This window comes from Phocoena phocoena, chromosome 15 (genome assembly GCF_963924675.1).
Source record: "Phocoena phocoena chromosome 15, mPhoPho1.1, whole genome shotgun sequence".
Taxonomy (NCBI): Eukaryota; Metazoa; Chordata; class Mammalia; order Artiodactyla; family Phocoenidae; genus Phocoena; species Phocoena phocoena.
In genome coordinates, this window is record NC_089233.1 from 62027249 (window position 1) to 62084333 (window position 57085).

The window sequence follows — 57085 nt, forward strand, 5'->3', positions numbered from 1 at the left end:
ATCATAAAATGCGGCATAATATTCTACTGAGCAAGAATATAATAATGCTCATAAGGAATCCCCATTGGTTGCTTATTCAGATCTTTACAGTTTTTCAATTTTATTATTAAGAAGTTGGCAACTAGCAAGGACAGTAGATAAAAATTTTCTTTCCAATGTTGTCCTTCACGATCCACTCTCAGATAGAAAGGAGTGGTGATTACTGTTCATGAGATAACTTTGTAGCAGGAAATGCAGACCTGGGGCCAAGCCTCCTTCTAGAGAACCCCCGCCCCCAGCAGCTCCCATTTCAGCCTTAATGAGGGACCTTGCTCCCTTCATTCACTTTAAAATGTCCCTGCAGAGGGCAAAGGAGGCCCCCTCCCCCAACCCCTGCAAGTGAAAGGAGTTCATTAAGAAGTCCTTTCTCAGGCTGGAGGATTCCCACTGGGAATTTCACCAAGGGGCTAGGTTCTCCCTGGGAGAATTGTTGACACTTCAGGCTCTGAAATGCCAAAGGGCATCTTTTAAAAAATTAAACTTTTAATGCTGAGACAATTGTAGATTTACACTTACACTTTTAAGAAATCATACAGAGAGGCGCCTGTACCCTTTTCCCAGTTTCTCTCTGTGCACAGATCCCATCTTGCAAAGCTAGAGTGCAATCTCCCAACCAGGATATTGACTTTGATACAGAGATACAGAACATCTCCATCACCACTGGGATCCTGCATTTTAGCAGGAGGGACAAACTCCAGATACTCTTTCTACCAAAAACTAGGGGGAAAAGTACTGTGGATATTTTTATGTTTCCATTTGTGATTATCCTCATCATACCTTCAATATTATCTCCTTTATTATAAAAGATAACAAAAGCCACAAAATTACAGTTAGCCTAGACTCTTCAAAACACCTATGTCATGAAAGTCATTAACAAAGGAAGGCTAAGGAATTTTTCCAGGTTAAAAGAAACTGAAAGGATAAGGTGACTACGTAAATGTAATGTGTGATCCTAGATGGAGGCAAACAATTGCTATAAAAGATACTATTGGCACAGCAATGTGAATATCCTTAACGCTACTGAACTGTACACTGTACACTTAGGCAAAGGGAATTCCCTGGCTGTCTAGTGGTTAGGACTCTGCACTTTCACTGCCTAGGGCCCGGATTCAATCCCTGGTTGGGGAAATAAGATCCCACAAGCTGTACAGCATGGCAAAAAAAAAAAAATGAAAGGAAGGAAGGAAGGAAGAAAGAAAGAAAGAAAGGGCTAAGATGGTAAATTTTATGTGATATATATATTTTTTAACCACAATTTTTTAAAAAGACATTATTGGGACAATTGATGACATTTGAACATGACTTTAGATTGGATATAATACTGTATCAATGTTTAATTTCCTGAATTTTATCATTGTACTTGATTTATGTAAGAGAATGTCTTTTTTCTTAAGGAATATATGCTGAACGTATAAGGTAAAGAGGGATAAAATGGTTCAAGAAAAAAATGAGGAGGGGGTAGTGCAAATATGGCCAATGTTAACAATTGGTAACTCTGGGTAAAGAATATACAGGGATTCTTTGTATTATTCTTGCAACTCTTTTGTCAATTTTGATTTATTTGCAGAATACATTTTAAAGGTTTTCTTTTAAAAAGTTAAATTATCTTTGTTCCCATCCTATGATGAGAGAAATGATTTTCTATTTTAACTCATATATCTTTGAGTACTCACTCTGAGAGAGGTGCCTGACATTTACATGCATTGTCTTCCTTAATCCTCTCAGTAACTCCACCAGGAGGTCATAACTCATCCTTGTTTTTATAGAAGGGGGGATGGGCTTAGAGAGGAAAGGTGCTAATCAAGGTCAGTTGCTGGTTAGGGGCAGGACTGAGGTTGGAACCTCCCAAATGTGCTCTCAGGATCACTCCGGAATGGCCTATTAGACTTCTTTCTCCATGTTATTTATTTATTTATTTTGAACCATGGACTCATATATATACACTGTTTACACTATTTAGCATCTTGCCTTTTCACTTAGAAGCATGTCTTGTAGCTTTCTCCACATCAGCAGTTATAGACTTGCTATTTCCTTTTCAATAGCTGTATAGTCTGGATGAACTCTATCTGATTTAACCAGGCCCCTATTGATGGACACTGAGGGTTTTCCCATGCTCGCACTGTTACAAACAATGTTAGAGGAAACATTCCTCCCTGTACAGACACTTGCACTCTTATGAATGGAGTTGCTGGGCCTTAGAATGGAATTGCTGGATCAGTACCTTTTTCTCTCTCTTTTTTTTTTTTGGCCACGCCACGGGGCTTGCGGGATCTTAGATCGCTGACCAGGGATCAAACTCGGACCCTGGCAGTGAAAGCGCCGAATCCTAATCCACTGGACCGCCAGGGAATTCTCCCTGGGTCAGTACCTTTCATCTGGGGAGGATTTGCTTAATGCCCAAGAAGATTTGAAGTCAGCTTTGTGGAGACATTTGTCCATTCATGGGACACGTCTTTATTGAACACTTATTATGCACCCATCATCGTGCTAGATGCTGGTACAGAGCAGTGAACTAGAGACAAAAACTCCTCTGTTGGGAGGCTGTTAAGGGCAGAGGAAATGAGATGCTTAAAATAGGAAGATTTTAAAAAAAGAAAGATAGTAAATCAGGACCAGGTCGGAAGCAAATTCACCAACACGTGGGGCAGTGGAGAGATTACTGATTAGTTTTCAAATTGGCTCTGAGCTTGTTTGCAGCCAGGGGAAAGGAGTCAATTCCACTTTTAGTTTTTAATCCTTATACATGTAAATGAATGTAAACAATCCTCTATTGTTAGACTCCTAAGACAGTTCCTATTCTCTGAGTTTTGTATGGGATGTGGTGATGTACTTGCTTGTCTGTTCAAAAATATTTCTCCAGATCTCAAGATTTTTCCTTGAGACAAATTTGAGAAGTGGAATTCCTGGGGTAAAGTTTAAGCCTGTTTAAGATCCTTGGCCTAAGCTCCAATGGACATTTACACCGTCCCCTCTAGAAATTTGCTTTTTAAAGGGCCCTTTGGCAGTTCCTAGTTTTGAGGGTGGGGGTGATAATGCCTCCACCTTTTGGGAATCTCACCCCTTATTTCAAATTCAAGGTGGGATTCACTTTGCCTGAGAAAATGAGGGCTTGGATCCCTATTGTCTGCTTTGTTTTTCTCCTCAGGACTATTATAAAGTGAATGCCTGCTCTGGGCCCTGATTTAGGACTGCAATGCAAATTGCTGCTGGGTGTTTGTGAACACAACCTAGGGGTAACCTTGGAGGAGTTCCCTGGGGGAACTTTCTCTTCTAGACCATTTTGATCATCTGAAGGCTGGAGGAGTCCATTGACTCCTTCAGACAGCAGATACTTATTGAGCACCTACTATGTGCCAGGCCCTGTGCTAGGTGCCGGGGACACAACAGTGAACAAGACAGGCTACTGTTCCACCCCTGTGCAGCTCCCAATCTGATGGAGGAGATACGCCGTATCTGAAGAGTCACTCAAAGACATTACAAAGCGATAAATGCTAGGAAGAGAGTGGGGGCTTGTGAGCAGGTTCAGTGGGGGTAGGGGTAGAGGAAGCCAGGCATGAGTAGACCTGAGAGATGAATGGAGGTTAAGCCGAGTCATCAGGCCTTGAACATATGAACTAAACAACCCAGGGGGAAAGCCCTGGGGTCTTAAGCATGTCACCCAGCCTTCTCCCACTACTCCCCAGGTCAGCACAACTCACAGTCATTTTCCAAAGCCCAGCCCGCAGGCAGAGTTATTGGCATGTTGTGTATATGGACTTCCTGCAGCTTGGAGGGAGAGGGCCTGCCAAGAAGAGATCAGGGAAGGTCTGGACATGGGGGAATCCATCCCCTCTATGCTTATCCTGAAACAAAAGAGGAGGCGGAGTCCAGATGCAGAGCAAACTCAGGAAGTAGAATCCTTCCTTTCCAGTCCCTCAGCAGCAATAACAGTTGTTATTATTACTACATATCAGGCACTGTGTTAAACACTTTCCACATGGCTTCTTGTTTAACCCTCAATAAACTTCTGAAGCAGAGATCAGCAGGGCCAGGGAACTTGAGTGGCCTGCCCGAGGTCACACAGGTGTCTGAAGCCAGTGCCCTAAGCCACAGGACCTCTCCCTCTTCAACCTGTGGGCAGTACTCTATAACAGGCGTCCATGTACCGTCTCACTTCCACAATGAGGAAAACATTGGGACCCCCGCCCTCTTTTTTTTAAAAAAAATCTATTTATTTATTTATTTTTGGCTGCATTGGGTCTTTGTTGTTGCACGCGGGCTTTCTCTTGTTGCGGTGTGTGGGCTTCACATTGCGGTGGCTTCTCTTGTTGTGGAGCATGGGCTCTAGGTGAGCGGGCTTCAGTAGTTGTGGCTCACTGGCTCAGTAGTTGTGGCATGCGGTCTCTGGAGGGCAGGCTCAGTAGGTGTGGCGCATGGGCTTAGTTGCTCCGTGGCATGTGGGATCTTCCTGGACCAGGGCTCGAACCCGTGTCCCCTGCATTGGCAGGCTGATTCTTAACCACTGCACCACCAGGGAAGTCCCGGGACCCCTTTTAAGGGAGGAATCCAAGCCTTAGAGAAAATGTGCTAGAGGTATGTCCCAAACCCCTGTTCTTGACTTAACCAAGAAATATTTCCTGAGCACGTACTAGGAGCTAGGCCCTGTTCTAGGTGCATCAGGAACAAAATATAGCAGTAGTCAAGCAGACAAATAAGCTGTCCCTCATGGAGCTTACACCCTAGTCGGGTAGACAGACAATTATAAGTAGGTGAATACATAGCAGATTGGATGATGGCAGGTGGAAGGGAGGTGCGGAGTGCTTGTGGAGGAAGGTGGAGGTTTGCTCTGTTAATGGTGGCAGTGAAGGAAGGCATCTTTAATAAAGTGACATTTGAGCAAAGACCTGAAAAAAAATGAAAAACTAAGCCACGCAACTGTCTGGGGGAAGAATTCCAGGCATGGGGAGAGAAACTGCAAAGGCCCTGAAGTCAGAGTATGCTTGGTGTGTTCCAGGAAAGCCATGAGGCCAGTGTGGTGAGAGCTGCGAGGACGATGCAAGGTGAAGTCAAGGTCGGATTGGGTCAAGATCATGGGGGCCCTTGTGGGCCATCAGAAGCACTTTGGTTTTTGCCCTGAGATGGGGAGTCATGGGAGGGCTTTGAACAGAGACGGAGGGTGGTCTGCCCTAAGTGTTGCAGAGACCCTTCTGGCTGCTTCAGAGGAGAACACAGGGGGCAAGTTGGAAGCCAGGAGCCTAGGAAGGAGCCTGGTGTAGTCTTCCAGTGAGGAGGACGGTAGCTTGCTAGCTTGTACCAAGGTGGTGGCAATGCAAGAATGGTGAGGGTCAGGTTTTGGATATGATTTGAGGGAAGAACTGTCAGATTTCCTGCTAGATCCAGTGTGGAAGCATGAGACAAAGGAGGCAAGAATGACACTAAAGTTTTTGGCCCCGTTCCACGCTCTACCATCTGCCTTCAGTGGAGGAAGCAAGTGCCCAGAGAGGGGAAGACCCTTGCACGAGGTCACTCAGTGGGTTAATGGGAGACTAAGACCAGAGCCCCAGGCTGCCGACCTTCTTACCCCACCTCAGGAGTCAAGCCTGAGCTTCCAAACATAAGGGAAAGCCCCGGGGTACTTGCTGGTCTGAGAGTGGGAGAAAGAGAATAATGAGTCAGAGCACCTACTGTGGGTAAATAGGGTCCTTGCTCTCAGGTAGCTCAAGGCCTAAATATGTGTATCCCAGAGAACGAGCAGTTAATTGTTTATTGGAACTCAGAGAAGGAATGGAACTCATCTGGCCAGGAAGAAATAAATTCCTTTAGGCATTGGAGAGGAGGTAGGATATTTTTTTCTCCCACTAAAATATGGAGAAAAAAAATACGTGAGTGTACAGGTAGTATTTTTGTTTCCTTCTCCTTAAAAAAATATAAAGCTCGAAGGGACACCAGAGAACTTTCTCGGGTGATGGTGATGTTCTATATCTTGACAGGGGTTTGGGTTACACAGGCGTGTGTGTATATGTGCGTGTGTGTGTGAAGGTTTAACAAATGTACATCTAAGATTTGTGTGTACCTTTGTATGTAAAATTTACCTTGAAGACAAAAAAACTGTAAACAAACATTAAACTTTAGTGATATGCATGTTGAAATGTCTAAAGGGAAGTGTATTGATGTCTGCAATTTACTTTGAAATATTTCAAAAAATAAGATGGATGGATGGATGAATAAATGGATAGATGTGTAACTTGGGTGGTGGGTATAAGAGTGTTCCTCATAATTTCTTTCAACTTTGCTGAATGTTTTCATAATAAAATGTTGGAAAATTATAAAAATAATTAATTGTTATATAGTCACCTGGGACAATTTAACAGTAACTCTTAAAACTGAAAATATCTGGGAGTTCCCTGGTGGCCTAGCAGTTAGGATTCTGGGCTTTCACTGCTGGGGCCCAGGTTCAGTCCCTGGTTGAAGAACTGAGGTCCTGCAAGCAGTGCAGCTCAAACAAAAAAAAAAAAAAAAAAAATTGTAATGGATTATAATGGGGAAAAGTTGCAAACACACTCATTGTCCACTAACAGGATAAACTGTTAAATAACTTGCAGTTCATTCATACTGTGGAATTCTGTGAAACAGTTTCAAAAGAATGACAGTCATAAGTGCTGACATAGCCATTTTCCCTTGGGTTGACCAAGGAAAGGGCAAAATGTGATACACACACAACATAACATGGCCTTCACCCTACCTCCGGGACTTTGGTTTTTGCTCTGAGGGCAACCTGTGTACGAGTTCTAAGCAGAGGCTTGAGGGTAGTTGGGTAGGGGGACTAACGCTTTATAATTCAACAGGACCCCTAGGCATCTGTCTGGTAGTAGCAAACAAATGGGAACTTCAGGTGGCAACCCTGGAACCTGGACAGCGGTTGGGGGAGGACAGACATCTCCTGGAGGCCCCAGAATGCAGCTGGAATGGGCACTAAGGCCTGGAACTTGCAAACAGTGAACATGGCCTTGTTCCTTGGCACCTGTATTCCCTGTCCCCATCACTACTACCATCTCAGTTGACGTTTCTTCAGGGAGGACTCGAGGCTGAAGTCTGTGCTGCTGTGTGTAAGGACATATGTGAGGCTGTGCATCATCCCCTTCAATCCTCACCAGCCCCTGTTTTATAGATGGAGGGAGTGAAGCTCAGACAGGTAAGCTCGTCAGGCCAGGTAACAAGCGGCCAACACAAGACTTTTACAAAGAGCTTCCTAACACTAGAAACCTATCAACTGTGGATGAATCAAAATCAATGTTACCTCATTTCATGATCATCACAAAACTTGGAGGGGCCGTGGGGCACTCTCTAAAGAGTAAGGCACCGGATCTGTTTTTCTTTTTTTTTTAAAGATTTATTATTTATTTATTTCATTTTTATTTTTGGCTGCATCAGGTCTTAGTTGAGGCTTGCAGGCTCTCTGGTCGTGGTGCGTGGGTTTAGTTGCTCCACGGCATGTGGGATCCTAGCTCCCCGACCAGGGATCAAACCCGTGTCCTTGCATTGTAAGGCGAATTCTTTACCACTGGACCACCGGGGAAGTCCCCCGATCTGTTTTAAGGCTCAGGATGGAGAAAGCCATCAGTGGTTTAGGCCTGGGCTCCCAGTCAAAAGCCACAAAGACCAATTACGGACAATTCTGCGGGAGTTTCTTTTCACAAGGGCCACTATGAGGGGTGTGTTTCAGGGCAGTGGACAGTAGGGCTACGTTTCCTAAATCACATCTATACCTTTTAAGACTCATCGTTTTGGGTAATTCAGGGGAGGCAAGTTACGAGTAATGCTATCGTTACTACTACTACTAATGAATAACCTGAACATTCATGCATTTGATGTCTGGCGAAATGGGGATAAAATGTTATCTGGATCCAAAGACTATTGCAGAATGAAGGGAGGGCTTTCTTTTAAAATTTTGATTGAAGTATAGTTGATTTACAATGTTGTATTAGTTTTAGGTGTACAGCAAAGTGAGTCAGTTATACATATACCCACTCTTTGTTTTGTTTTTAGATTCTTTTCCCATGTAGGCCATTACAGAGTATTGAGTAGAGCTCCCTGTGCTATACAGCAGGTTCTTATTAAGTTATCTATTTTACATATAGTAGTGTGTATATGTCAGTCCCAATCTCCCAATTTATCCCTCCCCTACCAAGGGAAGGCTTTCTTGCTTTCTGCTAGCTCCCACTGTGCCAGACACCATGCAAAATGCTTCATTCATATATGATCACATTACTAACCTGCCTGCTGAAAACCTTCCAATGACACCGCATGACCTGGCCCTGCTTTCTTCACCAGATTCCAGCCTCCTCTCCACTGCTCCAGCCACGTGGGCATCCCCTCAGTTCCTTGTGTGGACCAGGTTCCCTGTGCTCTAGGACATTAGCAAGCGCTGGTCTCACTCCCCCAAACACTTTCCTCTCCTGTAGCCTCCTAACTGCTGTGTTCCCTCAGATCGCTGCTTGGCCACCACTTTCCCAGGGCGGTTTTCTCAGACCCCGTCACTGAAACTCCTTCCTCTTATTATACCCTGTGCCTGTCTTCTTAGCATTTAACACAACTGTAATCTCATAATTTCTCATGAGAGAAATTTAATTAATGTCTGTTTCTCTTACTCACTCAATTGTAAGCTCCAGGAGGGCAGGACCAGGAAGGAGTCTGTTTTTGTTCTCTGTTTTATCCCCAGTCCTACTACAATAGATTCAAAAAATATCCACACCCCTCCTCCTCCAAGGCATCCTATTCAGTGAGGGTAACAAGGAAAGAATTTCTAAGCTGGCTTTGCAGGGGATGGAGAGGGTGGGCTGTCAGGACAAGGAGGCAGGGTATCCCCCACTTCTTATCCCAACCCCCATCCCCACTCCAGGGCACTTCCCTTTTTTGGAGGAGGACAAGGAGGGAGAGAAGGGAGATGTCAGCAGCAAAGCTGCAGGATATTTTCCTGGCTCAGAAGATGGGGCAGATTCATCTCCCCAGGCAAAGGAAAGTCCTGGAGCTGTGCATTGAGCAAAGGGCTCTAGGACCTAAGGAGACTCAGGATCCAACCTCCTGCCCACCAGTGACTTGCTGTGTAACCTTGGGCAAGTTACTGCTTCTTTCTGAGCCTCATTTTCCTAAGTAAAGGGCCTCCTACTCAGTAATAAGAATACTAACAATAGCTAATATTTAAGGAGCACTTACCAGGCACCGTGCTAAGCCTTTTATGGGGTAGCAAAGTGGTTAAGACCATAGCTTGGCACTTAATACGAGTTTGCAACACACTTCCTGGAAGTATGACTTTGGACAATCGCTCTACCTGTGAACCTCAGTTTCCCCATGTGTAAAATGCAGATACCACTCCTTCCTACTTCATAAGACTGCTATGAAACTCCATGTGTAATACGTGTAAAACCCCCAGCTCAGCGTCTGGCACACGGTTATTTTCTCGATACAATAGCTACTGTTAATGTGATTATTTATTTATTTATTATTTTTTTGCCACACCACGCGGCTTGTGGGATCTTAGTTCCCCGACCAGGGATTCAGTCCAGGCCCTTGGCAGTGAAAGCGCAGAGCCCTAACCACTGAACCGCTAGGGAACTCCCCCTGAGACGCTTATTTAGTAATTATTATTATAAAGAATAATACCTGGCCAGATGCTGTGTACTCATCTAAGCAGGTATATTTAAAGCAACGATTTCAATGGCCCATTTGGGGATTTAAAAAAGCAGAAAAGAATTCCTTCCATCGTCAACTGGGGCAGAAAGGAGTCTGGGTGTTCCTGTTGAAAATGAAAGGTGAGGAACCCACTTTGCAAATGAACGTGGCCTATAATGACACTGCAATTAAGACTGAGTACCTTACAATGGGGTTCTTTCACATACATGGGCTCTGCGAATCCCTGCAGTCACTCCGGGAAGTAGGCATCACTATTATTATTATTATTCCAATTAGAAGGGGAAGACGACAGAGGATCAAACTCCTTAGCATAGTATACGTGGAGTGGGGGGGTCACAGGTAGTGGGGGTCGAGCCAGGAGTCTAGTCCCTGAGCTGCCACCAACCAGCTGAGGCTCAGACAAACCGCCTCACCGTGCAGAGCCTCAGTCTCCTCGGCTGTAAAGTGGAGCTCATTATGCTAGACGTGGCTTGTTGAGGTGAACTGGGCTGGCCTCAGCAGCTGGGAACCCAAGGGACAGGGTTATGTCCCTGAGAAGGCAGGGAGAATGCTCATCTCTGCACCTGCCGTGAGCTGGGACGGACAGGAGCGTGGTGAAATAAGTACTCGTTACCAATAACAATGTATTTTTTTAATTTAACAAGCACTTTTATGGTGGTTTCCATGTGCCAGGCACTGTTCAAAATGCCTCACATTTATTTTTTTCTTTTTAGAAAAATTTTTTGGCTGCATTGGGTCTTCATTGCTGCGCGCGGGCTTTCTTTAGTTGCGAGGAGGGGGGTTACTCTTATTTGCGGCGGGCTTCTCATTGTGGTGGCTTCTGTTGTTGCGGAGCATGGGCTCTAGGCGTGCGGGCTCAGTAGTTGTGACGTGTGGGCTCAGTAGTTGGCCTCACATGTATTAACTCATATAATTCTCACAACAACCCTACAACGTGGTACTATTACTACCTTCATTTTACAGGTGAAGAAATTGAGGCACAGAGAGGTGAAGTCACTTGCTCATAAAAATACTGACCATATATGGAGAAGTTAACTGCTCATCAGGCACTTTTCAAGTGTTATTAAAAACCTGTAGCTGCTCTAAAAGCTGAAAAGATGATGGTATAATTCTATACAAATATAATATTTAATCATAACACAGGCAAAAGTCCATCAATGTGTTGACTTATTAGCACGAGGGCATCAAGGATGTCTGTATGTCTGTGTTTTTTCTTTTTAATGCTAACCTTTTGGGGGGGAGATAATCTTTTTATTTGAGATAATCTCTAATTTACAGAGGAGTTGTAAGACTAGCACAAGGAACTCATGAATGTCTTTTTAACCATATTCTCCATTTGCTTACATTTTTGCCCCATTTGCTTTCCATTCTCCCTCTCCCATATACATGCATATTATTGTTTCTGAACCATAGAAGGGCAAATTGGTGACATTGTGCCCCTTTATGCCTCAATACTTTCGTGTTTATTTCCTAAGAGCAGGAACATGCTCTTATCTATGGTTTTTTGACGACAGAGCAAATGTCCTTTAAGCACAGAATTTTTGTCGTTTATGCCATTATGCCATCACATAATGATTGTGATCTGTTACAATAAATTTTTAAGTAAGCACTGTTGCACCTGTATGCAACCAGAGGAAAATCTGAAATCTAGAAAAAAAAGTTTGTGTGCATGTAGTAACATCTATATATATATTTTAAATATCAAAAAGCAAAATCTTGGGGGTCTGGGAGAATAAAAAGCAAAATCTTTCTTAAAAATATTTCACTGGGGACCAAAGCCTTGTCTGCCTAACTGGGTAATCCAGTATCAATGTGTTCATTTAAATGCATTCAGTGGTCCCAGCAGCAATCCCCTGAAGTCTTCTCTCTCTGTGGCTGAGGAAAACTGAGGTTCGGAGAGACCAAGTGACATTTATCAGATTCACATGATCTTAGAGGCTGGATTCAAATCACAGTATCTGGTGAAAGGTCCCCCTCTTAGATATGGGGTCAGTCCCTCTGAGAATGGATGCTGGGGGTGAGGGTGTGGTGTGGGAGATGTATATGGCACACCCTACCACAGAGACAGTGTGAAGAGCACTGGACAGAGAGTTGGGGGACCTGGGTGCCAACCCAGCCCATGCTGTGACTCCACATTCACACGGCCAAGGCAGACCCACTGTGCTCCCCTCCAAATCCACAGTCTGCAAGCCTTCCTCATTTAGGTAAATATACCACCCTTCGCGCTGGTGCTCAGGCTAAAACCCCAGGGGTCATCCTTGATGTCACTCTTCCCTTTACCCACTGGAGCCAGCAATACCACTTGGCTCATCCTCTACAATCTATCCCAAATCCAGTCACTTCTCTCCACCTCCTCTGCTCCCACCACCATCCGTAGTCTTCCAGATCAGGCACCAGACTTCTCCCCATCCACCTCCCTACTCAGGTCTGTTTTAAACATCTGAGTCAGAACATGGCTCACATGGTGACATCCCCGCCATGGCTTGCCAGGTCTCACAGGACATGGCCACCCTGTTATTTTTTCCCTCCTTACTTCCTGTGCTCTGGCCACACTGGCCCCCTGGCTGTCCCTCCCACATGCCAGGCTGGATCCTGACCTGGGTCTTCCCCAGGCTGTCTTTCCAGTCTCCATTTTACAATATCTTCTTCCCAGATTTATCCACAACTGACTTTCTCTTGTTTGTTTATTTGTGTTTCTTGCCTGACACTCCCTAACCAGCGTGTAAGCTCTGAACCTTCCTGTCTGAATTCCTAGCCAGGTAGCTGCCACATAGCAGATGCTCAATCAAGGTCAGGCTGCATGGCTGACTCACTTTGCACAAGCCCTTCTCTTCTGTGGGCCTCAGTCCCCTCATCTGAAATGGGGCCCCCAATTCTCCTTGCCCTGGCTCCTCGTGGAGTGGCTGAGAGGCTCAAATGAGGTGGTAAATATGACCAAGGAACTTTGCAAACTATAAAGTCCTGTGCCATGGGGAAACATGCCATTTTTCTTTCACCTCCTTTCCAAATGACAGGACAGAGACCATTTGCTTATTCAGACCTTATATGATTTTCTTCCTGGAGTTAGGTGGTCTGCTGTCCCTAGAAATGCCTGCCATGTCCCCCCAAGCCCTACTGTTTGGCATCTTAACTACACCTTCCAGGCATTCCTGGTGGTACACAGACATCCTTTGCCATGTGGCAGGTCTTAGCTTATGGATCAGAAAACAGAGACCCAGCAGCCCTCTCCACAGGCCCACGAACTTCATATAATTTCTTTCCTCTGAAGACTTACCACAGATGGTGGGCACAAGCCACAGGCCCTCTTGAGAGATCTTCTTCCTGCACCAACTGACTGGAACCCAATTTTGGATGTTTGTGCCAGAAGGTCAATGAGTTCCTGCCACTCATTCACATGAGGCTTTCCTGGTTGCTGAGCCCATTTCACTTTCGAATCTCCTTAGCCTCTCTCTGGGTTCCTAGGTAGAACAAGATCCAGTTAGTTTAGAAACATTTGCCGCTTCCAGAGAATTTGCCATTTACTTATTTGCAAATACCTGGTAAGAGACGAAGGGAAAAAGCTGTGGTTTTCGGAGCCCAGGAGTCAGGAAACCCGTGTTCATTCATTCAACAAACTTGTATTGAACTCCTCCTTGTAGGCACTAGAAACAGAGCTTGGAACAGGACAGACAGATGCGGTTTCTGCCCTCATGGAGTAGAGTTCACAGTGTGTGTGTGTGTGTGTGTGTGTGTGTGTGTGTGTGTGTGTGTAAAACAAGAGTAAGAAAGATGTAAACAAGGAAATATGCAAAGCAATTTCAAATGGCTATACGTGCTACAAAGCGAATGAAATAGGAGTGAAGGAGGGAAGACTGTTCAGGCAGGTTGGTCAGAAAAATCTTTCCAGAAGGTGACATTTTGGGAGAAAACTGAATGGTGCAGAGATCTGGGCATAGAACATCCAGAAACATGCTTGATGTATTTGAGGAAGAGCAAGGAGGTGAGATTAGATGAAGTGAGGGAGGGGCGAGGCTAGGAGCCACCTGGGAAGGCAGGCTGGAGCCTGCTCACCGAGGGTCTTTGCGGGCCATCTTGTCATCATTCATTTGTTCTTTCATTCATTCAACATTTATTCATCATCTAACTGTGTGCTGCGACACACTGAGACCTTGCCCTCACAGTCTCATACCTGGAGACACACAATATGCAGGTAAACAAATAAATACTGTCAGCGTAAATACCAGGTATGAGAAATATCAGGAAGTGCTGTTTTCCAATAGTTCAATGCCCCTTTAAGGGCAGAGGCCGTCGAGACCTCTAACAGACTGGGGCTTCTCCTTCGGGTGATGCCAGCTGTACCCCAGAACCCAGCCAGGGACCTGTCTTCGCTCCTCTGCTCTCCCTCCCCTCCCCTCCCCTCAAGATGGCCGACAAAGGGCCAGCGGGGTAGGAGGGAGGGAGGAAGGACTAGTCCGAGGGTCCAGAGCGGGGTGACTGACCCGCGGGGACACCGCAGGGCCCAGGTGGCACTGTGGCTGGAGTGGGGGTAAAGGGGAGACCCGGCTGCTGTGTGACTCCGGTGGGGGCTCTTCCTTCTCTGGGCCCCCACATCCAGACCTGCGCGTCTGTGTCCGTGGTCGGAGTGGGGGGCGGGGAAGACGGGCCCTGGGAGGAGTCTTGAGGGTTGGGGGACGTCTGCGGGGTCCCCTTGAAGACCTGTTATCCCGGGGGTGATTTAACCTGCCGGGGGGGCGGGAGGCGGCGCCTGTGGAGGAGGAGCGGAGGGGTGGCTCCGGAGTGATTTCAAATTTCCCTCGTCCCCGCCCCCCGCCCTCCGCGCCCGAGGCCCGGCTCTGAGTGGCTGCGGCGGGGGCGCCCCCGGGCGGGGGCGGGGCGAGTATCGGGCCGGGGTTACAAGGGGACTCGGCACCGCCCCCTCCCCACCCACTCCAGCTGCCCGGTCCTGCCCGCGCCGCTTCCTCGCAGCAGCCGCCCCACCCCCGGCCCGGCGGCCGCAGCCCGCGTGGACGCCCCGAGCGCCCCCCGACGGACGCCACCGGCCCATCGGCAGGCGGGCGAGCGGGCGGCCGCCGCGCCCGGCCGGCAGCGCGGGGGTTAAGTGGCCAAGTAAACGTAGCTCGGCGATCGGCGCCGGAGATTCGCTAGCCGAGCGCCCTGCGCGGCCGCCCGCCGGCCTCCCGCCAGCCTGTCCGGATCCGCGGCTCGACCGCGGAGCCGCGCCCGAGCCAGGCTCTCGGCAGGTGAGCGCCCCGTGGCCCCGGGGAGGCTCGCCAGCCCGAGGATTCCGTGGGCTGGTGGGGGAGGGCATAGCGGCGGGGTCCCGGGACTGCAGCGAGGGAATCCCGTTCCGGGACCTCCTGGGGAGGCGGCTCCCATCCGGCTGGAGACCAGGCATGCTTGGGGAGGAGAAGTCCCTGATCCTACTTGGGGGAAACGGGCAAGGAGGATAAAATGGGCGGGGAGCATGTGTCTTACAGCGATACGAGTGGAAGGGATACTTGCTGTGTTCCCGAGACGCAGAGGAGCAAAGAGGTTCGTCCCCAGGGAGGGCGATGGGCGGCCTTCCTGGGGTCTACAGCCGAGGGGAGGAGGTCTCCCATTGGAGAGAAGTGGAGTTAATGGGGAGGGGTATTCTTACCTGGCCTCGGCTTGAGAGGGAGCCTCCTTGGGGAGGGGCACGGAATAGAAGAGAGTTCGGCCAAAGAGGTGAGCGTCCGTCCTTTATGACTTGTACCTGGGGGTTCTTCTGAGGGACTTTTTTTTTTTTTCTTTTTCTTTTCCGTCCCAGGGCTAGGAGAGAGCTTGTGGATGGGTGCGGGCGAACAGGTGGGCCGGGGTGTGCGCGCTTCTCGGGGGCGTGTGCCAGAGGGGCGGGCTCGCGGGGTACTCCCTAGATGAGCTACGGAGAGCGAGGCGCTGCGGGGCTGCCGGGATGCCCTCGGGAGAGGCTGCCTTCTCCCTGTGCACACCTGGCCCGGGAGGCGCCGGTCCGGGGCGGCGCTTCCCTGCCCCGGCCACGCTGCCTGCCCTGGGGGCTCACTTTCTATTTTCCCCTCTTCCAGAGTCAGGCTGGTCCCACTTCCCAGACTTGCAAACTGAGCCTGAAAACTTCCAGCCGTACCTCCGTGCCCGTGTGATTGTTCGGCGAGGGAGGGTGGGTGTTGAGCCCCACTTCACAGGGGAGAAAGTGGAAATTGGGAAAGAGCCGGCCGATTTAGCAAGTTAGCAACAGAGAGTTGCTCTTGGGCCTGGGTTTTCCCGTTGGAGTCACGCACCTGTGGCAGGGAAGGGCTGCAGGAGTTCTGGGCCCAGCCCCAGGCCTGGGCCTCCACTTGGCCTCCTTCCCTTATCTGGGCTGAAAGAGGCTGGCTGGGCGGTTGTGCTTCCCCGTCCCCTCAAGCTGAGATGTGTATGAATTAAAGAGAATTAAGGACAAGACTATGATTTCTGACTTTGCGCCTCCTGATTTCTGGATGCTGTGAGTTTTGGTGAACTGGTGGTAACTGTTTTTGGTATCCCTGGTGGGGCCCTTGCTTCCAGGGCCCAGGACGCCGACCTGCCTCTGCCCTCCGCCTCCAGGACTGCTGTGACTTCTTGCACCCCAGCCATTGGAATCCCCAGGTGCAGACTTAATTCTTCCAGCGTTGAGATGACGCTACCTATTTTATAGGGCTGGCATACAGTAATCCCTCAATAAAGGCTTGGCATCATTATCTAGTGTGTGGTCTAAGCAGACTGCCCTCTTTTAGGGGAATGCATAGGTCTTTGGCATGTGTTTAAATCTGTCCCTGTAAATCTGTTGCCCTGTGTTCCTTAGTTATTACATCTGTGAAATAGGAACAATCGTGCTGATAACCCCAATTTGTGTAAGAGCGAAACTAGTTTTTACATGATTTAACCTCTAACCCTCAGTGTTTCCTCAGATGTCTGACAGGGGTAATAGCCCCTATCACATTAGGCTTGGGTTAGGACTCAATGCGATAGTGCTTGGCATAGCAGGTGGTGAATGTTGACATTGTACTAATTAACCGCTAGCCCCTCTTTTTAGGGTGGCCATTAATGAGAATTGGGGATGAAAGGAGGCACCTCCACTGGCCCCTCCTTTCCTGCCTTCCTCCACCAAGGTATTCCTCTGAGCTGTGAAAGCTTTTCCAAATCATTGTCTTCAATTTGGGAGTTGGCAGGAAGGAGTGCCTTTGTTCCTTTTTGAAAGCAACATGTTTTTGTTTTATGGGTTGGGGCCATTTTTACACCCCCACCCAAGTTTGGGGCCTACCTTGAAGGTGTAGAGCTAAGTGAGATCCTTTCCCTTTCCCCATTGGGGTGGAGAAGGCTGAGACAAAGGGCCCAGGGCTGGGGCTGGCTGCATCCCGCTCCTTAAAGCCATAAGCAATACCTCCACCCCTTGCAATGTTGGCTAGGAGGGGAGGAGGGTATCTGGGAGCTGCAGGGGGCGAAGGGGAGGAGCAAGGGAGGTGGGGCTGGGAGAAGCTGCTTCCCCTCCTTCCTCTCCTCCAGCCACGTGGGGCCTGCAACCCAGAGGGGCCTGTCGTGCTTTCTTACTGCAGCCCCAAGCTTCCTGACTGGGGGGTGGGGGGTGGTTTGGGGCAAGTTCTCCTTCCCAGAAAACTTGCCGTGGGACTGACTTCTTTGTCTCAGACCAGCACTCCTGCCAGCTGTCCCACCTCCAGGCTCAGATACTTGGAAATTTCACCTGAGATGGTCCTCACTAAATCTGAAACTCCTCTTGGTCCAACAGCATGGCAAGTGCCTCCACCTCAGCCTTTGAGAGGTACAGGATCTCGGGTTAGGCACACTCTTGGTGTTGAGTGAGTTTTAAAATCATGAGTTTAGGGTGATTTTTCAGTTTCATGATGGACCAGGGCTGGAGGACTACAGAATTCCTCGTGTTGTCAGCACCCTCTTTGTAAAGTGATGGGCTGATGTTCTTACTGGGCCGAAAATTTGCAGCTGATGGAACTCAGGGAGATCCAGGTACTTTGGCAGCTTGGTGGTTAGTGCTTTTCAGAACTTTCATATCTGCCAGTATCCCAGGACAAGAGTTTGTCCTTCCAGAAGGGAACAAGCCCAGTCCAGATGTTCAGATGTGTCTGCCTGTGGCTGGAGGGAAGTGGCCTGGTAAATGCAGAGGGAGCCCACACGTGGGGCTGCTGTGCTGGATTACCTTTCTGTGTAGTGGGTACAAGTACACACACACCCAGTAGAGTTGGTAGGAGGACGAAATGGAATCCAGGGACCTTTTAGCTTAGCAAGCCTTAGGGTGCTCTTTCACAAAATGAGTTAGGTGGGGGCCCTAAGTATTGTAAAAAGCCTGTTGTGCTCTAGGTCATGTTAGTCATTGGAGTCAGTATGCTCATGGGGCCTGGGCTTTGGAATCAAATCTGGATTGGTATTCCTGTTCACTCAGTTTATAAGCTGGTGGTGAGCCCCAGTTGCTCCATCTGTAAAATAGGGATGCGTTGTTGGCCAGTTCCAGGGGATGTTGAAGTCAGTTGAGATGCTATAGATTAAAAAGTGCACATACTGAGGATTCAATAAATGTCGCATTATGTGGTAAATACTGAAATATTAGCAAGCGGTCATTATTTACGTCTTGAGAGAAACAATCCTGGTTAGCATTCCTGAGATTTTCCTCAGAATAAGCAAAAAGTGAGGAGGACCTGTTTTGTGTAGGGAATTGGAATATTTCAAAAAGTGACTTTTATTGTGTTAGATGCAAATGAAAATCAAATGTACCATCTTCAGATGCCAAGAAAAAAACGGGTCATGGCCTATAATCTCACAGTCCCAACGTAATGAATGTTTTGCTTTCATTGGGGGAGAGGGTCCTCAATTTCTTCTAGAAATGGAGAAAAGCGTAGAGAGGACCAGCAGCCCTTCCTTAGTGAAGAGATGAGAACGCAAGGAAAGTACAGAGTGGTGAGGAAAGGTGCTCAATCGGGGAAGGTGCCCACTGTGGTCACCTTTGGGGCCGGCTTCCCAAGCAAATGGAATTGGCCATTGAAAGATTATGATGAGCGGGAAATTAGAAGTGCATTTTCAGAAACGACTGATAATTGATGGGTGTGAGGGATCCGTGGGGAAACGTTCTTGACTAACAAATTTCCTTTTGGGGACAGTTTGATGCTGACCAGGTGTGTGGGAGGAGGAGATAACGGGAGAAGTGGGCCCAACAGCTTTGGGGACTCTTCTCCTGAAGTTGAGGGAATGAATTCCCTTGAGCCATTATATGCCTTGTTTTTTTCTACTCTTTCTATAACTCTTATTTATCAGATGTGGTGCCTCCTGGCCTGGTAGAATTTTGGCCATTTGTGTTTAAGTTCTGCTTTCTGGTGTCCTCAGCTTTTATGTTTTGAAGGGTTCTTGTCCTACAAATTCCATTTGTAATGATGTCTTCATCTTGTTTTTTGGACACATCCCTTATCTCCCTGAGAATCTTTGTTTAGCTTTCAGTGCTCCCTCCAATGTTTGAGTATGTCTTTTTGTTTGTTTTCACTGTTTTCATTTCTCATATTTAAGTTTTGAAACTTATCTCCGTATTTGAGAGAGACCGAAATTATCTGTGGGACTTAAACTGGAGGGTTTCTTTGTGGGATAGGGACTTGAACATGTCTTCGGGTCTCCCAAAATCTGAAGGAAGTTCTCTGATATATTGGTTTGTCTTATTCCCTGGAGCAGAGGAATCTTTAGTGCCCTGCCCAAGAGAGATGTACAGGCCTGGCTGTGAGAGAAAGGTACCGGGGAGTTCACAGTTTGGTGTTAATCTCTCCCCCTGATCAGGTCTCCTGTGTAGCAGCCCGGGTGGAGAAGTGGTTGCCTACCTGTTTCTTTTCCATCCCTCCCTGCAGCCCCACCTTCTGAGGTTAACTGGGCTTCCTAAGCAGCATTTATTTCCCATTGCGTTTGCTTCCTGTAGCAAATGGTGGCATGCTGGGGCCAGAGCCAGGGCCTTCCACTGCACTTCAGCTCCTGGGAAGGGATGATGCCTTCTTGGTCAGTGTTCCCATTCCTCAGCACAGTGCTGGGGCCCCTGACGTCCTGGCTCCGTGAATGTGTGCTGTGTAACTTGAGTAAAACAACAAAAGCTGGCCTCAGTCAAGCCTGAGTGTCCTGTAGCTGCGGCACTGAAACCCAGAGGGGACACCGCAGGTGAGCAGGGGACCTCACCTGGGACACGGTGAGAAATGCAGTGGTAGGCGAGATGCCTGAACAGGCCGGTGCTGTCCGCAGGGATTTTATGGGTTGTTCTGGGTTATATGGGAGGCAGGATGATAGGATTTGGAAAGTTCTGAGCAAATGTACATAGAGGTGTGGGTGAAATCTTGTCCTCTGTAGTGTAAGAGAAGAACAGGTTTTGGGGGTGAGCCTACCTTGTTGTTATCTCCACTGTCCCCTGGCCCTCCCTACCCCCCAATTCCTAACCTCAACCCCATGAGGGCAGGGGCTGGCTGGCCCTTGCCTGCCTTTGACGCTCCTGCAGAATGAACATGGTTCCTGAAGCATAGCAGGAACTCCTATCTGAATGGATAAGAGTGGCCTTTTCCAGGGTCCTGGTCTGTCCTAGGATGTTATGTGTGTTGGGCTGAAAGCACAGTACAGAGTAACTGCTCAATATTAAAATTGTCGCCCTTCCCTAAGGCCACACAGCTAGCAGGGAGTGGACTCTGCATTGAAATGCTGTGAAATTTCTGAGCCCTTTGCCTCCTCCACCTGGCTTAGACCCACAGAACTGGCAGGATGCAGTTGGGTTAAGATGCTCTGGAGTTACCTGTCTGCTGACTGCTTTGTCTGCAGGCCTGATTCACCACTGCGTTGAGGTGGGCGGGCCCAAACCCCTACTAGGTAATTGTGGCTGGTTTTTCCAAAAGCCGTTTATGTGAGATATCATGGACTTTTATAAAAAAGCCAATTTAGTATGCAATTCCATTTTTTTTTTTTTTTTTTTTTTTTGCAATTCCATTTTAACCTCATATAGTTACAACTTCTTTTCTTGTGAAAGAGGACCCTCTTTTTTTTTTTTTTTTTTTTTGGCCTCGCTGTGTGGCTTGCAGGATCTTAGTTCCCCAACCAGGGATTGAACCCGGGCCCCCACAGTGAAAGCCCCAAGTCCTAACCACTGGACCGCCAGGGAATTCCCAGGATGGGAACTTTTAAGATCTACTCTCAACAACTTTCAAAGATACAATACAATTTTGTTAACCACAGCCACCGTGCTGTATGTTACATCCCATAGTAACATACATAGGGACTTAGTTACATACATAGTAACATACATAGGGACATAACATAGGGACTTAGTTATAACTGGAAGTTCATGCCTTTTCATCACTTTCCCTACTTCCCTCATACATTGTACCTAGTTTTTCTTTTTTGTCTTTTTTAAAAATAAGTAATGCTCAAGGACTAATTTTCTGATTAATCTGTAAGTCCTCTCACGGAAGCAACTAGGAATGATGTCTAACGTGCATGCTAAGCTCCCTAGAAAAGAAATCTAAGGGCCAGAAGAGGGAACTAGAAACAAGAAAACCCAAACTGGGGCTTCCCTGGTGGTGCAGTGGTTGAGAGTCCGCCTGCCAATGCAGGGGACATGGGTTCGTGCCCCGGTCCGGGAGGATCCCACATGCCACGGAGTGGCTAGGCCCGTGAGCCATGGCCGCTGAGCCTGCGCATCCGGAGCCTGTGCTCCGCAACGGGAGAGGCCACAACAGTGAGAGGCCTGTGTACAGCAACGAAAAAAAAGAAAAGAAAACCCAAACTAAGGGATGTTCAAGACCTTTAAGGAGAAAATCAATGAAACTTCTCAATAAGGTTGGCAGGCTTGTCCTAGCAGGTATGAGCATTTATTATAAAGCTACCACGATTAAAAGAAGTTGCAAGGGGTGAATACCAAAAAGAGAAGTGAACCCAGAGACATCCCATTTATATACAGGAACTTTATAAAAGAGGTGGAGTTGGGACATACTAGTTATTATATGTGTCTGGCTTTCCTTATAGGGAAAATTGAGATCCCTACCTCAAACCATATACAAATAACTTCGGGTTAGCTAAACTTGAACATTTTTGAAGGAAAAAATGTTTCTTGGACAGTGACATTTTAAAGTTGACTTTCTGCTTGTGAAAGTAACATGGGGATATGGTTGTCCATTCCCCCACAAGCTACCTTCCTGAGATACCTAACTTTTTACAGTCAGAGGAAAAATGCTGGAGGAACTTTGCTTAATGTACACGGTAATGAATTAACAAATGGGATTGTATTGGGGCAGACTTTCACTTTACATGGCTTCATCTAGCAACGGTTGCCCCATTCTTTGCTTCTCAGTGGTCTCCCCGGTGTGGCTGCATATAATTTAGTCAGTCTCCAATTGATCATTTGTTTGCAGCTTTTGCTACAGCAAAGAAAGGCAGTGCCAATCCTGCCCACAGGTTTTGGTGAGAGTTTTGCGCCGAGTCAATTCCTCGCAGTAGAATCCTGTGTAACAGGATGCAGACACTTGGCATGTGAGATCATACTGTCAGATTGCCATTTTCAAGGCTGAATCAATATCCCCATGGCATTGGTATGTGGATGGGCTGAGATTTAAGGCATAGGCTGAAGCAACGGGTGCAGCCTGCTGTGAGGGGCAGAACTGAGGGGGTAGCTTTTCAGAATAGTGATCTCCTTTCTTCCCTTACCCCTTGGGAAGAGGGCAGAGGGCGCTTTGGCTCTGGTTTTGCCAAGAAGGACAAGGTCACAGGAGTGGGCATGGCAGCTCCCAGAATCCTCTGCGTCTCATCATGCCCCACCTGTCATTCTGGGTGACCTGTGGCTTCCTTGTCCACATCTGCACGTCCTTCCTAGGGCTTCCCAAATAACTTGTAGGGGAAGGGGGCTGTTTGCTTGCATTTTGTTTACATAGGGTAAAAAGTTTGACTCCAAACTCCAGTTTAATCTGCCATATCTTTCGGATCTTTCTGTACGTTCCTAGGTTTTCCTGTGAATTATCTAAAAGGTAATGATATGTGATTTTACTACAATCCATTGGCAAACATCCAGGTATTTGTTAGTATTTTGCTATTAATGAGCAATGCTGCAAGGAACATCCTCATAGTCAACTTTTTTACTTGTCCAATGTGACCGCTGCTGGGATCAATTCTTATGATGATTCTGATAAATATGCCAAGGGCCAGCTATCACTGTACAATGACAGTGGTGCATGTAGCCATGACCCAGAGGCACTGAGCAGTTCTCCAGACTTCGGAATCATCGTGGATGAAGGGATGCTCCCCTTGGTGAGGCAGAACTGGGATGTCTGGCAAGACGGTACACGAGAAAGCGTAATCTCCAGGTTTTTTTTGTTGTTGTTGTTTTTTTTCTTTTTTTGCAGTACGCGGGCCTCTCACTGTTGTGGCCTCTCCTGTTGCGGAGCACAGGCTCCGGACGCGCAGGCTCAGCGGCCACGGCTCACGGGCCCAGCCGCTCCACGGCATGTGGAATCTTCCCGGACCGGGGCACGAACCCGTGTCCCCTGCATCGGCAGGCGGACTCTCAACCACTGCGCCACCAGGGAAGCCCAATCTCCAGGTTTTAAGGTTTTGTCATCTACTTTGGGATCTGTAGCACCAACCACCTAGGAATTAGGTGGGGTCATTTCATTTCACAGACTATAAAACTGGGGCTTGAGGAAGACAGGACTTTTTCTTCCTGCTTTCCTGTGAATCTGATCTCTTAGGAATTTAGTGGAGATCCCTGATCAGGCAAAGGCACTGAACTGGGACCCTGTGCTCTGTGTGCAGCCAGGTGGGCAGCCTATTTCTGGCCTCCTTGACTTGGTACTGTCCCTGCTGCCTGGCTGCCTCCCTCTCCACTCACCTGGGTGAGCTGTCCCTCCTGGGCTTACCTTTTATAACTATGCTTACTGCATCGTTTTAAGATGTCTTTAAGATCTGACTTCTGGACTAAGGCCTCAATCTCCATCACTTAGTCACTCTGGAAGCCTCAGCAAGGAATCTGCTGATCTGTTTCCTCTGAGCTTGTTTACGCATCTGAAAAACGGGGATCGTAAGAGTAGCTCTTTTTGTGAGGTACATATTGATTGCTCCATCTCAGCTATTTCTGGGGAACAGCTAAGAAAGGCTTGAGTAGTTCAAGGGCAGGAGGCAGGAGTCAAGATATCCCTCCCACAGGCTGAGAAGGAGTTTGGTTTTTTTTTTTTTTGAGAAGGAATTTTTTAAACAGGGGAGGTGGGATTATCTTTCAGCCTCTCCCTTTTGTTTTATATTTTTGTTTTTGTTTTTTTTTGCAGTACGCGGGCCTCTCACTGTTGTGGCCTCTCCCGTTGCGGAGCACAGGCTCTGGGCGCGCAGGCTCAGCGACCATGGCTCACGGGCCCAGCCGCTCCGCGGCATGTGGGATCTTCCCGGACCGGGGCACGAACCCTTGTCCCTTGCATCGGCAGGTGGACTCGCAACCACTGCGCCACCAGGGAAGCCCAGCCTCTCCCTTTTTACTTCACCAAATCTCTAAGCCCTGGGTGGACTAACTATGGGTAGGGATGCTCAAGTGGCCTCCCCGCTTCCACCACTTCAACATCGTGCCCACCTTCCCCCACTTCCTGCACTGAGTTTAATTAATGCAGTTAACATTTACAAGGTGCCAGTGAAATAGTTCTGCTGCTGGTGCCAGCCTGGAAGAAGTGAGTGACATCACTTCTCAGCTTTATAGCTGGGTTGGGGAGTCCCTGAGCCTCCTCCCTGAGTCTAATTAGGGGTGCCACCCACCCTTCTGTCTGCCACATTGCATTTGGATACGTCTGACCTGGTTCAGTCGGGACACAAGCACCCTGCACTAATGAGGCAGGGCCTTGCAGGGGAGCCTTGTTGGTGAGCCCACCCGGCACTGCTGCCTACCCCCAAGTCACGTGCTGGACCCCAGCCTCTGGGAAAGGGTCAGAGTTCACCTGCATCACGAGGACGGACCACTACCTCCTGTGAAGGTGAACGCTCAGCTGGTGTATCATGTCCCTCAGCCATAGGGCTCCCGTAGCCCCTGGGATAGATGGTGCATTGTTCATAACTTGTCTCAGGCACAGCAGTTACAGGCACGTGCCCAGGACTGCCTGGACATGAGTTTGGTGCTTCCACTTTGCTGGGTGACTTAATTCATCTGAGCCTGTTGACAGCAGGTTGATGAGAGGACTTGCCTCAGGATGGGGTAGGGGTTAGAGGTTTGTGCTGCCTTTAGCTTACAGTAGGGGCCTGGGAACTGTTAGAACAGCCAAGCGGCAAGGCTGTCCTGAAGCTGGTATGTGAGTCCCTCTGAAAAATCCCTTAGGAAGGCGCCACCTCTGTCAAGGAGGTAGTCCGGCCAGTTTATCTCCCAGCGCTGGAGCCATCAGTCTAGATGAAGCAGCTAACTTGTGTTGGCCATGCTATCTGGGAAATGCCGATTCTGACTCATTACAAGCCAAACAGCTTCATGAGGGAGATTTGTATCTACCATTAGAAACCAATGGCTGGTGCTAATTTCTTCCTGTTGCCAAGAGCATGTAGCTAAAATTCGTGTGTTCTTATTTAATTTCTCTGGACTCTTTGAGCACCTTTAAACAAATCTCACTGGTCAAGTATGTGTTATGTTGCCTAACCTCAGTTTGCCCATGTGTTATACAGGGATAATAATATGTACCTCATGTAAGGATTGCATGAACTAATACAAGTAAAGCACAAAAAGGTGCCTGGCATATAGTAGTAAACGCTGAAAAAAATGATCAGGTGAGAGGATTTGTATATCTACACGGAGAGGGCCAGATCATCACTTTTTGAAGCAGAGACCTATGAGAGAACCCTTCCTGGCTTTTGAACTGTGGTTTTTGAAATCTGAGTATGTGATAGGGAGAGATGGGGAGGGCTTCCAGGCCCAGGCCCAGCAGCAACACACGCCTGGAGCTGGATCTCTTTGAACTTGTGTGTAACCTGGGCGGGAGAGAAACCGAGCTGGGCATCTTTCAATCATGCCGGTTCTGGACGCTGGTGCGTGTGGTGAAGCTAATGTCATTGCAAATCCAGGTAATGAAAACTACAGGGAAGGAATTTTTAATGAAATCACACTGAATTATGCCACTAGAAGTAATTATTTTACACGCCCAGCTCACCCCAGGGCACCCAGGTAGCTGCTGACACAGCTGGTTGGTTTCCTTTCCTGAGTCTTCCTCCAGTGCCCATGTGTTTGGTTCTAGGGGCAGGATTTTTCCTGAATGTTGAGATCTGGCTTTGGGAAGGAGCTCTGCTCACTTGTCCATCCCTCTTGGCAGGCTGGTGGACAAGTTAGCACTGCTGAGGCCCTGGGGAAGCCTGAGGGTGGTTAGTCATAGTTAATCATTGTCAGCTCCAGGCTGCAGGCCCCAAATGGGTCTGTCTAAGAGGGAGACTCCCATTGATCCAGTTGGGGGCTGTCTTAGGGAATCCTGGGTCCCAGATGAGAGAGAAGTCTTGTCCCTTGATTTCAGCCTCTGACCTGATACCAGCTCCTCACTTGAAGCCCTGTCTGCCCCTCCCCCCTCTAGAGAGCTCCCCTTGGACCCTCCTGGTATCTTGTACCCCATGGCCCAGCCTCCCACCCCCTGCCAGGCCACCCAAGTTATTTAGTTCACTGGTTTGGCCTGAGGCGAAACGCTGGAAATTAATCATTACTTTGAACCACACTCCAGCAGTTTTCCTGGGATACTGGCAACTTGGACTCACAGGAACTGGCCATAGGTCAGACAACCTGTTCTTCCGGGTCAGGGCTTGAGAGTGAAAGGGGCCTAGAAGTAGCTGGGTCAGGTGCTCTTCCTTTTCCCTGGGGCTGGTGAGAGTCCTTAACATGTGTTGAGAGAAAACACCAGGAACTGTGAACCTGCATACATACCCTGGACCACATGGGGTGGTTAAACTATATCAGTGTATACATTTGTGACCCAGGCAGTGTTTCTTTTCTTTTCCTTTTTTTTTTTTTTGCCGCTCTGAGTGGCTTGCGGGATCTTAGTTCCCTGACCAGGGATCGAACCCAGGGTCCCGCAGTGAAAGCGCTGAGTCCTGACCACTGGACTGCCAGGGAATTCCCAAGGCAGTGTTTCTTTAACGTGCATATTGATCACCCAGGGATCCTGTGAAAATGTTGATCATGATTTAGTAGGTGTGTGACATTCTGCACTTCTAACCAGCTCCGGGGTGATTCCCTGGTCCTTGGTCCGCATGGGGACTAGCAGAGGGCTAGTTGTCCCACACCCACACCTGGGGGATGGACCGGTGCAGAGGACTGAATTGAGAACCCACGTGACATCGCAAATCCTCAGTGGGACACTGCAGGCCTCATCAGTGAGCCCCACAGCGCCCCCTGGTGGGCATGGTGCCTGTGTCACCACTGCAGCTTGCAGCCTAGACGGTACTTCTGGAAGGTACCCTGGAGGCTAGCCTGGTCATCAGGCACCATGTGGTGAGTCTCCAAGATGGGGAATAGGGGCTGGCAGTGATCAGGCCCCATAGGCAGCCGGTTGCTGGGGAAACTCTTCCCAAGCAGGGGTCCAGGACAGGACAGTGTGGCACCAAATACTGGAGCTGTTTGGGGGAAACAAAGGAATGGGAGCCTGGGGGCCTCACCCTTCCGATTACATGTGGTTTCTTAAAAAAATTGTATTTTATATTGGAGTATAGTTGATTAACAATGTTTCAGGTCTATTACTGTGATTTTTTGACTTTGGAGACTAATCAGGTCTGTGTGTCAGTTTTCCTTTTCTATAAAATGGGCCCACAGTCACATTAGGAGGAATAAATGAGAGCAAGGTGCAGGTTCTTGAGGCCAACATGTCCCAGGCAGTGGGCCAGGTCGCAGGTCGCACAGCCCTCCAACGCATCCCTGAAGACCTGGCCCATCCCTGAAGACCTGGCCCAAGCTGGTCTTAGCTGAATAGCCTAGTGATGTTGTGGATACCAGGGTGGGCAGCAGTGGGGAGGCAAAGGCCCAGAGGTGGGGTGTGGCTGGAGCAGATGGGGAGCATGCCCCTTGTTAAATGCCCCGGTCCTTCCTGCTGTGTCTCCTCCATCCCTTCCCTTCTTGGGAACTTGGGACTCTGAGCCCCAGCTGGTAAGGGAGGAGGAGAGTGAGCGACAGGCCAGCAGACCAATGGGCCCCTGAGGTTGGGGTGGGGCGGGGCTTGTGCTGCCATGGAGAGGAGAGAAGCTGTTCTGTGGGGGAGGAGGGGGCGGGTGGGAAGAGGACCTGGAGATTGAGGGGAAGGGAGAGAGCAAACAAAGGGGTCAGGAGGGAAAATAATGCACTGGCTTCCTGAGGCCCTGCAGAGGCTGGGCAGGGAGAGAGGGCCAGGGGCAGAGGGGACCAAGGCTGGCGGCAGGCAGGCCGGGGCAGGCGGGCCCTAGATGGCATTGTTTGAAGTGGCCGGCTAATTGCACAGAGCAGCCTGAGCCTCATACCACGGCCCAGCCCCCTCCTCTGTCCTGGGTGCTGGCTTCTGAGCCTTCAGGTCGAGTGGCCACATGGAACCAAGTCCCGATCCTCCGAGTTTGGTGAGGGGGCCAGGCTATGGGGGGCAGCCTGGGCGGGGTCCTTGGGCGGGAGTATCACCCTGAGGACAAGTCATGGGGCCTCTCTTGGCCTGAGGACCTGAAGCCACTGGCGGGAGGTTTGGGGGCGTGCTGCCCCCTTGTGCCCTTGCTTCCCTGCTACCCTCCTCATTCTGGCCCTCCTGCAGGAAACAATGAAGGGAGACACCAGACAGCTCAACGGAGAGGAGGACGCCAGCAGGAGGGAAGACTCCATCCTCACCAACGGGGGCTGCAGTGACCAGTCTTCCGACTCCAAGGACGCGCCCTCGCCCCCAATCCTGGAGGCTATCAGCAGCCCGGACATCAGAGGTGGAAGAGGTGGAAGAGGTGGCCTGGCCTGTGGGGAGGACGGGTGGGCAGGCACTGGGGACCACAGCTGGCACACGAGCCTCCGAGCAGACTCAAGGCAGGTTGTGGGGCAAGAGCCTCATACCACGGCTCTGGGGAAGCTCCAGGGAAGGGAAGAGGATGGAGGCAGAGCCCCTGGCCTCCCTATTTTCCAGTCACCTCAGCTGGGACTCTGAGCAAGTGACCCCAAGGTGATGACCCTTGTTCTTTTCCTGACACGGGGGTGGTTGCGGCATAGATAGACTGAGGTTTTTCGCCCTTTTACAGGGGCACCCCTCTCCCCTAGCAGCTGGGCCTGTGATTTTTATGGGAAGAAATACACTCAGGCAGGGAGCGTCTAAGGCTTGCTGCCAATCCCACCCTCTCCTCCCTTCCCCTATGCTGCTCCCAGATCAGATCCCTTGGGATCCTCCCCACTGAGATTTTCTGGCCCAGCTGATTTGGAAACCCCTGTATTGTCCCATCCTGCTATTGAGAACTCCTCAAATTGTGCTGTCCAATAGCACTTTCCAGAGGGTGAAAGTGTTCTATTTCTGCATTGTTCACTATAACAGCCAGGAGCCACGTGTGAGCACTTAATGTGGCTGCGATGGCAGGCACTGGAATGCTCATTTAAGTGGAGTTAGTGACCACTGACTGGGCAGCACAGTTCTGGAAGGAACGTGTCAGGAGTACCATCAGTAGTGTTTTGGGTTCTATATTTCATGCAGGCCTTGGATCCTGTTGCCTTACTAATACATTGAGAGGACTGTGGGTCCCGAGGGGTTAGGAGTTAAGCCCTGAAGATGCCAGTGGGTTTAGGGAGACCCCAGGCCACAGCCCAGAGAAGAGACAGGACAGCCTGGCGGCTGCCGCTTCCTCAACAGACTTTGGTTCTTTCCTCCACAGGCCGCAGATCAAGCTCACGACTGTCTAAGAGGGAGGTCTCCAGCCTGCTAAGTTATACTCAGGTACCCGCTCCACTCTCACTTTTTGGGATTCGGGGGAATTCTCTTTGGTTTGCATCAAATAGGATAACTGAGGCCCACTTAAATTGGTACCCAGTCAATACTTGTTGAGTGAGGAATTTGAACATTGCTAGGCACACAGAAGACTTCCAGCGACCTCACTTAGGATGCCATTTGCTGCCGTGATTTGTCAAGTTTTTGAAATTATTTTTTTCTCAATCTGGATGATCAATTACATTGATAAATTCCTCCTGTAGCAAGCTGTCCTTTTATTCCTGGAATGAGACCAACTTGCTCATGGTATGTTTTAAATTGGATGTACTTTAGCATCTATTCATGAGTAAAATGAATGTATGATTTATTTCTTGTAATAATATCTGTGTCCGGTTTGATAGCAAGGTTGTATGGCCATGTGGCCTCAAGGATTTTTCTTTTTCCACGTTGGAAAGAATTTGCCTGGCTTGTTTTAGTGGATTTGCAACAGTCACTGAAATATCTTTTACCACTTGTTGCAATATCAGTGTTTCTGCTTGATGAGTTTTTTCCAAGTTATAGTTTTTCCATGTTTTTTTCACTCTTGACATTATTTATGCCTTCTGTTTTCCTATTAATCATATTAGTTTTGTCCATTCGGTTACTTTTTCTAAGAACCAGTGTCAGGCATTGGGACAAAGTCATGGACAAAAGTTGTGGACCAATGAAAACCTACCCTCGTACAGCTTCTCTTATCCTCATGAAGGACAACAAGCGGGCACCCATATGATGAGGAATGAGAGCTGTGTGGGGAACTGGGAAGGGACAGTGCTGGATCAGAGGCTCAGAACAGCTGTTTTAGCCTCTGAGCACTTCCTCTGTGCCCTGCCTTGGGCAAGCGTGCATTATTCGAGTCTCATTATAAGCCTGTTGTTCCCTTATAAGGGAAGAACCATTATACCAATTTTAAAGAGAGGAACGGACTCACTAGAGGCCTTAGTTGGCAAGTGAAAGTCAAGTTCTTAACACTCCGGCAAGACCTCGAGCCACTCACCACTGCTCTGGTTCTCATGCTCAGTTTTTGTTGCGTTTGGTGTGCAGCATGGGACATGCACTTGACACGGGATTAGCACCATTTCTTCTTGGTCACTGTAGCAAGAAGCATCTTCCTTGAGCCTGTGATTTCTCCCAGACACTGTTAATTGTGGAGATTACGTCTCCCTAGGTCTCCCTGCTGCGCACAGCGAGCTAGTCTAACCATGGTGTGGGCACGGAAGGCTTCACGACGCACTTTGCATTGACACCATTTCTTTGGTTTTCTAATTCCACCAAGGTTTCTCTTGAATTCATGATCATGTGGTAAGCCACTGCAAAATATTTTTTGAACAAAATGAGGTTGAAAATCTTTTTAAGTCACTCAGACCAATATTATGATTGTTTTCTATATGATTGGCTCTTCATTTAAAAACTATTTTGGTTATATGACATCCTAAAATTCATAATGTTTCACTTGTAAAGGATCTGACGGGCGATGGAGATGGCGAAGGGGAAGATGGAGATGGCTCCGACACTCCAGTGATGCCAAAACTCTTCCGTGAAACCAGGACTCGGCCAGAAAGCCCAGCTGTAAGTGCCAGCCCTAAGCCAAGGCACTTCAACCACACATCAGCCTGCATTAAAAACCTTGTCCAGGATCTCCCTGGGGGAACTTTGTTTTTGTTTTTTGTGGTACGCGGACCTCTCACTGTTGTGGCCTCTCCCGTGGCGGAGCACAGGCTCTGGACGCGCAGGCCCAGTGGCCATGGCTCACGGGCCCAACCGCCCCACGGCATGTGGGATCTTCCCGGACCGGGGCACGAACCCGTGTCCCCTGCATCGGCAGGCGGACTCTCAACCACTGCGCCACCAGGGAAACCCTCCCCGGGGGAACTTTGAACGAATGTTTTGAAATTGGAAAATGATAGCAAAGCTAATGAATTATCATTGTGATGGTTTTCACATGGCAGTTCTCTACTTTTTTGGGAAGCACTCTAGGAAGTGCCCAAGGGTGATAGTTTGCAGGTGGATGATTCAACTGCCCGTTACCTTTGGGAGTCGCTTCTGTAGGTGGATTCTGTGACTTGAAATCTGGAAATGGGAAGGTAATTACTGCTCATGGTCACCCAGCCTGTTAGAAAGCAGGCTGACACTTGGTGACCATGGCAGGTGCAGTTGATAATCTCACCCATGTGATGTGTATCATCCCGTTTTTTTACAGATGACAGAAGACGCCGGTAGTTTACTCAAGGTTAAACATTAACTCTCTTGTGTGCAGGATTTGAACACAGGTCTGCAACACCCAAGTTCATGCCATTTTTGAGAAGGAAGCATAAGGGCTTCTCATCCGTCTTGACGATCCAGTACCTTTGGGAGGAATGCAACAATAGTAATAATGCTTTTGGAAAAGAAAAGTGTTTGATTGAGAGTAAACTTGGATTTTATTTTTCAATTCAATTTGCAGGTGCCAGTTTCAGCTGTGCCAGGCAGAGTGGGAACTGCTGTAGATTGTCGGGCAGCCCTGCTGGCCACCCTGATCCCTTATCCCACAAACTGGGGAGTTTCTGGGTGGGAAGTAACCAGTCCAGAATCCCTTCCTGCTAGACCACCTTGTTCACTTCTGTTGGCCTGAGGCTGCCTCTCAAGCCCAGTCCTCTGGGCCCCCTGTCTAAGACCCCAGCCTCCATTCACCAAAGGCCTCGTGCTTATCCTCTCTTGCTTCCAGGTCCGAACTCGAAATAACAACAGTACCTCCAGCCGGGAGAGGCACAGGCCCTCCCCACGTTCCACCCGAGGCCGGCAGGGCCGCAACCACGTGGACGAGTCCCCCGTGGAATTCTCAGCTACCAGGGTTGGTTCCCCGGACGCTCAGACCCCTGCCCCCAGTCTCTAACTGGAAGATCTGCCCCTCTCACCACACCACGGAAAGTGGCCGCTGTTATAACCTGCTTCCTTTCTTCACACTTACCACCCTTTCAGGGTCTTACCTTTCCTTTCTCTCCCGGGTGCTGGGTAAGCTCTTCCTAAGCCTGATGACTTCTCTCCTGGCCTGATCCCTGGATGGAACCGTGGTGGGAATGCAAGAATTCCCTGTTGACTGGGTTCTTACTCCTCCTCGGAAAAAGCTCAAACCACTGATACCAGAACTGTCTTGTCTCCTTAGTATCTTCAGTGACTCTCTTGAGGCAACCCCATGGGTTACAGCAACTCTCGACTCCTGTTGCAAAGCTGGGCACCAGGGAGCCCTCTCTGAGCATCACTTGTTATCCTGACTTGGTCCTTGATTCTGTCCTTGTCCTTAAGGAAGTTGCTTTCTCTCGCCACTTAAGGGACACTTACTTGTTCCTGGAAAACCATCCTTGGTGGTCTCTGTTTCATTAACTTACATCTTCACTCTGCTTCACTTCTGCTTGCTTGGGAAGCCATTGGGGGTACCACTGGTCTCTGGTCACCCACCTGGTCTGCTGTGGCCCAAGCTGTGTGTCCTTTTGTCCACAGTCCCTGAGGCGGCGGACAGGATCGTCTGCAGGCGCGCCATGGCTGTCCCCTGCCAGCCCCTACCTCACTATTGACCTCACAGATGATGAAGTGGTGCCCCAGAGCAGCAGTACGCCCTATGCCCGCCTGGCCCAGGACAGCCAGCAGGAGAGCATGGAGTCACCGCAGGTGGACGCAGAGGGCAGAGATGCAGACAGCACTGAGTATCAGGTACCACTGGGGAAGGGCTGAATATAGGGAAAAGGGAACACTTACCCAGAGGTGACTTACTACGGTTCTTGTCACTTTTATCATAATATTTGAATTCACTCGCCAAGTACATTTTTCATATGCAACATGGTCCTTGCTGTATCCTTATCTCCTAGACATAACTCAAGCACCAGATTAGTTTACCATCGGATTACTGATTTTCTGAACATGACATCTTTTTACCTAGATATATATGCCTTGTATATATAATTCATAATTCTGTTCATCATGTTTACGTACACAATTGTTGATCTGCTTCTTTCCCTTATTGGGAACTGGAGTTGCCTCCCTTTCATGTCTATAATCCATTGTATAGTGTAATCCATCTAGGGTTGTTCATAATTAACCAGTTGAGCTTGTTGGTTTCACTCAGGCTTTCCTACATATGCATGTGTATATGTATGTACACATATCATGTAGAAATCCTTTTTTCCATGTACATGACTTCAGAGTAGATCTTTTTTTAAAAATTAATTTATGTTTGGCTGCATTGAGTCTTCACTGATGCATGGGGACTTTCTCTAGTTGCAGCGAGCGGGGGCCACGCTTTGCTGTGGTGCACAGACTTCTCACTGTTGTGGCCCCTCCCGTTGCGGAGCTTGGGCTCGAGGCACGCAGGCGTCAGTAGTTGTGACATATGGGTTCAGTAGTTGTGGCTCGCGGGCTCTAGAGCGCAGGCTCAGCAGCTGTGGCGCATGGTCCCAGTTGCTCCGCAGCATGTAGGATCATCCTGGACCAGGGCTCGAACCGCTGTCCCCTGCATTGGCAGGCGGACTCCCAACCACTGCACCACCAGGGAAGTCCCAGAGTAGATCTTCTAGATACATTTTAATAACCTGCATGATTCCATGGGCATCTCACCTTTTATGGCAAGTTTTTATGTGCAAGCGGCCAAATTTTTTTTTTTTTTTTTTTTTTTGCATTTTAACGGCTTTGTAATATCCCATTTGATGGCCTGTGGTGGGAATATCCAGGTTTTTTTTTTTTTTTTTTTTTTTAAATTTTCATTTTTATTTTTATTTGTTTGGTGGTACGCGGGCCTCTCACTGTTGTGGCCTCTCCCGTTGCGGAGCACAGGCTCTGGACGCGCAGGCTTAGCGGCCATGGCTCACGGGCCCAGCCGCTCCGCGGCATGTGGGATCTTCCCGGACCGGGGCACGAACCCGTGTCCCCTGCATCGGCAGGCGGACTCTCAACCACTGCGCCACCAGGGAAGCCCTATCCAGGTTTTTTACTCTCTTACTTCCTGTGAGTTTTCAGTTAATATCTTTCCAGATACTAGGTTATATGTTACAGGTTACATATTATAGATCAAATATAAAAAACCCCACGTTCCTGTCAAACAAGCAAGCCTGCCCATGCTCTGCCCCTTATTTTCAAGCCATTCTCACTGAATTTTCAACCAGGAAGTGTTGGAGGTAGGGAATTTCCTGAGGAACTCTGCCTGCACTTGCAGGAAGCCCTGTGTTAGACTCCGAGGCAGTTGCCATTAGGGTCAGTGGGACCGGCAGGGTTTTACCTTGGCCCAACTGGTCTGTCTCATTGCAATTCCTTCATGTGGTTTTTCTTGCAGGACGGGAAAGAGTTTGGAATAGGGGATCTCGTGTGGGGAAAGATCAAGGGTTTCTCCTGGTGGCCTGCCATGGTGGTGTCCTGGAAGGCCACCTCCAAGCGTCAGGCAATGTCTGGCATGCGGTGGGTTCAGTGGTTTGGCGATGGCAAGTTCTCTGAGGTGAGTCCAGGGCAGGGTGAGCTTTCATGAGCTTACAGACCCATAGTGTTTTCCTTCCCTTCCTTTTACAGTTGCCTTTTAAGATAACGGCCTGCTTTCTGCAGATGGATGAGACTTTGTGACTCTGTGTACAAAAGGAGGACAAAAACTTCCCTTGCTCGTTGGCTCACACAGGCCCAGAGCTCTGGATCCATGGCCACCTGGGGTCTGTTGGTCCATTTTTCTGAGGCAGAGTCACCAGTATGAATTCTGAGGGGCAGGAGTGGCCACCTGGGAAGATACCCTCAAAGTATTCCAGTGGAGAAGCCTGGAAGAGACAGGAAGGGGTGTCTGACTCAGTCATTTAGTCCTAGGGGCAGAGTTATGGAAAAATTCTTTGAGTGGTGATTTCAGTGTTTCTTGATTATTGATATTAGCCATTTAAAGTTCACCTTTTGTGTGTATATATATATATATATTTTTTAAATACTTTATTAAGATAAAAATTGGCTTACAGTGCAGTGCATAGATCTCATGATCTATGATTCAATGAATTTTCTAAAATGTATGCACATATGTAAACAATATCTCAACCCATATATAGAACATTTCGACCTCTGCAGTACGTCCCTGTACATACCATCCCCATAGGTGACCGCTGTTCTGATTTTTATCACTATAGACTAGTTTGGATTATACACAAACTTATGTAGATAATATAATATATACTGTTTTGTGTCTGGCTTCTTTTCATGTACATATATTTTTGAAAGTTGTCCTGTTGTAAAACTCATCTTTCTTTTTTTTTTTTTTTTGCGGTACGCGGGCCTCTCACTGTTGTGGCCTCTCCCGTTGCAGAGCACAGGCTCCGGACGCGCAGGCTCAGCGGCCACGGCTCACGGGCCCAGCCGCTCCGCGGCATGTGGGATCTTCCCGGGCCGGGGTACGAACCCGTGTCCCCTGCATCGGCAGGTGGACTCACTCTCAACCACTGTGCCGCCAGGGAAGCCCGATAGTCATGTTTCTTGATGAGTCTATGTTGGGGATGAATCGGGCTATTTTGATTCTTACACCTTTTTGAAGACACCTTCGTAGACCTCCAGGGTTTGATTAGAATGCGGCAAACAATACTTTTCCTGCGATGTTGTCTTTAGCGCATCCCTCAGTGTGTCCAGGGGTTAGGTGAGGAACTGCAGAACAAGTGGGCTGGGGTGGAGGCAGGTGTGGGAATGAAGGGCCAGCTAGTACATCTGTGGGACTTGGCCTCAAGTTGAGATTCTAGTTTTCCCATAAATTGGGCCATTTTCCGTTAACACATTGAAGTTCTCAAAGGGCAAGAATAATATGACCTGGAGTATCCCTCTTGGGGAGAGTCTGCATACAGAGGTCCTCCTTGGCCAGCAGAGGGAGCTGAAGGACGAATGTCCTGGGCCTGTGCTCTCCCTGAAGCATCTAATTGCAGGGCGATGATTTGTGTGCAAAGAAATGAAAAAAAACATGGAGTGTTTGTAATTGCTTTGGCCCAGTGAGACATAAAATGTGCTTAGCAAGACTTAGCAAGACTGCGTCTGATGCTAGTATTCAAGATGCTGTTATGTTAGCATTATGGGATGGCATTGCAATATGGGGCCTGGTGCTTAGGCCGCTTGCTGTATTGAAGCAGTTTGGCATTGGGGTAGCACCTGCATTTCCATGCACAACTGTGTTGAATCCCAGTCCCTTCTCACCAGTAGTGGCAACACTCCTATGGGTGGTTGGGCTTAGAGATTGAGAGGGGAGCATGAGTGCCAGCACTGGGGAGAATGAAATATCACATGTCTTGTCAGCTCTGAAACCTGAACGCCCAGTTTCATCTCAGAATTGGCAACCCAAGTGGTTCATGCATGGCCTGGGGACTTGGGGATGAGACTTGTAGAATATGGATCTTTAGCCCCAGTGGAATTCTTGTATTAACAATTCACGATTACTAAAAAGAGCGTAGTCTGTGCCAGGAACTGTTCTCTAAACACATCCATTAGCTCAATTAATAAAAGGCTAAAGTAAGTAGACAGTAAACAGTAATCACAGCTATTTGTCATGCTCACGAAGGAGGAAAGAACATGTGCAAAACTCCTAAAATTGGAGCATCCGTGGTGAATTTCAAGACTGAGCTGCAAGGGGGTCACACCAGGGATCATGAAAGTCATTTGCTCTGAAAATATCTGTGAACCTGATCCCCAGGAATAAGCTCATGAGAAACCCAGGGCACCCAAGACACAGGCTGTAGGTGAATGTTGATGACGGCTTTCTCTTCTAGATACCAGCAGATAAGTTGGTGGCCTTGGGGTTGTTCAGCCAGCACTTTAACCTGGCGACCTTCAATAAGCTGGTCTCTTACAGGAAGGCCATGTACCACGCTCTGGAGGTAACATGGTGGTGGGTGGCTAGGGCCTGGCCCCAAGAATGGGGTTAAAGCAAGAAACATACAGAAAGCCAACTCAGTGTGGCCAAGGATGGGTTGGAGGGGACTGGGGCAAGCAGGGAGGAAGGAGGTTGAAAGACAGTGGCCTGACAGGCGTGCTGGGAAGGGAAGGAAGGGATTTGAATCCGCCCATGATTTCCTAGTGCTACCCCAGCTCCCCGCTGGTCTCCCGTCTGAATTGCCCACTGAATGAGGAAGGAGGAGCCCTGGGAAGTAGGAGGTGATATTCAAACCAGTGAGCAAGCTTTTCCAGAGCTTGTGGTTCAAGGCCAAGACTGGGCAGCTGCTGAGGGTCAGCTGCTTCCTCCCCTTGTCCGTGGGATCCGTCAGGCTCTGTCCTTCCTCTACCTTGACTTGCAACTGAAAAGATCAGTGTCCTCTGTCCAGCATTTATGAGACAAGCTCTGTGCTTAATTAGACATGTAAGTCCTGGTGCTTCTGAAATAGGACTTAACACCTCCACACCTTCATTAGGGAAATTAAACAAGAAACCTGGAGCTTTCTCAGAGGCCATGAGACAGTGCTGGCTGATGCTTCTACCTATAGCTAAAAGTGACACAGCTAATTCTGATCCTCTACCCTCGAGAGAGAGCTGACCACTCCAGTTCCCTACGGGGAAGAGATCATATTTGGTGCCTGTGTGGGGAGACTTAACGCTCCCCCCATGGCCTGTCCCTGCACAGGGCGTTCCTCGCTGTCACATACCACAGCTCAGGACAGCTGTCTGGCTATGAAAGGGCCCAGTGTAAAGGGGAATGCAGGCCCCAGCAAGGGGCATCCCTGGGTGGGGCCAGGCAAGCACCCGCCCCTCCTGTTCATCAGATTCTCTCTCTATCTCGGCAGAAAGCCAGGATGCGGGCTGGCAAAACCTTCCCCAGCAGCCCTGGAGACTCGCTGGAGGATCAGCTGAAGCCCATGTTGGAGTGGGCCCACGGGGGCTTTAAACCCACCGGGGTCGAGGGCCTCAAACCCAACAACAAGCAACCAGGTGGGAATGGCTCCCTGTGGCAGCACCCCTACTTCTGCTGGTGGGAGCACCCTGGGGAGATGCAGTCACCCCCTGCTGCCTCCCATCCCACCCTGGCTTTACAGCAGCCGGTCGGCCCTGGCTGGCTCCTTCGTTTAGTGAGTTTTTTCCAACGGCCTAACCTTTTGTAGTTTCACTGGACACTTTCCTGCCAAAAGGTCAAGTACACATAACCGGGATTGAATCCGTTTTTTGTTTTTTATTTACTTTTTAATTGTTTTACATCTTTATTGGAGTATAATTGCTTTACAATGTTGTGTTAGTTTCTGCTGTACAACTAAGTGAATCAGCTATATGTATACATATATCCCCATATCCCTTCCCTCTTGCGCCTCCCTGAGTCTGTTCTTAAAGCTTGAGTAAACAGAGTCAAGATGGAATCTTCACTAGCACCTTTTTTTAAAAGGAAAAAATAATTAAGCTCTGCGTATTGGAGAAAACTTGGAATGCGTTTAAAAAAAACCCTACAAACACCCAAAATCTATAAGTCACCTCCATTTAGAAACGGGCATCATCTATCCTCACGTTGACCAGTATTGCATTTCCCCCATTATTAGGGATCTGTGGTTTCTTGTTGTCACTCTCCAGAAATCCAGGATTTGTCCTACAATCCTTATATTTAACACAGTGTTTTCTGTTTTGTTTTGTCCCTCCCGCCAAAAGTGGTTAATAAGTCGAAGGTTCGTCGTGCAGGCAGTAGGAACTTAGAAGCAAAGAAACACGGTATTCCCTCCCCATCTTTTGACTATGCACTCTTTTCTCTGCACTTTCTTTCAATTTCTTTGCATACACAGTGGTCACTGGAAAAGAATCAAATCTGTTAAAAGTCAACCTGAGCTCTCACCCCTGCCCCTTCACTCCAACCTTCACAGCTGCCCTTTAGGGCAATATTTTTGGGTGTGCACGTCCTTCCAGCTCTTTCTGTACACTGGTTGGATTCCTGCTTTCCCTTTATTTCTCAATATTTATCATATAAGCACTGTCAAATGTCATTTTCTCACTAAAGGGTCCTTATGATTTTTAACGGCTGTGTAATTTTCTCTCCTAGGGTCAGAGTCAAACTTAACCATGTCCCTTATGGATTATACTGTATAGGTTGAATAAAAATACAATAGAATTTATAGACATATAAACAGTAGCCACCTAATATAATTAAATGTTTTCTAGTAGCCACATTAAGAAGCTTAAAAAAAGAGTAAAATTAATATTCATCATACACTTAATCTATTTCCAACATTGTAGCATTTCCAACAGTCAGTATAAAAAAATTAAGATATTTTACATGACCTTTTAGTCCTATTTTCAATATCTCTTTGATGTGTCTTAGAACATCTCAATTTGGATGCTAAATTTTCATTAGAAATACTTGATGTCTATTTTCACAAATTTCCAACTTGTTCCAAATGAATTAGTTAATTGGATCAATTGCAGTTTTTAAATTCACATAGAAGTTAAATGTAAAATGCAATTCCTCAGTCATACAAGTGACATTGCCAGTTCTCAGTAGCTACATGTGGCTATCAGCTCATTGGGGATCATAGACAGTGTCAGGGTTTCATCTATAGACCGAGCTGTGTCTAATTCTCTTTGTGCTGGGTCTAGAGCATGTATTTTGCAACTACAGCTGTTGAAGACCCTGTACGTGAGTTAGCTACGTGAGGAGTTTTAAATTACGTCCTCATGCAAATTTTCCATAGAGGGGCCTGAGACACCCAGGGTAGACTCATGTCATGGCCAGATGCAGCCGGCATCCAGGCATAGCAAGTAGGGTCCTGTCCTCCCAGCACCCGCCTCCCACCCAGCCATGGCTGCCTTCTCCTCACCTTTCACAGAGAACAAGACACGAAGACGCACAGCTGACGACTCCGCCACTTCTGACTACTGCCCCCCAGCCAAGCGCCTCAAGACAAATTGTTATAACAATGGCAAAGACCGAGGAGAGGAGGACCAGAGTCGAGGTGATTGTGGGGCAAGGAGGCTGGGGGACAGTCCATCCTCAAGTGGAGTGGGCAGGTAGTGACCACCCAGCAAGGGCGTAGATGGTCAGTAAGAGGCTCCCCGACCTCATCTCACACCTTCTCTTTTCTAAACAGAGCAAATGGCTTCAGATGTTTCCAACAACAAGAGCAATCTCGAAGGTAAGGCCCTATCCCTGGTTGGCTTCCTGCCTGGGTAGTGCTCCCAGCCTGTGCTCCAGGCCTGCTGGTCTGCCCGACGGAGGTCCACCCCCAACTCTGCGTTGACCTCAGGTCGAGGCGTGGACATCTTACTCAGATGCTACTTAGAATGAGTTGCCTGATTTTCACTGAGGCTGATTCCTAAGATCAGTGAGCAGGAAGTGTGCCTGGGGACAGAATGGAAATGAGGATGCTTGGGCCGGGAGAGCCCAAAACCTGAAACCATGATCTATGGCCTCGTGAGCGCCCTGAACAAGCACTGCAACTGGCTTTGGGGTGAAAGGCAGACACACTTCACCACTGTCACTCTCCAGCCAACTCTGGTTCTTTGCCCTGGCTGGGAATTCCGCTGGGATTGAAACTGCCCAGTACTCATCTAATGGAACTCGGAATGTGTGAGGACAGGTGTCTATTGCTTCCTCAGCCCGATGTCCTTTAGTCAACAAATGTTAAGTAGTTAGTCAGTGCTGGGTAGGAAAACAACAGAGCTGTTGACCCAGGGAGCCCCGATTGGAGCAGGCCCTTTTTTTTTTTCTTTTTTTTTTTTTGTGATACGCGGGCCTCTCCCGCTGTGGAGCACAGGCTCCGGACGCGCAGGCTCAGCGGCTCTGGCTCACGGGCCCAGCCGCTCCACAGCATGTGGGATCTTCCCGGACCGGGGCACGAACCCGTGTCCCCTGCATCGGCAGGCGGACTCTCAACCACTGCGCCACCAGGGAAGCCCGGAGCAGGCCCTTTTGATTCTGCGAACCCGGACCCACGATCCTCCTATCCCCCAAGACTCCTTCATCTGTCTGCTTCCTGGCAGGGGGTGCTTGGTATTTATTTTGCAGGCCCGGTCCACCTGGTCAGTGATGTAGATCAGTAAGACCTGCTGATGTGAAGGGACAGGATAGCCTATAGTTAAAGGACTCGGGCTCTGAAATTAGAGCCATGGCTCTGTGTAGGATTGGTCACGGGCAAGTCCTATCACGATGAGACAACAGGCAAACTGGCATCACCACAAATTCTCCAGAAGTCCTAGTCTGTAAAGAGTCTTCAAAGATTTTTCATACCAGACCCTCCAAGCTTGGTTCCTCTGCTGGCACAGCTGCTCCTTGTTCTGTTCTGTGGGCACCACCCTGCCCCCCCATTTCTGGGTCAGACCTTTGCCTGTCTTGTGGGACCTTCTGCTTGGAGCTGTCGATTTAGCCTCTCCATCTCTGGAACAGAGATGGCAACTTTGAAGCACAGTCAAAGGAACAAATGGTGAAGAATCTCTGGCATATTCCTAACGTGGAGTAAATAAGAACGAGACACAAGGCTTCAGCAGCTGATCTTGGGGCTGTCATTGCCACAAGCTGCATCCCTGTCTTTCTTACAGATAGCTGTTTGTCCTGTGGTAGGAAAAACCCCGTGTCCTTCCACCCTCTCTTTGAGGGTGGACTCTGCCAGACATGCCGGGTAAGACCAATCCCCACCCTGGACTTTCCTGCCCCTTCCCTTCTTCTCAACTTCCCTGCACTTCCCTAGGATGAAGCACCTGCGTGTAGGCGGTCGGGAAGGCTCTAGTGGGGCCGACTGCCCCACCCTTCACTCCAAGGGGCGGTGCCCCGCAGACCCCAGCCAGCTGTCCCTGTAAAGAGCACCAGGCCGCCCATGACCTGTTCTGTGGCTGCATTCTAGGGCCTCCGCCAGTGAGCAAGCGAGCGGGGCCTGGAGGTCCCTGGTCTCCGATTTCATAGGCATTTCTCTCTGGCTGCCAGGACCGGTTCCTTGAGCTGTTCTACATGTACGACGACGACGGCTACCAGTCCTACTGCACCGTGTGCTGCGAGGGCCGCGAGCTGCTCCTTTGCAGCAACACGAGCTGCTGCCGGTGAGCACAGGGACTGGAGCCTCGCTGACCTGGGGCTGGGGCCCGGAGTCAGTATTATATCTGTGGGGGCCTGTCCTTGAAGTCTCTATGTCCCTGAAGTAGAACTGGGATGTAGGGATGGGTTTAAGAAAGGCAGGGAGCGGGCTAGAGAAGGATCCCCAGAGCTGCCTGTGGACTGAGGGTGTCCAGGTTTCCAGGGAGAGGTTGCTGTTCCTCACACACAGGGCCTTCCCGCCCATGGGGAAGGGCAACTGGGGGCCCGAGAGGGTTTCAGCCAGCGCACGCCAGCTCCGTGGGGAGGGTGGGGTTCGCAGGAGAGCCGCCTGATGACGGGCACCCCTCCTCCCCGCTACCCGGCGTAGGTGCTTCTGCGTGGAGTGCCTGGAGGTGCTGGTGGGCCCGGGCACGGCGGCGGACGCCAAGCTGCAGGAGCCCTGGAGCTGCTACATGTGCCTGCCCCAGCGCTGCCATGGCATTCTGCGGCGCCGCAAGGACTGGAGTGTGCGCCTGCAGGCCTTCTTCACCAGCGACCCGGGGCTCGACTACGTAAGCCTGGCACCCGCCCCAGTCCGTGGAGTTCACAGAAACAAAGCTCCGCTGTACAGAGCAGTGTCTGAGCGCCTCAGACTGGAGCCCCGGCTTATTGTCCCGTGTGCACTTCCCAGGCAGCTCCAGTGTTCTTCCCTCCCCTCCTTCTTGGCTTGGCTTTTTCAAGGGCCTGCTGAAGAAATAGGGATGGAACTGACCCAGCCTTAGTCTTAGTGGAACTGCAGAGGGGAGGGAAGCCTGTGACCTACTCCCAAGTCTTAGTGGGCATATATGGCTTTTCCTGGGCTGCAAGTTCATGGAGGAGCACGTGTCTTTTTGTGGGTGACTCTGCACCCGTGTCAGAGCCTCATCTGTTCCGTATCTAAGGGTAGAAGGGCCATCTGTGCCAAAGCTCCCCAGGGCATCCCAGCGAAGAAAGGGCAGAGCTCAGGGCTTGTGTCCCTCAGAGGAAGGCCAGCCCTTCCTCCTCCCACAGCTTGAGTCCCCCTCCCCATACCCACACCTTGACCTCCATGACCTCTTTATTTAACCTGGCAGGAAGCCCCCAAGTTATACCCTGCGATTCCCGCAAACCGAAGGCGACCCATTCGAGTCTTGTCCCTGTTTGACGGAATTGCGACAGGTGAGTTAGGAGTTCACCTGGGGATGCTCACCTGATCCAGGTGTCCGTTGTCAGTGTCAAGAAAGACCCCTGGGAAGTACCTGTTGGTCACCTGTTCTGAGAAATCCACTGGCTCCTTGTTTCTCTCCTCAAATCTCTCCACCATTTCACCCACCTGGTCTGCTTTTGGTCCTTTTTAAAGGCATGGATATTTTAGCCTCTGCATTTTATTTTTTATTATGTACAGGAATTTTGGAAAATTATTTTCCATTCCATAAGCATAGATATATTGGGGATTATTAATTGGGCAACTCTTCTCCTAACATCTCTAATCTTGTACCCTCTCGTTTCCTCTAGGTTTCCCACGTATAGAATAAGCATAGCCGACATGCATGTTTGCCCCTGGGCACTTTGCCTGATTTAACTCATTTAATTGTCAGAACTGCCCTGTGATACATTGTTGGGAACATTTCCCTTTTATTAGAGCAGGAAGCAGTGAGAATGAGTTGCTGTGCACTTAGCATCACTTGTACTTCTATTTGTTCACCAGTGTCCGCCTGCCTGAAACACTGACAGCTTTTAGAGCTTTTTTTTCTCAGCATGGTTTTGGAGAAGATCCCTATTCATGTATCTGACTCTGCTGGGGCGGTAGATGGGGGGCCTTGGCTATGTGCCTGTCAGTTTTAGTAAATGCTACCAGTGGGCTATACTAGGTATATATACATATTTTCTTCATGAAACTCCGCAGAGAGCCTGGGGGGCCCAGTGTGCAGTTAGGTAGGGTTAGACCCTGCCATCTGCAGGGGTCCACTTGAGGACTGCCGTGGCCTTGCTGTGTCTGGTCTGAGTTCTGGAGATGGCTTAGAGTCACTGAAAGGAGGGCCCCTCGGCCGGACAACCCTGATGTCTTTTCTCTCCCCCTCGACACCCCCCCCCCAAACAGGGTACTTGGTCCTCAAAGAATTGGGCATCAAAGTGGAGAAATACGTCGCCTCCGAAGTGTGTGAAGAGTCCATCGCCGTTGGAACTGTTAAGCATGAGGGCAATATCAAATATGTGAACGACGTCAGGAATATCACAAAGAAAAATGTGAGGGCAGCCCCCCTCTTCCTCCACTCCCTGAGTCCCCCACGTCCTCACAGCCACGTTACCGCCTTCTCCATGCCCGGGGTTGTGGCAGAAGAGAAGGTTTGGTTCCATCAAGCTGCAGTATTAAACCCGCAACTTGGAAATCATTCAGAATGATTTAGATCTTAGCGTATCCTGAGCATTTGGTTTTCTTGGGTCAAAAGTAGAGTTGGGAGACTGAAGTCACCAAGCAAGACCTAGAAGTGGGTTTTCTTCTAGCTGGTTACCTGGAACCCAGGCTGTTCATCTCTCCATCCTCACCCCCATCCCGGACTGCTTTTCTCTTGCAGATTGAAGAATGGGGCCCCTTTGACTTGGTGATTGGTGGAAGCCCATGTAATGATCTCTCAAATGTGAACCCTGCCAGGAAAGGCCTGTATGGTGAGCATCCCTTCTTTCCCATGGCCCCAAGAGACCCTGTGTCCCCTGAGTGCTGGTCCGGGAGGAGCGGGCTGAGAAGGAGCTGTTAGCTTCTGGCCAAACTTACCAGTTGTCTCTGTTCATGCCTCAGTGACTCCCCAGTCCCCAGTACTGCAGTGCTGATGCCTGTCATTGCAGAGGGTGGCAGGGAGAAGGGACAGTAAGGCATCAGCCTTAGCTAGTCATCGGGAACCCATTGCTCTCAGTATGGAGGGGTGAGCTGAATGGTTTGAACCTGGCTCTGCCGTTTTCTTTCGTGGGCTCAGAGGGCACAGGCCGGCTCTTCTTTGAGTTCTACCACCTGCTGAACTACACACGCCCCAAGGAGGGTGAAGACCGGCCTTTCTTCTGGATGTTTGAGAATGTGGTGGCCATGAAGGTCGGCGACAAGCGGGACATCTCTCGGTTCCTGGAGGTGAGGGGACCCGGGGTCTTGACTGTCAAGATAACATGAGCATGGAGGCCCTGCTGGCAATGGGGGTGTAGGGTATTTCCAGTGTTGGGAATGATTTCTGGGTTCCCCGTGGAGGGCATGGCTAGGTCTGAGTAATAGAATGGAGTCGGTTGGTTCTCTTTAGTACTTAGAAAACATTTGATCTCTCACCTCACCCCAAACCCACTGAAGTCAGATGATGAAACCATCACCTACTTTTGGAGGCATCATGAAAGAGATTTTTTACTCTAGAGAGTTTTTTTTCTTCTTCTCACCCTTGTTCCCAGAAACTCTGCATTAGGGACCACGGGCAAGTTAATTATTTACCGTTTGATATGCATCAAGCATTGTAGTAAATACTTTATGTACATACTTATTTCCCCCCCCAACGTTAGAGCTAAAGTTCTGCTAGTGAGGTTATAGAACTGGCTGGTCTGTTCCCTCATGCCCTGTGAACCTGACCAGTCAGTGGCAGAAGTCAGATTTTGCCAACACTGCACTCCCATAACAAGGACCTCAACCTGCTGGATTTCAATTTTGAGCTGCTTTTACCACTGTACACAGTACATTCTGTAATTACATGGCGTGCCCCCAGGGGATACTTTCTCTTATAACCTGCCAGTCTGATCTGGTCTCTTTCCCCACCATTAATATGGGGGCACTAGCTATGTCCTTCAGTCAGATTCTTGAGGGGAATTAGCCTGTCCCTTGCCTGACAGGAACCATGCCTCCTCCACAGCCAGGGGACTGCCATGTCACCTGTCTGCCGCCTGAATTCTGCCATGGGCTCCCAGCAGCTGCCCTTCTCTCTCCCTGCAGTGTAATCCTGTGATGATTGATGCCATCAAAGTGTCTGCTGCTCACAGAGCCCGATACTTCTGGGGCAACCTGCCCGGGATGAACAGGTAACAAGGGGCTCCGAGTGGGGCAGGTAACAGCCAAGTTAAATATAACTAATGGTATGAGCCATTAACCATCGACTCTTATGAAGGAGACACATTGGAACCTTGTAGAAAGAGCTGGCTCTGCTGAGAAAAGGCTTCACCCTCTGCTTCAGACCAACCCCTTCAACCATAGGGTTATGGTTGAAGCCTGTTAGGCTGTACACCAAGTACCTGAGAATCTCAGGCCAGGATTCCTCAGTACATTTATTTCTGCTCTGCCTAGGGACCTGGTGCTTAAAAGTGCCATGTGTTGGAGCAGGCTTCTTCCCAGCGAGGGATGCTGATGTTTCTACACCCCACCTCTCCTCCCAGTTACGGTCCATTGGGATATGAACTTAATCTCCCTGCCCCTGAGACCAAGTGATCCCTGGACCAGGCCTGTGGTGACCAATCAGGTGGCAGAGCTGAGATAACAATTGGTAGCCCAAAGCCTGTCTCCCTTGGATTTTCTTGACTGAGATCTTTCCCCAACTTTTCATTAGTCCTTTCATGTTGAGAGCCACAAGGCAAGTGGCTCGGCTGAGGATTAACTATCTCCTTTATGTGGCTTCACGGAGACCAGCCTTCTAATTAAGATACCAAATGTGATGGTAATATAACTTGCAAATGAGTTAGCTTCCAAAAAATTCTTCTTTAAAAGGGAGTGTTGGAAACATAACTTTCAGACATTTAGCAAAGTGTGGACAGAGGTCAGAAGGTACTGGAATAGCTTGGGATTTCTGTTGGGTGTCTTATATTCTCATTATCAGCCCATCAGATGGTGCAGTGTCCATGTGTGGAACGAACTCGGCTTATTCACTCCATTACTGAGCTGTCACCCTTCCAGACACTTCTGTCCCTGCTGCCAGTTCCGTGGTGACTATATGTCGGTCTTGGCTCTCACAGAGCCAGTGAGGGAGGCGTAGAGAAGACAAATGATTTCAGGGTCAGGGTTGGAGGGGGCACTGGAAGAGTTGATGGGGAGGCTTCTCATCCCAGCAGGACCCAAAGTGATGGAGTGGAGACATGCAGTTGAGAGCAGAAGGGAGAGGATCAGGGAGGCCAGTGACGGGCATTCGCAGAGCAGCTTGGAGAACAGTGTTCCAGGGGTGGGGAGTGGGTGTGGAGTGGGTGTGAGAGGAGGGCTGAGAACTCCGAAGTATGGGCCAAATGATGTGAGGCTTGTAGTCATGGCAACACATATTTACTTTGACCCAGGAGTTCACGTGAGATTTTAAGCGGATGAGATGAGTTGTGTCTCTGGTTCTCAGGGTTTCTGGAGGAAGACTAGACTATCACGTGGTGAATGCAGAAGTGGGGAGGCAGCGGAGGTGTTGTTCAGAGGAGGAGGGCTCTGACTTTGATTACTGTGTTGTGCTCAAGAGGTACCATCCACATGCACTGAACACAATGAGAGCAGTGGCTCCAGGAGAGTGTCCTGTGGGGTTACAGGAGGGATCAGATTCTAGATAATGGGATTTGCTGAGCATTATCTGAGTTGGGATGAGAAGTGAACTGCTACAGGTGGGCTCTGCAGGATCCATGACTCAGCCAGCATCAACCCTGGGTCACAGACCCGAATCCAGCCTTTAGACCAAACATCTTGGTTGTTAAGATTTCAGTCCTAGAATCGACAGAAGGTAGAGCAGGGCTGTGAGCCCTTAGCTCCCCTGGGTCCATGGAAGAGTTGGGAATGGAGAGAGGGTGAGGTCAGTGAGCCATTATTCTGTGTTCGATGGCCCCTCTTGTGGGCACCATATCCAATCTTACGTCTGATTTCTTTTTGGCCTTGGAGTTCCTTACACAGGGATGCTGTGGCATTCATCAACCCTGTGCATTCAGACCTTTTGCTGGTTTTCTGGTCTGGTCCTGCTTAACCGCTTCATTTTCTGAAGTTCTATCCATTCTCCTTCTCAAGCATCTGTTTTCCTCTCTCTGCTTTTGCAGGTTTCAGTGGTGACAGTTACAAGGGGGAATTAATTTTAGTCCTTTTGTGAACCACCTTTTGTCTTCACTTGGACCGATTATTAAAGCCTCCTGAGGCTGCACTCCAGCAATAAGCAACCAAGTCGTGGGTTTGATGTGCTAGTTGGAGTGAGCAGACCCACAAAGACCTAATCCAAGCTCCTGAGGCTCAGAGAGGTGGCAGAACTTGCTCAAGGTCATTCACTCAGCCAGTGAGCAGTGGGGCTGAGACTGAGGCATCTCCTGGCTCCTCCAACAATGTGCTTCCCCATCCTGCTCCCCTCAGTGAAGGAGCTTTGACCACTGTTAACATTTGGGAAGGAGGAGCATTCACTCCTGGACATTGGGCTCCCCGCCCCCCGGCCGCCATCAAGGGGCTAGTCTGTCCCTGGCTCAGCACACAGGCTCGTGCTCATGCCAGGGCCATTTTTATCATGTATTTGTAGCAAAGTTCACTGCCAGAGCACATTTTGCAGCTTGGGCTCTCACTCCCACCTTGGGAGGCACGTAGCCAAGGCCCCTTTCCAGGTGGTAGGAAGTAATGGGTTTTGGATGTTCTCAGGCCTGTGATAGCAACAAAGAATGATAAACTCGAGCTGCAGGACTGCCTGGAGTTCAATAGGACAGCAAAGGTAAGATGTGCTCTGTGCCTGGCCCACTGGGAAATGCACTTGGTGATCTCTAATCGGGACTTGACCTTGGTGTCCAATTTGTTCCTGCCCCTCCCCCCACGCGACTCCCTGGTGCTGGGCTTCTTTCCCCACATAATTGTTCTATCCTGTCTTCAAGTACAGTGTAGGAGAGGTTCTTGATAAACAAATCACTATGAGAAAAGGCAAGTAGACTTTCCGATTGTGAAGGCACACTCCACAGAGACTCAGCTCGTCCTCCCAGTGAGAAATGAGTACACTTCTGCAGAAAAAAAAAAAAATCTATGGTTAAGTCATGGATAATTCTATTAAGATCTCCATAAACTCACTTTTCAATGTTTCCATTAAGCTAAGCTCCATTCATTCAAACCCTGGTTGACCATCCTCTACAGTCTGGGGGGACTTTCAATTTTGCTTAATCTTGCTTGATCAATAACTCTGTTTTCTTGGCCCCCATGTGATCTCATTTGTGGTCATTTGTTGTTTATCTCTTGTTCTCTCTGAGGCTGGTCCTTCCTGTTCATTAACTTCTTGGTGTTTGTGGGAAGCACAGAGTGTTCTTGTCCTTCCAACTTTCCTTTTCTCATTCCCTCTCAGAGCCCGGCCCCGACTCTCTCTCTCTGCTACCCACCCCTCCCTCCTCCTTCCCTTACCTGCTTCTGAGCCTTGACCCAGAACCCTTCATTCTGTGCTCACTCCATGATGTCGTTTTGTTCTCCAGTTAAAGAAAGTACAGACAATAACCACCAAGTCGAACTCGATCAGACAGGGGAAAAACCAACTTTTCCCTGTTGTCATGAATGGCAAAGAAGATGTTTTGTGGTGCACTGAGCTAGAAAGGTGAGCAAGGCTGTACGTGGAAAGGGGAATCAAGCAGATAGAGAGAAAGGGGAAGAAAACATGGTTAAGGCCAGCAGTGCGAATGGGCAAGTGCTTGCCTTAATTCCACATGGTCTCAGTGACCTTCTATGTTAGCAGGGCTGGGAGTAACCTTTTTAGTTACTGCTTAGTTCCTAGCAGAAGTGGCAAAAGGGTTGTGGTGGTGAGGAATCCAGAACATGAGGTTGTGAGACGGCACATCTGTCTATGTTGGCTGTGTTGCCCTGGCATTTGCCCGCCCCACCATGCTGGGACACTAGGATGGATGAGGATCCAGCTACAGGACACCCCGCCGACGTGCCATTGCTCTTTCTCAGGATTCCTCCTGCCAAGTCGCTTGTTCTAAAGCTGATTCCTCCTTAGCCACAGTCTGTCTTCTCCCTTATCCATTTATTTGACTAAGTTGGTAGTGTGTCTATTTTGATTCAGGGAACCAGCTCTGAGATTTCATTTCTCCTGTTCTGTATTTAATTTTTTTTCTCTCACTCCTTTTGTTTTATTTTGTTATTGCGATTAGAATGTAGTAAGGGCTACGAGTATTCCTCTTTACATTTTTGGCTGTGTTTTGTGGTTATTTGATAAGAGTATTTACATTCCAGATATGTTAGTTCTACAACTGGATTTATTTCTTGGTTTAATTTGTGGTATTAGATTGGAAACCCGGGAAAGAATGAGGTCCCGTGTATCTGTAGCCTCTTCCCAGACCTGTGGTAGAATGCCATTCAGGAGGCTGTTGGTATATTTGGTTGCCATCTACCGTTAAGTCCAGCTTGGCCCTTGATCCAGCAGTTTGCTTTGAAGAAGGAAAGAAAATGCGGGATGCTTCAGTTTACTCACAGTAAATTATCTGAGCATCTGATGATTGGAAATAGGTCCATTATGTGAGTGTCCTTTATTCCTTACTAAGGCAATTTGCCTAACTCCTATCCTTGTGTGGTTTGTTTCTGTCTGCTGGCTGGCCGGCCATCTTGGCATTCATTCATTTGAGAAAGGTCCACTGAGCACCATCCATGTGCCAGGAGCATCGTGCCAGTCAGTGTAGGGGCGTGCACAAGACAGGTGCCCTCAGAGAGGGACCATGCCCTCATGACAGTCATTTGTGCTGAAGAACTGGTGGGCCTGACCTCTGGGGCTCAAGAGAGGGCTCATGTGAAGGCCTGGTGGGCCTGGTGGAAGGGACGGGTCAAAGGGCAGGAAGAGCAGCGCCACGTTGGCTGCCGAGGCGAGGATCTCCCAGAGGCGTTAAGCACGCTGGAGGGGGCACATCTGACTCCCTGTGTTTTCACTCTGGTGCCCCCTCCCCACCCCCAGGATCTTCGGCTTTCCCGTACACTACACAGATGTGTCCAACATGGGCCGTGTTGCCCGCCAGAAGCTGCTCGGGAGGTCCTGGAGTGTACCTGTCATCCGACACCTCTTCGCCCCCTTGAAGGACTACTTTGCCTGTGAATAGTACCCCAGGCACCAGGGCGTGTGGGCAGAGCCACGACCCAGGAGGTGCACCCAGGCTCTGCCCTTCCCAGCTCAGCTGTGTGGGGTCGGGCCGAGTACCTCGTCGGGAGCAGAGCTGCCTTGTCCCCTCCTGGCAGGGGGACCCCGAGGTGCCATCTCCTTGTGCACAATTCAGACCTGGCCGCTCGGAGCGGCCAAACACGGTGCTCATTTTGTCTTCTAAAATTTTAAAACTTGAAATAGGTAGTAAGATGGCTTTTTTTTCCCTCCTGGGTTTACCGCTCAGAGAAACGATGGCTAAGATACCAAAACCACAGTGCCGACAGCTCTCCGATACTCAGGTTAATGCTGAAAAATCACCCAAGACAGTTACTGCAAGACTTTAATTTTTTAAATGTCTGCAGCTCCTTGTTTCCAGGAGTGTGTGGCAGTAGACATGTAGCTAAGGGACCTTTTAAGGGCCTAGGATGGTTTCTTCTAGGGCTAGCAGAAGAGGACATGATGTCCATGTCTGTCTTGAATTTTCCCCGGCACGTTCCCCTGGCCTCAGTATAAAGGGCTGGGATCCGGGGCCCATTTAGAGTATTTTCCACAAGGATGGTGATTTCAGCCGGGATGACATCATCATCACTTTCAGGGCAATTTTTTTCCCCCATAAACCCAAGGGCAGGGCTACCCTTAGCTAAATCCCTCCCAGTGACTGCAATAGAACCCTCTGGAAGCTCAGGAAGGGGTGGGCTGGGTTCTAAGCTGCCATGTATTGTGTAGACAGGTATGGCTTCTTACTGTCTTCCCCCCTTCCCCGTGTGAGGGGGGAGAAGGAGAAGGCTTAGGTAAGACGCCCCCCCACCCGTCCCCCCACCCTCCAGACTACTACGCAGGCACAGGTCCCCAGATTAGAAGTATGACACCCCAATTCCTTAGGCTTCTCTAAACTCAGCAGTGACAGCCAGGGGCAGAAGCACATTCCTCGCACTTTCCCCTCATCTAAGAGACTGCAGGGGGAAAACTGCAATAAAAGCTCGACCCTCCCTCCAGAGATTTTAAAGTCCTTTTTTATTCCATGATAAATCGATAAATCGTTTTTAGGGGGAGTGGGAGGTCGGACAAGCTGCATTTCAGAAATGCTGTCGTAATGGTTTTTAACACCTTTTACTCTTCTTACTGGTGCTATTTTGTAGACTAAGGAACAATGTTGACAGGTTTTGTGGGAGGTTTTTTATACACTTTTTTTTTTTTAACTCAGACATCTATTTTTGTTTTAACATTTTCATATTTTTTTTTTGTAACTGGAGCCATGTAACAAAGTATGGGGAAAAATTGTGCCTTGTTTCAACAGTTTTGCTAATTTTTAGGCTGAAAGATGACAGATGCCTAGAGTTTACGTTATGTTGAATTAAAATCAGTATTTCTCTAACAGTCTGGTGTCCCTTTTGTTCTTTTGCAGGTCAGATGGGTGGGGTATGTGAGGGCCTGGTTAAAGTGGAAAGGTGGGTGGTCGCAGTAGGTCATTCATCAACAAGCCCAGTACATAAGTACCACGGTGACCCCCAAATCTAGTGCCATGGTCCCCAAACTCCAATGTATCAGCGTTCCCTGGAAGGCTTGTTCAGTGGAGATTTCTGGGCCCCATCCCCAGAGTCTGATTCATTAAGTCTGGAGTGGAGCCTGAGAATTCCATGCTTCTGGTCCAAGAACCAATCTCTGCTAGTGAATGGGTTTCTAAACCTTGGTTCCCCAAAGAAATAACTGGAGTGCTTGAGTTTATTTAAAGCCTTGATGTCTGGAACAGCCATCTCCAGATTATTACAGCTCTTGGGTAGCTGGTCCAGATGACTCAAGAATCCCAAGGCTGATCCTCCAGTTCCTTGTCCCGCTGTAGGCTTTCCCTGCACCCTGTTCCACTGCTCCCAAGTTGCCATATCACAGTCCCAACACAGTCAGTGTTGGGAGTGGCCCATGGTCCGAGATTTTAACATAGCTGCCAGTGGCCCCAGCTCTTTGGGTGGAATGTGTATCTTGCTTAAGCTTAACATTGCAACTCCCTTCAGTAGTTCCATCTTAAAGTTTACCTGGGGCCACCCAGCCAGGTGTCCCAAGCCCAGAGCCCATCATGCCATAATCCTCATATTTCACTATCTCTAACCATGGGTCAGGGCAAAGTAGCTGATTTCAATAGCTCTCCAGAGGTTAATATCGGTCAGCTGGTGCGTGCAGAGGGAGAATGGTGTGTAAATGGGATGCACATAGTGTATCAATTGACCCTCAGTTGGACTTGGCACCTCTGAACCTGTTTCTTCACATAAGATAGGTTATAATCACGGCCACCTCCATGAATAGAGTTATGGGCCTTAATAAGGCAAGTTCAGAAAGGGTCTGGTCCAGAGTTGGAGAATGAGAAACAAGCTATTTTTTTAGGCACTTGCTGGGCTAGGACAGCTCAGGTGCAAGTTGCCGTGGTGAGACGATTGTCAATTCGCAAGCCAAGCCAGGCTGGCGCTCTGCTCAGGTGTTCAGGCCCCAGGGGCCTTGGCTGCCCTATTAAGCCATCTTGTACACAGTGCTGCACCAAATGCCAGGACAGGATGAAGCAAAATAAACGGCCTCAAAACCCCAAGAGAGGAGATGAACTAGTTCTTCAGATGAGGGGCCCTTGGGTGTCCTGGCCCACCTGTGGGCAGGCTAGCGGGGAGACCTTGTTGGGGCTGCCGGGGCAGTTCTCTGTGTTTTCTGAAGATGGGGGCCAGGTTTGGATAGCAGTGATCCCCGGTCTGGGGCCAAATGGAGAATGTAATGAAAATTCTGATCTTGGGGAAGTAGTTGGTTTGCACCACAAGTAGGCCTTTTATGAAAAAGTCTTCCAGTTGCCTGGGGCTGTATCTGGGGTCTGGCATGTTGTATCACTTGGGCAGGTGACCCTTGGAATTTTTCATCTCTATAAAAGTGGGAATCATAAATCCTACCTACTTCCTAGGGCTGCTGTGAATGTTCAAGGCTGTGATCTGGGTAAATTTCTTTGCCTGGTGTCTGGCACGTAGTAAGCCCTCACATGTATTGAATGGCATTGTGATAACGAAACCCATTAATCAATGCAGTGTTAATGACGGTGCTGGTAGTGATGGTAACATCCAATATTAATGTATTAAAGTCTTAAAAAGGAAGGACAGGTAGTATTCACCTAGGTGTTTCAAAGGAGCTGGGTTCAGATGCTAACTATAGCAACAGCAGCATCTGGCACTGAAACTGTGTCCATCAACCCCCTCCCCTCCATCATATCGGGGTCCCCGTGCTCCTTGTTAGGGAGAGTTGATGGGGGTGGCTTTGGCATCCGGCACCCCAGAGACCTGTGGAAGGGATCTTGCCTGGGGGTGCAGGGACTGACCTCTGGACAGTTTTTCCATGGCTGTTGGAGATGAGCACTAGATAGAGAGGGTGCCCCACTCTACCTCAGTCCCTCTGGTTTTCCAGCCAACTGCTTCTTGAGGGATGCTCTGTTCCAGGCCTGTGTTTCATCCTTGATTCCTGTCTGCAGCCAGACTGGATGCCTCTCCTGGCTTCACCCCCTCCTTATTTGTGACCTTGGATGTGCTCCATAGCCACTCTCTGCCTCAGTTTATCCAGTGTAAAATGGAGAAAATAACCTCATAAGGTTGACGTGTGGATCAAATGATTCAGTGTATGTGAAGCACATGCAGAGTGCTTGCGGGTAGTGAGTGCTGAGTAAGTGGCGGCTGCTTTATTGTTTACTGTTAGAGAATCCTCCCAGCAACCCTGAAGTGAGGCAGTGATTATTGTGATCATAGGTAAGAGAACTGAGGCTCAGAAGTCTAACATACCCAAGGCCACACAGCCAGTGGCAAAGGAGGTGTAAGTTAGAATCTGTTCTGCAAATCCATTGGTCTCACCTGCATCTCTCTCTCTCTCTGTGTGTGTGTGTGTGTGTGTGTGTGTGTGTGTGTGTGTGTGTGTGTGTGTGTGTATCCTGAAATTACCTGCTGGCCTTTGCAGCCTATGGTACAATTTACCTTTCTTGCTTCCTTCCCTTCTTACTTTTTTCCAGCTTACCTTCCCTCCTTCCTTTCTGCCTTCTTTCCTTTCTTCCTTCTTTCTGTTTAACTTTATTACTGGAGTTGGGACTACTTGCTCTGAGTCTTTGCATGCGCTGTTCTCTGCCTGGAACAGCCTTCTCCACTTTGCCAGACAGGTCCTCCAGTTCTCACCTCTTCCAGGAAGCCTCCTTTTCCTCCACTCTAGGCAGCGTTAAGAGACATCCCCTAATCTGAGCCCTCCTTCCCTGTGGACAGATAGAAGAATCCATCTCAGCACAAAGCACTCTGTATTATCATTTCTTACTTTTGCAGTCCTCTCCTCCATGAGCTTGTGAGGTCCTCAAGGCAAATGAGACCTGACACCATTTTTTAGTTCAATAATCTTGTCATACATTTGGAAAACTCGGGTCTTGAAGTCATAGTGTTTTGGTTTTGTTTTCGGGGAGGAGACTCACAATTTCTATCTGGGAAAATGAGATTACCTCATACTTTAAAACGGTAGCTTAAAGACGCATAGTAAAGTCTCCCAACTTTCACCTGCTGGATGGAAGTTCTTTTTTCTGTTTACCCTCTGACCTTTCTCAGTCAAAGCTTAATCTGACCCAGACAACCTTGGCTAACCGCCTCAGGGAGGAGGGTGGAGCCTGAGGAGATCACGTGTCCCTCACTCTTTGGGGAGCTGTCTCCTGGGAGGGTAGGTGAGTTTTATTTCAGAGGCCCTTGCTCAGAAACCTGTGATGTCCTGTGTCTCCAGAACCAGGTTCAAACTCTAGACTGGCACTTGAGGCTCTTCTTGACTTGGCTTTCATTCCCCACACCCATTCCTCCCCCACCCAAAATGGCTTTTAGGTACTGCTGACAACAATCAGTTGACAGTAATTGAATGTTGACATTAATCGAAAGGGACTTCGAAATCACTAACATTTATTGAACACACACTATGTGCTAGGAGTGGTCTAAGAACATTACACATGTCATTTGATTCTAACTCCTAGCAGAGTCAGGATTTGAGCCCAGGCCTGCTGGCTTTGCTACTTATGAAATTCACTGAAACTGTTGGAAACTTAATGTCCTTGTGTATAAGATGATAACACATTATATTGCCCAAATCACTTATGAATATCTTTACTCAATTATCCAGACTTCGTATCAATTCACTATAGTGCTAATATTACTACTACTGCTGTAATCATATGGTTACAGGGCTCTTTGCTGCATCCTCTTGTTTGTCTATTCCTACCCTTACTCTTGTGCTGGGTTAACGTCTCATATTTTAGGGCAACTATCAACTCTAGGAAGCCTTCCCATACTCCTCAGGTGAGGTCAGGTCTCATGCTGCACTCTTGGAGCGCTGCGTACCAGAGAGACTACCCAGCTGTATACTGGTGGTTAAAATATTGAAGTGCCTCCTGGCCAGTTGATAAATAGCTCCTGCCCCAGCTCCCC

General features: G+C 48.9%; 1 protein-coding gene across 13 annotated transcripts; it reads left to right on the forward strand.

Annotated features, from left to right (window-relative positions):
- The first annotated feature begins 14635 nt into the window (after nt 1–14635).
- Nucleotides 14636–53009, forward strand: DNMT3B (DNA methyltransferase 3 beta). 13 transcript variants are annotated; one of them, XM_065892125.1, is made up of 23 exons: nt 14636–14948; nt 28452–28614; nt 29542–29603; nt 31092–31199; nt 32335–32460; nt 33108–33317; nt 34930–35088; nt 37364–37471; nt 38372–38516; nt 39219–39278; nt 40388–40513; nt 40649–40693; nt 42096–42175; nt 42478–42590; nt 42953–43136; nt 43677–43761; nt 44684–44829; nt 45159–45249; nt 45555–45703; nt 46541–46626; nt 49172–49241; nt 49981–50099; nt 51450–53009. In XM_065892125.1, exons 2-23 carry the CDS (start codon nt 28458–28460, stop codon nt 51589–51591), a joined length of 2571 nt encoding a protein of 856 aa, XP_065748197.1. In that variant the 5' UTR covers nt 14636–14948; nt 28452–28457; the 3' UTR covers nt 51592–53009. The 13 variants fall into 13 exon arrangements, with proteins under 13 accessions (XP_065748197.1, XP_065748198.1, XP_065748204.1 ...); XM_065892126.1 differs by lacking the exons at nt 14636–14948; nt 39219–39278 and adding an exon at nt 28237–28266 and having other exon boundaries at nt 51450–51721; XM_065892127.1 differs by lacking the exons at nt 14636–14948; nt 49981–50099 and having other exon boundaries at nt 28458–28614; nt 51450–51689.
- Nucleotides 53010–57085: the final 4076 nt, after the last annotated feature.

Excerpts from the sequence above, each read along its gene's own strand:
- DNMT3B (XM_065892125.1), top strand. The coding sequence starts at position 28,458 with ATGAAGGGAGACACCAGACAGCTCAACGGAGAGGAGGACGCCAGCAGG. Across the intron at positions 35,089-37,363 it reads GCGATGGCAAGTTCTCTGAG|ATACCAGCAGATAAGTTGGT; the intron begins GTGAGTCCAGGG and ends TTTCTCTTCTAG. Across the intron at positions 49,242-49,980 it reads AGTTCAATAGGACAGCAAAG|TTAAAGAAAGTACAGACAAT; the intron begins GTAAGATGTGCT and ends TTTGTTCTCCAG.